This window comes from Pinus tabuliformis, chromosome 2_1 (genome assembly GCF_031772625.1).
Source record: "Pinus tabuliformis cultivar Carrire ecotype Pingquan chromosome 2_1, CPIR1, whole genome shotgun sequence".
NCBI lineage: Eukaryota > Viridiplantae > Streptophyta > Pinopsida > Pinales > Pinaceae > Pinus > Pinus tabuliformis.
In genome coordinates, this window is record NC_142299.1 from 944,822,130 (window position 1) to 944,894,218 (window position 72,089).

Sequence of the window (72,089 nt, forward strand, 5' to 3'; positions counted from 1 at the left end):
TGCAGAGTCACATCGCCCTTAGGCTTCCATTTCGCTGCGATCCAACTGTGTAGGGCTTTTTCCGTCGGCCAAAACCCTATAAATTTTCCGATGAGTGCATGATCTGTCATAAACTGGATTCTTTCTTCTATTTTTTCTCCCGGCAGTTCGATTCTGGGTCGATCTGTTGCTATTGGTTTGCAGGTGGTCGAGGAGACCTTCGGGGTACCGTCTGGTCGGTTATTCCGCCCTGTTTCTTCATCCGCCTTATTTTCCAGTTTGTCTTTGCCATTGCGCTCATGCCGGCGCGGGATCTCCTGGTTGATCACATTCTCGTTGATCGATCCAAAGAGTATCGTTCTTTCGGTTTGGTGCTGCGATTTGTTTGCCTTGGGGGAGGTCGCCGTAACCCCCCCTGGGGGTTATCCATTTACCCTTCGGTCCCTTACAATGCAGTTGAGTGATTTCTGGGTGCAGGGTCAGGTCCGCGATGGTTATCTGCGCAGATCAGGCTGCGCCGTCTAAGAAGAGTACAGAACCCTAGCAGTCAGGCTCCAGTTCTTCCAACATCTCAATCAACACAATGTTATGTTAATAATAATACTAATTTTTCTTATTTTTATGTAACTTATTTTGAGAAATCTAGGGCAGCTAGATTAGTTGATTTCTCTTACTTTGATAAATATTTGTGATGTATTTTTACTTAACTTAATTAACTTCTTATTTCTCTTGATTATTATTAGTGTTTTCTACCATCAAACAACTAGAAAACCATGAATATCAGTGAGACAATAGAGCAAAAAATATAGGCTATCAGCTAGGGCCAAAACTTCTCCTCTTGAGAAAAAAATCCACAAGAATTCTTCTCTTCTTATAGAACTTTAAATGAGGAATTCTAGTACTTATAACCCTTGACCAAAACTCTTCCAATGTCAAGTCAAACCTCTCCTTTGAAGAACTTCTTAGACCAAATTCAACTTAAGTCAAATTAGCTTCACAACTATTGCAACTCCTCCTTTGACCTCAACTTCGAACTTGCAATTTGTGACTACAACTTTCGACCTTCTTACGAAAACCATATCCTCGCATGTGTGAGAGAATATGGAGAAATTATCCTTCGCTTTTTGTTGCTTTAGGAGTAATTTATTTCTTGATAATTCGACTTTCAAGACAATTCTTCTTGACACCAAAATGAGTCTCCTTGATTGCTTTTCATTTCAGTCTTCCTGCAACGGAACGTATCCCTACATATCTTCGCACGTGTGAGGTGTATAGCCCAAAAATAATCCTTAAGACTTTGCTTTTCTCCTCCTTAGATTCTCGTTCCCTTCATTAGGTATCCTTTTCTCTTATAGTGTTTCCAAAAGTGGTTTTCCTTCCTTCTCAAATGAGGTTAGGGTCTCCTTTATGTATAAGTCTCTCACTAGGTGGTTGCTACTTGTAGGCGGACTTGTCCTCTCATAGGCCAACCTGTTCTTTTGATCATGACAAGGTAGTGGAGGGTCTATTTGGAAATTTTAATTTTACATAATTTTTTTTTACAAGATGTAACATGCTCAAAAAAAATCTTTCATACATGACAATGGCTCAATTGATTTGTAGACTCAATAAAAAGCCTTAGAAGCACTTAATAGGTGCTTGGCCTATAAAATAAATTTCTTTTCAACATGAAACCCATGAATCGAGAACGACAACAATAAATTTACTTTTCTCTTTACATGAAATACATAAAATCATGATTGCATTTGTCATTATAAAGACAGAACCTAATTACATATTTCAACAATTTCCATGTCAAATCCGAAGTTAATGATTCATGTTTGTGCTCAGCCCTTCCGTTTAAACAAAAGCTCCTATGCACCATCCTGCAGTTTCGAGCCCTACAGTTTGGGTGTTGATAATTCGTGATTGGGTTTAACATTCCCACAAAAAATTTTCATTCAGCACGTTTGATTGCTGATACCTCAACTATTACACTGAGCACTATAACATGAATGTTGTACGTAATCCTATTATTTTATTAAATTCAATGGAAATCCTATGCAGGTGGTGATCCAAAATGGATTTTGGATAGACTCCTAAGTCTAAGTGTTCCTCACAGAGGAAAATGAAAGTGCAAGGAAATTCTTGGAAATAGCCCCATTGCAGAGATATTTTCCTTCTGAATCTACTGCAACTTAAATGGGCTAAAATGGACTTAGGATGCAGAAGTTATCACATGCAGAAAATGCCCTTTGTTCTTTGGAAAAAGAGACAAAATCCCCTAAAATAGGGAAAAAACACTTATAAATGGAAATCGCATCGGACCAGGGCAAAAGAGTGGACTTAAGCGGAAAGGGGAGAAACCCCCGACCGTTGATCCCCAACATATCGAGTCAGAGGCAGATATGTGATATAACATAAGGATCGGGCCGAGCAATACTACGATCGCCGAAATCAATGGATCGGCATCGGCGATGGCATGGTAGTTAAGGCAGGACCCCAGGCAAAGCGATATTGCGACCACCAATATCAGCATCGACAGATCAGCATCCACATAAGCCATTCCATATGGAAAGACCCCGGGTCCATGCGATACGCGATTGCGATTAATCACGTCGCAATACCGCATCGGCGTAATACGATGGAGTAGGGCCATATATATATATATATATATATATATATATATATATATATATATATATATGCGCCGATGCGATGGGACCAGACTCGAAAGGGTTATAAATGTCGCTGCATAATTATTTGAAGTCCACCATAAAGCCCTTTGTTAGATTTTTAGTGTTTTTAATGTATTTTTACAAATACAAAAGGAACCATGACATAGGGGCATTGCAACTTGCGATAGTGATTACAAGCAGACTCGATAGGAGTCTAGGGTGGAGTTAATGATTTTTGAAATCCGATAAAATGACAGATTGGCAGTTTTCCCCATGTTTTAGAGTATTCCTCTGAGTAAAGAAAGAACACTATGTTTTTGCTTTTCAACACAATGATGGTCCCTTCCGTTGTAGAACAGGTGGCCACCATCCTTGAAGGCATTTAAAAATGATTGCTAACATTCAGAGGGGGATTTGAGCAGAAAGAGGCCGGGAGCCAGAGAGCCAGGAAGAGGGAAACGAACAAACAATGTCGATTGGCTTAAAGCCACAGAATGATAGAAAAAGAAAAAGATAGGCAGAGAATGAAGGCATAGCTAAGAAAAAGAAAACAGGAGGCTAAGCCAAAGCAGGAAGCTAAGGCAAAAGAGAGCAACACAAAAAGGGAAGGCAAAAATAATGCAGAGCTAATGCGTAGAGTAGCCGAGTGGAGTCACTTGGAAGTCAAGTGAAAAGCCCAAGAGCTGTTATTTGCAGAGAGGCAGAGCGAGAGCAGAGAGCCTGAAGAGCTTCAGAGCCAGGGAGAGATGGTGTTCTGAGCCCTTTGTTCCTGTGTAAAATAGTGGAGTTGAGCCAAAGAGCTTGTAAAAGGACTTTGCCATAATCCAGAGAGCCTAGCCGAATTGACTAGAGCTCAAGGAGATGTAGCCCAAGAGTTTTAGGTGAACTCCACACTAATTTGTTATCTTATGTGGGATGCTTGCTGCTGCATTGTTCACTGTTATATGCTTTATATTAGTTTAAACAAAATCATTTACAATACATAAACAATTTAAACAAACATAAGTATACACCTATTACTTTCAAACACATATTTAATTCTACATTAGTTAATCGATAAGACTTCAAAATATTTAAAGCCTTGGAAATGAGAGAATTTCTTGAAAATTAAACGAGAAATCTAAATGCTCCATTTTCAGATAAAGTGGAAAACACTATATTTTCATTACTCCATTACTCCAAGGGATGTCGGTATGCGTATGACGAAGTGGTGGATTAAAGATGTCATGAAGATGTATCTCGTGCGCATGATAATAACAACTCAGTCATTCATGATTTTTCGGCCCTTTTTCTTTAAGTTGGGGCGATATAATGATAAAACTGACCCATTTGTCATTTTATCAATATTTTTGTGGCGAAGGGCTGTTTAAGAAAGGAGTTGTCTATAATGCGACTTTTTGGAGATTCCGGTGACGGAATCCGGTGGAAGAAATTGAGGTTAAATCTTGATTTGTTGCAGTTAAAATGGTTTTTTAATTGCATATTTGGATTCAGCACCCTGGAAAACCCCTGGGACGCTTTCATTGTGCAGAAACTAGCTATCAAACTTGCGATTCTAATAAATTCATGCCGGATTTCGACCGGAAAAACCCGCCGGAAAGGCTTTCAAAAAGTCGCGTCATAGACAACTGCTTTAAGAAAGGCGAATGAGTGGACGTGTCAAGTTTGGCGGAGTTATCGAGATCCTAGAGATATTGAGTGAATATAATTATCGCATTTCCAAGGCAGTTAAAGAGCACCTTTTCTTAAATGTTTGAACCAACGCCCAGCCAAACCAGTATGAACCAACGCCCAGTCAACCAAGCCACACCAATATGACCTTTATTCCCCTAAAAGGCCAAGTACCAGGAGGGCAAATCGCCGTAGGTTATGCGCAAAATTATCGTGATAAAGAGTCTCATTTGTTCAAAAGATCTTTTCATTCCGAAGAAAATGGCCTTTCGCAAAATGATATGGCCAGAGACAATGCCTTCTGATACGGCCGCACGTTCATTCCGGCGATGGACACGCTCTCGGTGAAATATTTTTATCATAGATATTGCTTTGGACGATACAGTTCTTACCCTAAAAACTTTCAGTTGTATGTAGAATTACACCAACTCAACCCAAAAAAGACATGTTATAAATTCAAAAAAGAATTCACATGTTCATACTCAAACGGAAATGCCTTTTAAAATTCTGAATCCAGAAATTTTTTGACTTGTAATCATGACAGGGAGCACACGTATCAAATCCAATAACTTTTATATATATATATATATATATAAATATAAATATAATTTCGTTTGGCTTAAACTTTTGTTGAATAAGTTGGAATTATAAATTGTATAATCTTATATTAATAATTAAAATATTTTTTAAAATAATAATATATATTAAAGACTTATCCCATTAAAAAAAATTACACTCTCATAAATTTTTTATATTACCAATTTCTAAAAAGTTAAAATCGAACATAAAACAATTAACTATATCACTTATAACTCACGTTGATAACATCCTTAATTATAACATGTGAATAGAAAACTGCCCCAATTTTCCTAAATTCATCTGCAACCCTTGACTCATTATGTTTTCTTCTGATCTTTTTCCATCCTAAAGCGAATCATTAACCCCAGAAAATAAAACCCTAACCATTTTGTAAACCGGCTTTTAGAAGGAGGAGAACATAGCCATGTTTAATTTATAACAAAAATCATAACTTCTGAATTTATTGAGTTTTTTATTAGTCCTTGCCATCTGGCAATGGCCAGGGACTATAGTAATCGATTTGTAGCTTTTTAGCATTACTTTAAGCTGTTTGTCCTGATAAATAACCATTTGCTATCACGAATATCCAAACTTTTTAAACCGTGCTCCATTTCATGGTATCGATATCCAAACTTTTTAAACCGTACTCCATTTCATGGTATTATTTGGCCTCTTCTCGAGGCATGGAGGCGGAAAGCATAAGTTATATGATATTTCTTCACATTTACAAATTTCGCTTCAAACTAATGCTGTTTGATGTCAGCATTAAATCCCAAGCATTTTATGTTAATCATATTTAGTATAATGGAAAACCATAGTATAATAGAGAACCACCACCTGCATGCAGGGTTGCTCACCGCTTCCTGCCACGACTCTTAGGTGTCAACTCTGTTGTTCTGTTTACATGACACCTCTTCTGTTCTTATTTTTTATAATTTCTAATTTCTATCAGGTTGTAGTTGTTTTGACAGTGTGGGCTTTGCATTTTAGGTGATCTCTGCTGAACTAACGCCCGAAAATGAATAACAATTCCTCTGGGTGATCTCTGATCTGTACTGAACTGATATCAGGGTAAGTTCTCAGCGCTTGTCCAAATAGCCCCTTGCGGGCTGGGGTGAAAGCGCCCTTCTCGGTTCATTCGGAGTGGGCAGCGCAGGAATAAGTAACTTTGCATATTCAGACCGGGCAGAAGAGGAGAGCGCGTGTTGGACCAACTTGGTTCGGCAAGGATCTTCAAAGATTTTTGTCAGATATTTTGCATTTTCTCTGCAATTCTCCATAATCAATTTGTATCCCTGTAGCATCCACAACAATTTTAGGCTATTGAATTAGTATGAAAATTTTCATGAATTTTAACAGCTGTAGCATAATTGTTTTGGTACAGAATTAAACAGAAGAACTTTAAACTTGTTTTGCTACAAAATTACAGAATTAAATAGAAGCGTTGATGCTACTTACGATTTATGTAGACGATGCAAGGCGGTCTTCACCATTCTTCCTGTCCCTCATTCTTCGGTCGAGTCATTCTTTATCCTCTCTTTTTTAGCTGATAGCACAAACGAACCTATATCTCGAATACCAATTCCACCCAGCGCCTATCTTAGCTGATGCCAAAAGCTGCCCCTGCTCCCCGATCTCCGTCAGTTGGTCTATCGTCCTCCTCATTATAGTCCTATCAAGAATCGAGAATAAAAAAAAGTCCATCAGGATATAAGCCCTCCCAATTTCACATAAAGAAAGTCTATTGCATAATTACGTAGATAAAGTCTCTTGCATAATGACGTATATATAGAAATAGGTTATAGGCTTTTCATTTCAACATGTAGCTACCGACTTAGGTACTCGAAATCTCCTTCCAAAACATAGACAGAGACAAGGGTAGGAGCAACAGGAAAGGTAACAGAAATAAAAGCAGCAGGTAAAGCATAAGAGGTAAAGGCAGAGCCAATAACAGTTTACTCATAACCTGCACAGAAAGAAGTGGAAGTTGCATCCCTTCCGGATCGAGACCCCGCATCTAATAAAGTTTCAGCGTCTCTACAACCACCACCTCGCTCAGTCCCAGTTCCATGGCTATCTACATAACCACCAGCAGGGGCAGAGGCATTTTAAGGTAAAGATAAAGATCTTAAGACAGTTGCATAAATAGAGGTATGTATGGGATTTCAACCTCCCAAATGTCGAATTCGAAGAGCGCTGCTTCACACCTGCCTCGTCCGATCGATCAAGAAAGAAGTAAGACGACCAGTAAGTCATGCCCTAAAGCACTAATACCAGCCCCGCCTTCAACCCTTTCTTTATTGCTTGATCCAAAACTGGCCCATAATTTCCTAACTTGCTAACAACCCTCCCTCTCGCCCGGCTCATTCTCAATCACTCGACCCACCTACTCTGTCGTTGTGATTTCTGATAGCATGAAAATCCCCAGCAATCATCAATGGATTTCCCCTCACCACAGAGGCCTGAGATACAATGTCATTCCAGAGCGATTCCCTCTGAACTGAGCTATTCTCCCCATACACAATCGAGACCAAACAACTCCAATTATAAGCAAAGGCTCTCACTTGACAATGCATGATCTGCTCACTTTGATTCGGAACGGTTACATCAACATCCTTTCTTTCTTCTCCTTCAAAAACCACGTCCTTCTCGATATTCAGCAAGGGTAGCCGCCCTCCCCTTCTGGAACCCTCTGTTGTATCTCTTACTCTCTTCTAGGTTGAGGAAGCAGGGAAGAAGGCTTTCAAGCAGGGATTCGCAATTAACAAAAGAAGAGGGATTCGTGACTAAACAAACAAAGGATTCGTGCTTGCTAGCATTTGATCTTAATTCAACTCCTATGCCTCCGGATCCTATCCTGCTTACCGGAATGCGGACTCAAGGGATTCGAGCGCAATAACACGTAATTGCAGTTACTCTGGCCTAGTGGGAAATGCATGCACTGCTACTGACACGTGAAATGCATGCAAACTCCTACTAACAAGTGCTTTTCTTCCTTCGTTTCATATAATAATACGTATTATTCATTACTTCCAAAGTGTCACGTCATATGACATGCTTCAATTACAAAACTTTAAAGAATTTTAATTTATCTTTTGATTCCATATATTTAAAAATAATGACTGAATTCAAATCATTGTTGAATTTAGCTCAATATTCGCGAAACGACCTACCGTTGGGTTGGGTTCCACGTTGAACGAGCCCTTCTATATTTAGCAACGACGGTAAATGCCGCTAAAAAAGACGAAACACCTCTGAAATCAAACCATGAACATTTCTTATTTGGTTTAAGACAGATTTCTCATGGCCTCTATAAACCGATGTTTAAAGGCAATGCACTGTTCGATTAAGATCGTACAGGACAAATGTTGTTGTGTAAGTTCTCAATTATTGGTACCGAGTCTTCTCATTTTGCTGAGCTCTTTTTGGTTTTATTCCCTTCTCTGATTCACCGTCAGGCTCAAAGATTCTATATTACAAGAATTTCGGTGTTCATTGAACATTTGAAGAATGAAAAATGCACATTTGAACCATGAAGCATGATTCAGATGATCGATTTTTAGAAATAAATTGAGGGAACAGAGCTCAAAAATTTAGTCATTTTGCTAAAGTTTGTGAAGATTTGATTTTCTTGTGTTGTGCTTTGTTTTTTTCCCAAGATTTGTCGTCGGCGAGCGATTCTTTATTGCTAGAATTTCAGCTGAATTGATTTCTTGCCAATATTTAAGCATGACTCCGTTATCGGTATCTATATCTAATTTGAGAAAATGCAGGTTGGAAATTTAGTTATTTTGCTTGATTTATGCAAGGACATGATTATTTATTCTTGTTTTTTTAGGCAGAATGGGAGAACGCAGTGGGATAGGACTGGGAGATAATTCAGCATTTGAATTCCCTTACTTTGCGAGAGTTGATGAAAGAACATGATGAAGGTGAGATTTATGTTGGTCCTGTCAGCACGCTCTCCAAATTGCATGAGATATTAGTCCCTGAAATCATAGATTCCTTAAAGACATTAAAAACTTCTCCCATTATAGGTAACAGAGACATGGAAAAGGGATATCATCATCATTCTCGTGCCTTGTGAATGTGCTTAAACACATAAAAATGAAAATTTGATTCTTAGCAACCTCGACACATCTGCAAATAGTCCAACTGTTATTTGGATTTTGTTTTCAGATATGTTTTGAAGAAAATTCGCCTAGCTCGCCAGACAGACAGGTCCAGGCGCTCTGCTCATCAAGAGGTAATTATGTAATTTTTCATCACCTTTTGCTTTTCCATTTTCAATGCTAAATCTATATCATGCAACAGGTGAAGAGAATTCAATTCTAAAGGTCATGTCTCTTCTTGTTGGTTGCAGATGGCTTTGATTTCACGCATTAAACATCCTTACATTGTAGGATATAAGGAGGCATCGGTGGAAAAGGTATGGATTTTTCTTTGGTGTCTTTTAGATTTTGCATTTTAGATCACCTGTTGTATAATTACAAGTCATGATTGGATTATTGTTTTGCCTAGTTTTCATATAAGCGCATACTCGTCAGGTATTGATCCCTTGGGGACTCCGTGGGAATTGAAATAGCTTTACCTAATGAAGCATACTCCGAAACTGATCACTTAAATAATAAAGACAAACCTTCACCTATATCTCTAGCAACAGCTTTGGAGCGATATGATTTATCAAGGATTAACTTCAAATTTTCAAGATCCTCTAATGTATGGAATGCGTGGTATTTCAGGGGTGCTATGTCTGCATTGTAACATCAAGGGTGCTATGTCTACATTGTAACATCAGGGTGCTATGTCTGCTAATAAATCTTTTTCTGCTTGCAATCACAGGACAGAATTGATTAAGAAAGCTAATGGGTCACTGTTTCCATAAGAGGTGACTACATTCTTTTCTTAGTTTAATGTCTTGATACAATAACTTCAGCTATATGGGATATTTTACTCTTTTACTAGAGTGAATTATGCTAAAGCGATCTAAGAATAATTATTTGTAGACTGTAACATTGATGGTCGTGATATCTATTATTTTACCTATCAGGGTTATCATGTGAATATGACATATTCTCTTATGTCTGTTTTCCTCAGAAATTGTGCAGGTGGTTCAAACAATTGTTGTTAGCTGTGGATTACCTGCACACAAACCATGTGATGGATAAGCAATTGACCTGGTTCCTACACCAAGTCTAAGTAGCGCTATTTCGCCTAGCATACTTTCGTTCGGTTCCTGAAGATGCAGATACAAATTCATAGCGAGTGAAATAAAGATTAACATGGATGACTGCATTGACCTTGCACACTCTACATTAATAGCATCTTCAGTGATTCTTTCTTTTTGCATTTTATGTTGGCAACTAAATGGAGAAAATTAAAAAGCAATGTTCTGTCTTTGTTTTATTTTTTATTTCACAGGATATGGGGGTTCGAGAAGGGGAGCCAAGGTAAAATCCCCTGTTTCTGCTTTTATCATATATAAATCTAAATTACTGTGTGCTCAACTCCTCCTCTTCTCCAAAGCCTATGGGGATTCAAATTTGACAGAAGCAAGAGATGATCTCATTTCTGGTTAGCGAAGTATTGTAGCATCTTTTCACTGTTCTTTCTGAGCAGAAAGCAAATTCAAAGGCTTTGTCAGCTTACTTAACTCGAAGCTAATCCCACCCTTTCCATTCTTACGAGACTTCCACGTACAGAGCAGTTTTCTGTTGGATAGTTCAGACGTCGACATATTTTACCCTACATGCGGGAGCTATTGTGAACTTTCTCCCAGTACCGAAGTGTCATGAGTCACAAGGGCGAGGCGATGTATTTTCAACACCCTCTGTTGAACCCTCGGATCATGAAGGACCCTCTTGCCTGGACTTGGAGATAGAATTACCTGTTGTACTGTACTCGATGAAGTGCCAACTGGTTACCAAGGAGATGAACCTAATTCATCCAAGCATTCTACCATACTCAATACACAGACTTGCTCCCTCGCAGCTTCCCTTGTTTTACTCATATATTCAAAAACCATTTTGTTTTTTGACCGCCCGTCTTTAAAAAAGGGAGAGTATAAACATGTTAATTTCATAAAGAAAATCGTAACTTGGGTCTTAATCGCGTTTCTTATTTTCCTCATCTTTTCAAAACGAGCAATATGAAAAGTGTGCGCCTCTCACTAATCTTTTCAAAAGAAACGCGTGAAAAAGTTTTATGTGTTTATGATATTTTTAAATATATGTATATCATTATTAACGATAATGATTTTTCTCAAACGGTATCGTAAATTATTTTAACGTATTTAATATTAATAATAATAACAATCATTTACATTTATAAATAATATAATGAAAATAAGATATTTTAATCGTATGATACAATTTGTTTTAACTTTATAATATAAGAAAATAAGAAAAATTATATATAAATAATATATTTTAATGGAGCTTTTTTTAGTGTGGTTTTTTAGATTTTCCGATGTTACATAGAAAAATTTGAGGTGAAATATTAATTTGTGTTATATAAATTGATTTTTTGACTCTATATATGGATTCAACACCTTAAACTTAGGGTGATGGAAATGAACTAACCTAGCATTGATCGAGGCATTTTCGATGCAGATGTAGTGTTTTGTCTTTTTCGCATGTTCTGCTAAAGCTGAGGAGCGGGTCCTACCATTTTTTATGTTTGTCATATGTTCCTGAACCATTTGATTAATTGAGCGGTCAGCTTATCATTTGATTAATTGAGTGGTCAACTTCACCAACATAAGGTGTCCGACATGAACAAGGGATTACATAAACACCTTTCATATTGTTAGGTTCCACAGGGTCTTTTACAAATCTTAGGGAATTTTGAATGGTGCTAAGGGGCCTAAAGGTTGAGGGAACCTTGTGTTTTCTTAAGATCCTTGTAATCTTGTCAGTGGTCCCTTGTATAAAAAGAAGATGCATCTTAGAAAACTGATTATTGGGTTTTTTTTATCTTGAAACCGTTGCCAACTTTAACCAAAGTTAAATGTAAATTTAATATATATATATATAATAGGTTAATATAAATATTAAAATAGTTGTTTTACACACAAAGTTTTAAAATATTTTCAATCAATTTATTAAATAAATTATGCAATTAAATAAATATGAGATTGATTAACAAGGGAAAAACGACATTATCCATTAAATATTTAGATTATCTTAATATATTTAATATCCATTTACTATTTTAATATATTTAATATATTTATTTTTAATTGAATTTATGAAATAATCAATGATAATTTAAGAGTTCTGAATTTATATATTTGTCTAAATTTGTCGAAATTTTTTAATAGTTTAATTTTTAGGAGATTGGAAAGTTTCAAAAAAAACATAAAATTATTATTAATTTTTTTATTAATTAATTTAAAATTTATTTTAATTGTGTCAAAAGATATTTACAATTTAGTATGAGGAGATGTTGTAGTGGTTGTAAATGACCGTAAATATTTAAATATCTATTCAACTTGAGAGAAATATTGAGTAAAATGAAACATTAAATAAAAAAAATCATAATATACATATCACATTAAAATAAATTTAAATAATAATGTTTCATATTTTTAACATAGTATTTCAAAACATATAATAAATAAACAGATCAAAAGATAATAAATTTAATTTCCTCAATAAACATTCTACATACCAGTATGACCACAAATGTTGTCTCGTAATATTATATTTCAAAATGGGCTTGTTTTATTATGATGATGATGATACTGATTAAATTCCAATGATGTTGTCCCATAATATTATATTTAAAATGGGGTTGTCTAACTATTATGATGATAATGATGGCGATTAAATTCCAATGAGACCAATTAGTTCTATCATATCTTAAGAAAGTAAGCGATTAATTGAGAATTTTCAATATGTTATTTCTATGATCAAAGAGAACCGACAAAAGCCATCGTATATCACTTTCTAGTTAAGGCGAGATGATTTGATCACCTCCTTATAATACCTTAACTTCCTTTTCCCCTCTAGCTCCTTATCGTCCCACAATTTTTCTGTAAATTTGCAAGTAATAGTATTTTTATATATTATCTTTGTTCTCCAAGATGATCTCCTCCTCTATTTCCCAATAGTCAAGCCAAGACTGGGCATCATTTTGCCAATGTCACTTGAGCCTAAGGCGGGGGTTTTGTGTAGATTTAGGAAAAAATTGGGAGCCTCTTGGTTTCCATGTTGTAAAGATTCTTCTTATACATAAGATAGTGAAACATAGCCATGCTTTCAATAGGGGAAAGGATATCTTTAGTCTTTAGGATATGATAGGGTGTATCATGTTTAATCTTGAGGTTTCAGGTTATAAATTTATTGTGGATGAGCTTGATCTTCCTCCATGTTTCCATAGATATATTCCAACCCCAAATCTCACATCATTATAAAATAACAAGGGCAAAAAGAGTCTCAAATAGTATCTCTTTTTTACTCCAAACCCAAAGATCAGTTGTCTAGCAATTATTTTCAAGCTCATAATAAGATTTCCAACCTCCAATAATGATTTTCTCAATGTTATAATTCCAACTAAGTTCATGATGAATTTCAATACCTAAATATTTGAATGAAGAAATTTTCTCCAAGTAGTTGTTATCATAAATGAAATTGTCATGATTGATCTTTTTGGATTTAATTATCACGACTTTAGTCTTATCAGTATTAACAAGCATACCCATATTGGAGCAGTAATTAGGGAGGATTTTAAGTTGTTTCTCGAGATCCTCATGGATTTTTGCTAGAAGTACAATATCATCATCATAAAGGAGAAGAGTAATGAAAAGACCAACGAGCTTGGGGCCATCGCATCCCACAACTTCTAAATGTGCCTCTATCTTGTCAATGTAAATGCCAAAAAGGTTAGACGATTCTTGCTTAATGCCGATTTTTCATTTACTTTATTTAGACCAATACTCAGTTGTCTTAACCTAGGCAACAACATTCTCATATAGTGGAATCAAAACAACGCTCAACTCAACAGGAAACATTATCTCTTCCATCCTTTTCCATAACTTATCATGAAGAAGCATTCGAAAGATTTTCTAAAGTCAAGAAAACAATAGAAGAGATCAATTTTACTATTGTGAGATTGCTCAGAAATGATCCTAAGAGTGACAAGATGGTCAATAGTTGAGTGATGTATTTTAAAATAAGTTTCCCCTTTAGATCTTTTAACATGACTTTCAAGCCATATGCTGATATTATTTTTCAAAATGATCCCATATAGTTTGGATAAGATATGGCTAATCATAATGGTCCTATAATTAGAGGGAAAAAATTTATCCCCACTCTCAAAGGCTGAGGGAAGTCATTTTTTAATGCCAAATTGAGAAGCTTATGAATATGAGGGATAAGGATAGGTCTTCCCATTTTGAAAATTTCAGCTTGGTAGCTTTCAATATCCCTGGTTTTCCCATTAGTGAGTTTCTTAATCCCAAACTCCACGAATTATAGAGAGAAAGTATCCTCTTTTATAGGAGTGTTTAAGATACTTCCCATGGGGCTCGGAAAGTCATAAATATTTTTAAGATAGGTATCCTAGTTCTTGAAGGGGATCAAATTCTTTTCTTTTGTTTTACGAATATGTATATTCCTCCATAGATTTATAGGCTTAGGTTTATAAAGGTGGAGAAGATGCTCCTACCTCTTATTAATATAAGAGTTCTTCTTCCTTTTGATAATAACTTTGTACACACTTTTTTTTTCAAGCTTTGCAGTTTCATTAGGAGCATCTCTAACCACTTTTCTTTGTAATTTTACAATCATTTCCATACCAAGGGTTGGAAGTTCTATTATGCTTTTTATATGACACCTTAGTGGGGAATTTGTTGATGGAAGTGGAAAGTGTTGCTGTAAAATTATGGTAGATGAGGTCAATGTTATTGTTATATGTTACGAAACCTAGATACCTCTTTAAATCCTGTAAGAAGAGATCCATTTTACTTTTTTGAAAATGAATGTTCCTTTGAATATCATAATTCTTTTTTATGGTTAGGGATAAGGGTATGTGGTCAAAATTGGCTTCGTGGTCATTTAGGATGTCAAACTTTACCATACAGTTGAGAAAATGGGTATCTGATATCGCATAATCCAAAACACTACTTTCGAGCCCATGAATATAGGTCATTTGGCAAGAAGTAGGCCACTTGTTAATTCCATTATAAATAATTGGTCCATGGGATCTACAAAGCTTCATAAGTTCAGTACCAAATAGTTTCTTAGTTGTCTCTTCACAATTTATTTTGAATATATTAGGTAACTCACATTCATCATCTAGCCATAGGGGGTTAGGTTTAGAGTTATTGTTTCGAAGAGTAGCTTGGTTAGCAACCATTCTAGCATTGAAATCCCTAAGAATAGAGGTTTTAGTTGGAATGCAACAAAATATTTTTTGGTCAAATCATGATCTTTTGTTATTTTTTATTTTATTTTTATATGGATTTAACACCTCACCTGAGAGCACTCAAACTTTGTAGAATTCACAACTTAAACTTGTGATTTCAACAAATCCATACCATATTTTGGACAAATTTGACTAAAAAATATGTCCAAAAAAACTTAAAACCTTATAATAGATAAAATGTGACTTTAAAATAATAAAATAATACTTACATTAACAAATGAAAATTTAATAATAAAAACAACCAATGTCAACCATAAATAAAATACATCAAATTCCTACCCTAATTTTACATCAAATTTATATAGAAAGATAAAATAATTGAAAATGAAAAGAAAATTGACTTTTTAATATAAGAGAGATATTTAATTCTTTCACTATTTAACATATTGTTTAAAAATGACATATAAAAACAATATTATGGATATCATATCATATGTAATCCACTTTATATTAATTTGATATGTAATATATATGATAAATAAAAATTAATGTAACCTATCAATGTAAATATAAATGAAATATTTCAATATTCATATTTTATTTTTATTTTTATTTTTATTACAGTGGAATCAGCAACAAGGACAGCCTCAAGACTCGCATTACACGGGGTCGATTTTGACCGCTACCTCTATAACCATTGGGAGTTGCGCCTGCCCCTCTATACACCTCTAGGGTAAGTCTGGGGGATTTGAACTCGTGACCTTCAGTACAAAGCCCGCCTTTCTAACAAACTTCACTGCATTATGATTATGAACTCGCCTACCCCATGAAACTATTTCAATATTCATATTAAATAATGTAATATTATATCAATTTTATATAGAAAAATAAAATATTTTAAATTGAAATATTTTATATATCCATTTTCTATTATAATTTTTAAGAAATATCTATAAAAAATAAATAATATAAGTCATAAACAAATTTTCTTATTGCCAAGTTTAATGAAGGGAAATTTAATCGAATTTGATATTTAAGTGGTTTCATATCGGCATATATTTATACATTTTGAGGAGCTTAAATAACTTTAAAATTTAATATTGCCATGTCGATGAGTTTAAATAATTTTAAATATGAATAATTTTATAGTTTCCGTTCATTTAAATAACTTCATATATCACTAATTCCGTAGGATTAGATAATTTTATATTATATTATATTCATGAATCTTCAATAGTTTATGCATTTGTCTTCAATAATTTAGTTTTATATAGTGTTTTTTGGATCACAATAATCATATTTCATTTAAAATCTCAAGAAATCCTATTTCGTTGAGAATCTCAACGAATAGTTTTGACCTTGAAATAATTATATTAAATAATCTTAATTTCCATGAGTATATACATTGGAAATCATTCTATGATATGGTCTTTAACATCATTCAAGCTATCCTTATGAGTACTCTATGCCTATAGTCTTTGACATATCTGCAATGTATCATTCAAAGAATCGTACTGAATAGTAAAATACTAGTTGGTGAATTTTTTAAGTCTTGGCTAATGGGAAAGTGATTTAAATCTTTAAATATCGAGGATATCTTTATAGTAATTTTCATTTCATAGCTAAATCGATATTATTATAAGTTATATTTCATTTTATTATTGGATATAACTAAAATTATTGTGATTGGATTTAATTAAAATTCTTGAATACACCCTGTTTGGATAAGAATTAGGTTTTTTTATATTTATTAAAAATATATTAAAAAAAATAAACTCACAATAATAATGAGGAAATAATGGAATAATAAGGAAATAATAGAATAATAATTGTGAAATATTTTCAAAATTTATTCTAATTAAACTTACATCGATGTTCTCTTAGTCTTATACATCACCTCATAATTCAAGTGTTAGTACATTATTAATGTTCCATAGAGATTTGATAACATACATTTGTATTTCTATTACTAAGAGAGGATATGGTTTAGGCTTTTTTACTATTGAACGTTGAAATTTTGGAAAAAGATATGACAAGAAACATCAACACCATTATGATAACTATTAGTACTAGGAAGATCATAAAATGACTTTAGAGGAAATGCTAGAGGGACAGAGGAAATGCCTAAGGGACGAAAACATAGCCTTATAGGAGGTGATATAAGAAAGGCATTGAATTAATGGTTTTAAATGCATATTTAATTAATGACATTATAATTTGCTTTTTAATATTATAATATAATATTTGTTTTAATTCGGTTTATAATATCTTTTTATAATATAATATTATATATAATATTTTTTATATCTTATTAAAGTTTATTTGCTTAATAATATTAATTTAATAGAGAAAGTTTATATTATTAAGGTTTAATATAAAATGTTTATAATATTAAGGTTTAATATTAGGATTTTTAATATAAGGTTTTTAATATTAGAGTTTTAAATTTTGGGTTTATAACATTAGGTTATATAATGTTAAGATTTATTACATTAGTATTTTAATTAAAATGTTAATACATATATTATTATTTAAAATTTATATTTTATATTATTATTTAAAATTTAATAAAATATAAATATTTAATTATGATATTAATATCATATTAATACACATATAATATTTTTTATACATAAATATAACATTAATAATATATTAACCTGCATATTTATAATGTCTTAGTTATAAATTAAACTATATATTAAGACATGATAATTATTCTTGGCTATTGTTGACATGGTTAACTACATTCAACAAGGTTAACAATAATCAGAATACCATACTTACTACGAGAATCATGGTCTATCTATAAGTGACACATACTGAACCATATTGAAGGACCATGGAGGCTTATAGTGTATGGAAAGGATTAACCATAATCAAATCATGGTCAAAGGTTAGAAACCTTAGTTTAGTCTATTTAGCATGGTTGACCTTTGTTAACCATGGTCAGTCATGTTCAATCATGAGAAGCTTAGGCAAACCATGATCAATCATAGTCATATTTAGTCAACCATAGTCACCATAATCAACATTAAAAAACATGATCAACCCGTGCTCAACATGGCCAACGATTGTTAATATGGTCAAATATAGTCAACCTAGGTCACCATGGTCAAACATGGCCAACTGTAGCCTTCCATTATCAATATAAACAACCATAATCTATCATAGAAAAGTATGATCAGCCATGGTCAAATTAGTGTCAAACCATGTTCACTGATTGTGAACTTGGTGAAGCCATCTCACAAACATCACAATATGACAAACAATGTCGCATGATGAAAAACATGTTAGAATGTTACATTGTTGGAATGTGACAACAATTTATCAAATGTCACAATTTTAGGATTTGATATTGAGTCTATAATATTGGGTTTCATATTAGGTTTTATAATAATAGGTTTATAATATTGGATTTAATATTAACATTTATAATATTGGGTTTCATATTGAGTTTATAATATTAGATTTTATAAGGTTAGAGTTTATAATATTTGGCAAAATTTATGGGCTAGTATTTGCAGGTGACCTATTCTTACATGCTTTTTCTATTTATATTTTTTCACCAATTTCCATATTTTCAAAGAATAATTTGCTTAGATTTTATATTATAAAATCATTTTATCTTTAAAATTGCTAAAATTTTATAGACACTATATAAAATAATTAGAAATTTGAATATATTTTCAAGATATCTCCAAACATTTTACAATTTTCATATTAGGAACTGAGATTCGCCAAGGCTTATAAACATTAGGACAGATTTTCATCCTTAAAATTTTCTCCATTAATTAGGATTTAATATTGTGTCATCTGAATAAGACATAAAACTATCCAACATTGCATTGAGACAATCATTATCGCAATATGATGATCAATCTCATTATCATCATCTCAATTGTACGTTACATTGCATTTTTTTCAACGTCACATTGCGACATTACAAAATTAGGGTTTAATATTACGGTTTATAATATTAAAGTTGATAATTTCAGGTTTATAATGTTGAGTTTAATATTAGGGTTTATAATATTAGAGTTGATAATTTTACGTTTATAATGTTGGGTTAAATATTAAGATTTATAATATTAGGGTTTAAGATGGGGGTTTATAATATTGAGTTTATAATATTAGGTTTTAATATTAATGCTTATAATATTTTATTTAATATTAGGGTTTAATACTATGACATTGGAACAATACAAAAATATATACAACGACGCATTGCAACAAACATTTTCACAATGCGGCAATCAATCCCATAGTCATTGTCACAATGTTACATTACATTCCAATTTATTCAACATCGGATTGTGACATTACAAAATTAAGGTTTGCTATGAGGCTTTATAAAATTATGGTTTATAATATTGTGTTTATATTATGGTTTAATATTGGGTTTATAATATAAGGGTTTAATATTAGGTTTTATAATATTGGATTAAATATTATGGTTTAATATTAAGTTTATAATATTGGGATTAATATTAGGGTTTATGATACTTGGACTAATATTGCCTTCATAATATTGGGTTTAATAGTAGGGTTTATAATAATCATATTTTTAATGTTGGGATTATGATATTTGGATTTATAATGTTTCATTTAATATTAGTGTTTAATATTGGGTTCAATATTAGGATTTATAATATTGGGTTTGATGTTGGGTATAGAACATTAAGATTAATAATATTATGTCAATATTAGGGTCTATTATTGGGTTTATAATATTGGCTTTAATATTAAGGTTTAAGATTATGTTTGTAATATTCAATTTATTATTAAGATTTATAAAATTGTGTTTAATATTAGGTTTCTAATATTAGATTGAACATTACGGTTTAATATTGGGTTTATAATATAAGGGTCTAATATTAAGGCTTATAATATTGAGTATAATATTAGGGTTTATAATATTTGATTTATAATATTGAGGTTTATAATATTTGGTTTAATATTAGTGTTTGATATTGGGTTTAATATTAAGGTTTGTAATAATGAATTTAATATTGGGTTTAATATTGGGGTTTATTATTAGGGTTTATAATATTTTGTTTAATCTAGGGTTTAATATTGGATTTAAGATTAGGGTTTATAATATTGGTTTTAAAATTAGATTTATAAACATGAATATTAAACCATGTTCCTTGTATTTTATCATCCTATTTGTTCTTAACTCCTTTTAGTATTTTTGGTATTTGTTTAATGGGCCTCAGACCCATAATTTATTGTTGACCCTGTTTTATTTATCGATTGTATATATATTTCTTTTGACTTGTGTATATTTTGTTTTATTTTATTTATTTTTCCATTAATTATTTTATATATTAAATGATCTTAGCTTTTTATATGTATTTTATCATCCTATTCATTCTTAACTCCTTTTAGTATTTTTATTATTTGTTTAATGAGCCTCAGACCCATAATTTATTGTTGACCATGTGTTATTTATTGATTACTTTTCTTTATATATATATATATATATATATATATATATATATATATATATATCTTGACTTGTGTATATTTTTGTTTTATTTTATTTATTTTTCTATTAATTATTTTTAATTTAGTTTATTTTATTTCCACTAATTAATTTATATATTAAATGATCTTGTCTCGATGGACTCTTTTTATAAGTTTTGACTTCCTTTATTGTTTAGAGTTTGAATTGATATTTTTTTATTAATTTAAATATTATTTTTCAAAAATTAACTATTAAATATAATTATTATTAATAATATAGGTTTAATATTTACTTAATTCATTATAAATCACAAAAACAAAAATATGAATACATAAACTTTAAAAATAAATAAGGATATTGCTGAAAGGGCTATCCCTTAAAGAATTGGCAAGGCTAACACTGGTTTGCAATTATTTTCATTGTTTTTGTTGGACGAAAATATGGAAATACTACTTCCATTCATTATTTTTGTATGATAAAAACAATAAATGGAAATAGTTGCAAATTAGAATTTTTCTGCTTGGATCGGGAGCGAGTAGCGAGCGGCGAGCGGGGCGAGCAGCTAGTAGCGGCGGGCAGCGAGCAGCAAGCAGCAAGCAGGGTTAGGAGGCGAGTAGCGAGCAGCGAGCGGTGCGAGCAGCGAGCAGCGGGGCGAGCGACGAGCGGCGAGTGGTGAGCGGAGAGCGGGGCGAGCAACGAGTAGCGGCGGGTGGCGAGTGGTGAGCAACGAGCAAGGTTAGGAGGCGAGCAGCGAGCAGCTGCCGGCGACGAGCAGCGAGCAGCTGCCGGCGATGAGCAGCGAGCAGCGAGCAGCGGCGGGCGGCGAGCAGCGAGCAGCGTGGATCTGACTGTGAGGAGCGGCGAGCAGCATGGTTTTGACTGCGAGGAGTGGCGAGCGGCGAGCAGCGAGGGCTTCACCAGAGGCGAGCGGCGGGCGGCGAGTAGCGTGGGTTTCTCGTCCTCGTCTTGCAGGCACAGTTTCTTCCTTGACAGCGGCGCGACGTGCGGGCTCTCTTGAGGTGAGCGGCACAAGGTGAGCTGCGAGGGTTTCTCTGACGACTCTGCGCAGTTCTTCGCCTTCGTCCTCATCTTGCAGGCTCAGGTACAGTTCATCCTTGGCAGCGGCTCGGGTGCGAGCTCTCTAGAGGCGAGCGGTGTGAGGTGAGCAGCGAGGGTTTCACCAGAGGCGAGCGACGAGGTTTTTACCGGCGAGTTTTTCTCCTCCATCCTCGTCTTGCAGGCTCAGTTCTTCCTTGGCAGCGGCGCGGGTGCGGGCTCTCTAGAGGCGAGCGGCGAGAGGCGAGCAGAGAGGGTTTCACCGGCGACTCCGCGGGTTGTCTTTCTCCTCCGTTAAAGCTCAGTTCATCTTCTGGTCTTTTAATTTTCTCTGAGCGGGGGCGAGGTGGCTGCCCTTGCTGCCTCTGCCCCCGGCTCCGCCTCTGCTCCGATGGGTTTTCTCCTGCTCGGCGGCAGCTTGGTTTTGTTCTGGCCGCGGCATATCCTTTGGCGCGTTGAGGGAACAGTGGCGCTCTGCACTGTTTCGTGCCGCATCTATGGATGTTCCCGCTGGTCTTTTTCTGCAGGCAGATGTGGATGATTGAGGCAATGTTTCTACCTCTGTTTTTTGTCTGATTCGGGTGGAGAGTTTGAGGGGGCGGGGAAGGAGTGGCTTCTTTTGCTGCTCTCTTCCTCATTTTGTGCCTCTCCTTTTGCATTGGGCGGACAGATCTAGCGCTACTTGTTCTCATTTTCTATCCACAGAAGCTTGATTGCTTGGTGCATTGGTGCATTCTTCTGCACCTTATTGATGGGTTGTCTCTTTAGGACATTTTTTTCGGGGGGCACTGTTAAGCAGTTTTTCTGGGGTTTATACCTTTATTTGCTGCCTTGTCTGAGGGCATATCTGGATACTTCTTTTGGAGTATTTATGTCTGTGGCTCAGTCCACGTTTCTGCATATGCTTCAGGCATCTGCTATATGTAATTCTTCTTTTATAAATATATACAGCTTTTTCTTCCTTAAAAAAAAACTCTAAAAATAAATAAATTATTTATTTAACGCTTGGGCTCCTGAATGAAAATCGGTTGAAAACAATTTATATCGTGGACACAGCTACGGACTGCTACTATTGCTGGTGAACCAATATTATCGACTCACCACATTTCCTTTGGTGAAAGCAATATAATTATATAATTTCGACTCCCAAATTTAAATTTATATAATATAATAGTAATAATTTGATTTTTAGATATAATTTCAAAAAATACGGTCACCTATTTCAAATCCGAAGTTAATGTTGCCGTTTACACCATACATACTTGCATTCATTGATTAAAGTAAATGGCAATTTTAGACTTAGGGAAAACATCATTATTTTTCATAGTTTAGTTTAAGAAATATACATATTAGTTTGAAAATTATTGAAATATTTTATAATATTATAATAAAATTTGGTAAATTATTTTTACGTGCATGATGTAATGGCTGGGGCAGATGGCTTTCACACCTCCCACCCAAGTTCGAATCCTGCGAGGTTGTAAAAAATTGGAAAATGAGAGGGTCCTACCGAAGCTTACAAAAAAAAAAAACTGTCCGCATGGGGTAGCTCAAGTGGCAATGGCCGTGGAAATGAAGTCTCGCCGAACCGGAGATCTTGGGTTCAATTCTTGTGCTACCCTCCCTGGAAATGGGGTGAATAACGGACATGTAAAAACTCGAAAATGAGAAGGTCCCACCTAAGCTTACAAAAAAAAAAAAAATAATAAAATTTGGTAGAAAAATTTAAAATATGAATTACCATTATCAAATTTTAAGATTTTGGGTCCTCTAGTGTTTTTATGATGTTGAATATATTTCTATAATAAATAAATAAAACAATTTAAATACTCGAACATTTTGAATTTTTGAGAACCTTTTTTTACTAAATTCTAACAAGAAATTTGTCATGGAGACAAATTTATGGTCTCTGTAAACGACGCAGTTTTTTCATTACTCTTTCAAATAAATAAATAAATACACAAATATATATATATATATATATAATATAACTTTTAGGTGACTTCCATGATAGGTGATAATTTATTGGTGAACCTTCCTAACTATAACTCCTGCAAGACTGGAATAGCCACCAAGAGGCGATGGAGAAGTTACCAGCACACGCAGACTACGCAGTGTCTGGTCAAAACGCTGTGACTCTCAATCGGCAAGCAGCGCCATTGAGACCCACCCATCCTCCTGCTGTCTATCTCACTACCGGATCCGGAGTGGGGTTTGCCTACCCTTCCCGCTGGACATGGACTCGTGTAACCTTGCCTTTGCAGGCGGAAAAGTCTGGATCTGGACCTGTAGTCGCATACAACCCTGTCTCAGCTAAAACAACGCAGATCGACGATACCATCAAGGGTAGGGGTAGTCGATAGAGCAAATCCAAAACCAAGAAGCAGGACGAGGGTTTGAAGGAACCTGATCTCAAGGATAAGGGAACTGCCTGTGCTGATTTGAGGGCTTCCCACAATGGAAAGGAGCATATTACAGTGGATCTGTGCTCTAGGGACGCCATCAACCTTATGGAACATGCAAATATTCAAGGGAAGCCGGATCTGATAAATTTCTGGAGTTTTTGTAATCACCCTTGTGTTCGGGCACTCACTGCAAATGCATGGACGCTGATATGGAGGAAATCCCCTCACTCAGGGAACAATACAGCAGCATGTCCTCTGGAATGGTCAAGCAGCCCTCACAAATTCCAGATCGGGGGGCAGGCAACCGTCATGATACCCCTTTGCCCTGACTCTTGGGCCAAAATCGCAGAGGAACACCAGAACGATGAAGATCTAGGGTTCGGGATCTAGACGAATCGGGCAACAGATCAAGGGCAAAAACAGTCGGCCTCAAACCCCAGAGAAGCGGCTCTCATTCAGCTATTCATTAAAGCACCGGAAGGCAGGCATTACTGCCTGAGGTTAGGGAAGGGTAGTAGCATCCAGGATCTACGGGAAAAAATACAGAACCTACTGGGCATTCTTGAATAGGGACAAAATCTTATCTACATAGGACGCAGCCTATAGGACAACTACACCCTGCAGGACTACAACATCACCACAGATTTGACCATCATCATCAACCTCCGTCTAAAAGGTGGATGCTTAGGAACAAGCTCAAAGAATACAAGCCCCAAAAACACAGGCTCCTTCAAGGATGCTATAAAGGGTAAAGGGAAAGCGCAAGCCAATCTTGCAACAGACCCTGTTCTTCCTAGGCCCTACATTGTAGAACAAAAAAATAAGAACCCTGTGCTCACCATTGCAATGCCTGAGGTAAATGCTATGTTCTCAGATCAATATTCCCACTCAATTATTTGTAGATTCAACAGGTTTTGGCCTAGATCTAGCGATCTGCACCACTGGATCCACACTACCTGGACACCAAACTGTGATATTTACTTATACCCAAAAGGTTTCTTTTCCGCACAAAACAGGTTAAGGAACACATCCTTAATCAGGGGCCATGGTTCTGGGGTAGCACAGGGCTCTTCATCACCCCATGGTTTCCAGATTTTGATGCCAATACAATGGTAGTATCAAAAATGCCAGTCTGGATTAGGCTACACAACCTTCCACTACACTTCTAGCACGACAAGGTTTTAACTGCTATAGGCAATACCCTGGGGAAATTTCTAAAGATTGATGAAGACAGAATTACAAGGGGAATATTTACATTCGCCAGAATATGTGTTGAAGTAGATCTCAGCTAGGGGCTACCAGATAGTATAACACTGAACTTTAACAACACTCAGTGGATACAATCCTTGGATTATGAAAACACAACATTCCGATGCCGAGGATGCCTACAAACAGGCCACCTTCATAGTGCTTGTCCACAGGCAAGAAACATCCCCAATCGGAACAAGAAGCAACAGAGGAAGACTAAAGGATGGAAAAATACAAAGCCACCAGAAGAAGACGAAGACATAGAAGACATTATAGAAGACCAAGCAAAAAAGGAAGAACAAAAAATCTAGCACAACATGCAAATGCAAGCGGAAGACCCCAGTAACCCATTATAGCAACACGATTTCCAGACAATAGAAAAGGAAATAACTGGAAACAAGAGAACTCATGGTTCAGAAGGATCTGAGTCGGACAAGGACTCTCCTAGAAATACAACAGAAAATCAGCTCTCCCTTGTAACTACTTCCCCCAACTCTGGGGGATGGCGTAAGGTGGAGAAAAAGAAAGGGAGAAAAGAATAGTTTTTTAGTATTAATTTTTGTTGTTCTCTGTGAAAAACAGGAACAATATTTACTGCATATGCTCCATTAGCATCTACAAAATGTAATTTTATCTTATGAATAAAATTACGATTTTTTCTTACAAGGAAATATATATATATATATATATATATATATATATATATATATATATATATATATGAGAGAGAGAAGAAACTAGTTCAATGAAACATATATCTAGTGCGCATTATAACAAAGGTTACATAGTAGCTAGTACCTGCCACTTCATTTAAATATAGCTTAATTAAATTAAAAAATAATAAAAACAAATTTTATCACAAAAATCAAACAACTACTAAAAGACTCTATTGTTGAATGCCATCACCAAAAATAAATATGATTAACTAATATTGTATATATATTTGTGTCATATTTTTTATTAATATATAATTTTTTATAATTAAATTTATTAAAATATATTTTTAATATAATAATAAGTTATCTTGAATTGAAAATATAGATAAAAATTATAATTCATGAAAATATAAATAATAAAAAAAGGAAAAATAAAATAAAAAGAAAATAAAACAAAAACAAAAAATTAATATCTAATAAAAATGAAAATTCATAAATAATCAATAATAAAACATCAACCTACAAATAAATAAATTCAAATAATAATAAAAATTAAAAAACTTTGAATTTCCAATATTAACCTATAGATAAGTGGCAGAAATTTTTGATAACCACAAACTAATAAAACTAAATGCCTAATACCATACCTGCCGTATAAATAATGATACCAGCCGTATAAATAATGATAGACGTGTTCAGTATGGCGGAATTGTCGAGATATTGGAGATATTGACATGAATATAATTAAGGGATTCCCAGACAGGTAAGGAGCGGCTTTTCGTAAATGTTTGAACCAACGTCCAGTTAGGCCAGCCCATCCCGTATGGCCTCTATTCCCGTAAGAATAGAACTACCTCGACAGAAAATTTCCATTGCGCCAAAAAATACGCTGATAGAAGAGTCATTCCTTGAAAAGGTATTTGACTTCCAACTTCCAAGGAAAATGGCGTTTGGGAAGATGATATGGGCAAAAGCAACGGCTTCTAGGGCGGCCGTATGTTCTTTCCGCTGATGGATACTCCATTCCGGTGGAATAGTTCTATCATAGACGGTGATTTGAATGATGGAGCTTTAATCCTAAAAACGTGGTTTGACTTGTGTGTTGAATTACATTAACCTAAAGAAAGACAGACATGTTACAAATTCTAAAAAGTTCATATGTTCATAGTCAAAGCTAAAATGTTTTTTTAACAGCGTTTTGAGAAACTATTAACTAGTAATTACATTAAATGTTGCAAAGGAAATGTTGTAAAGTATAAATTGGAGAAGAATCACACTATATAAAACATCTTTGAAAATAAAAATTAGTAAACAAAATGTTATTTATACCTAGAAGATAAAGAGAAATCACTTACCTTTCCAACATAGATTGCTTCTTAATCTTCAAAGATGGTATTTCAAGTTCCAATAGTAAATATTTGATAGATTTTGAAAAATTACAAGTAGTAGATGACATTAGATAAGCTAAATAAAATAACATTAATTCATGAAAAAGATTATAGCTAACAATATGATGGTTATCTTTCCAAATCTAAATTTGCATATCTAGGTGCAACAATCTAAATTTTTGTCGACTATCTCAAACAACTATTTGCAGAACCTAAAATTGTCTGGGCAGAAGCATCTTCGAATGAAGAAAAGCTCCAATTAAATACAAATGGAACATGTTCCCACAAAATGGTTCACTACAGAGAAGTTGAGCATGATTTACAATGCAATGTACGAGAAGAGATGTTTTGATCCAAAGACCCAACCCTAAACTTGACCCCACAACACCCCGTACTCTTTCTTCATGAACATTGATATTTTTTACTCTAGGGGCGGTTTCCATTTGCAGAACTATAATTTAGGAATCGTTGTCAATGGTCAGGGTTTTATAATAATACTGGAAAGGTCAACTCTAAAATTCTAGGAACAACCAAAAATTGACTTTCCAACATATGTTCTACAATATGGAATTCAAAAACTGTTATAATTGTTAGACAATAGCTAAATACAACAATAGTTACATATCTAAGGTATCTGGCAAAGACATTTAGTAAAAAGTCTTGACTTCAAGATCCTGAGTTAGCAATTCAAAAAGTCTTTAAAACAAAAATTTGTTACATATAAGATGGCCATCTTTTCAAAGTCCATTTTCAAAGGTAGAAATAGTAAATTACCATCAAACTTGTATGCCATATGTTATTATGCAATCTATGACACTACCACATATATCCCCCTGGTATAGGTTATTTTCAATTCATCCTTGGATATATTATGTGAATCTTACTTTGCAAAATTCTCTATGCAATGAAATCAATGCACATTTGCTATAACAAGTAGGCAAATACAAAAAAAAAAATGAGAACTAGAGATACAATAAACCACAATTTATGCCCTTGCCTCATGGGAAACCCAATATCAGTAGAAAAAGAGATGAAAGTTTGTTGCATAACAAATACTTCTGGGGAAAATTGATTTACAATACACAATCAAATTCCAGAGATACAAATTCAACTCGGCTCCTCTGAGGTGAAACTCCACTCCAACACATGAATTGTTGTCTAAAACCAGGGATTTGATCTCCAAGAATGGAAACTCGGCTCCTTAAGAAATATGGCTACCAGCTTTGATGAATTCGGTCCTTCAACAGATAAATTTCCCTCAAAATAGTTTTGGAAGTGATGACAAATTCAACTTCCAATCCAAAGATTTCGACCTTCCAATAAGCCACAAGAATTTCTGCTATTCGATCCCAAATATCAAGTTGTACACAGTGATCTAGAATATGGGTGTAACCCTCTGGAATAACTCAGCCTCAATCTGAATTTAGCAGAGAATGACTCATCCCTCCTTAGATCAATCAAAAACTCAATAGGGGTTTTCTAAATAATTTATCTATCCTCAGGAACTCGACTCTTTGATGTTTGGCTTCTAACTAATATAACCTTCAGGAGATGAAATCAATGTTAAGTAAGACGACCATCAAATGAGGAACACGACTTCAAAAATCAACCTCCTGAAATGAATGATTCGACCTCTTACAAGTGGCTTTTGCCCTTCTAAAATAATCATCTCAACCTACTTCCATGATGGAACCGACAATTGCCACAATGGCCATGATGATAAATGTCTCACGGAAACAACTCACTCCTATGCGAGTTTTCTCTGGTGTGGTGTAGAGGTAGGTGAGGAGGCTCTAATAAAATCATGTGCCATGTTATGTTGTTGTTTTGTAGCTTTTGAATCACAGAGATATCCTACAACTCTTACAAATAAAAAGTAAGTTCTAATGGGGTTAGCAGAACCTACTAAATTATAGAAGGTGAAGTAATGTTCCAACCACAAAAGCTTTGAAGTTAATGGCAAAAATCAAAGGCCACTAAGCTCCAAATAAAAATCCTATTACAATGGAAGCCACATAGAGAGCTATTGGAACTGAAAATGTTATGAAAAGGTGGCCTATATAATAAATCGCTAAAACACTTGTTAGAATGAGCGGCTTGGGGAAACTGTAGTTATTTAACAAAAAATTAGATAAAACACATGCAACCACTTGGCCCAAGAATTTCTAGATACTAATGAGAGACACAAATGGGCTCACATCCACTGAAGTGAATCCAAGGGCATCCCCAATATGACCCATGTTGTCTATGGCAGTGAGAGTTTCCCCAATACCACATATTGACCCTATGAACATAATCTACATGTCTAAGTTCAACAAGCCTTGAAGAATTAAGTAATTTTCTCCTCACACAGGAGCCTTGATATACTTTGAATATATTCCTCTTAATCCAAGCTCCTTGAATTCTTCTAAACAATCAAGACATTGTGAACAATCTAAGGTGTCCAAACTTTCCCTAATTTATGTATCGTATAAGTTAGAGAAATAAAATGTGTCCTACCAATAAAATTGCAAAGGAGAGAAAAGAAAGATTTCTCCATACCTTCAAAAGGAAAAGAGTGAAAATGCACTTTTAGAACCTAGAATAATCTTATACAATGAGAAATGGGTTAGCCTCTTCCTTTTAGTATGCTCTCCTCTCATCACCTTCAGTTATAATATCCATAAAAGCTCCACCACTAGGTATCATAGGAAAGACATGTTCCTGGTGTGGCACAATGAAATCCAATAAATATGTCTTGGGGGTATCGAGAATTTGTGAAATAGCCTTCCTGACATCTGCTTTCTTTGTTACCCTACCTGCTGGTATATTTCATGCCTCTACCATCTTCAAAAGATTGGAGAAAATCTCAAATTCAGTAGATGGATCCCTGAGGTATGTGCTTTGTTTTATTTGTAAAAGAAATCTTCCCGTTGAACCACACAGTCAAATTCCAGAGATAAAAATTTAACTCGGCTCCTCTGAAGTAAAACTCCACTCCAGCACATGAATTATTGTCTAAAACCAAGGATTTGATCTCCAAGAATGGAAACTTGGCCCCTTCAGAAATATGGCTACCAACTTTGATGAATTTGGTTCTCCAACAAATAAATTTGCCCTCAAAATAGCTTTGGAAGTGATGACAAATTCAGCTTCCAATCCAAATATTTTGACCTTCCAATAAGGCACATTAATTTCTTCTATTTGATCCCAAATATCAAGTTGTACACAGTGATCTAAAATATGGGTGTAACCTCTGGAATAACTCAACGTCAATTTGAATTTAACAGAGAATGACTCAGCCCTCCTTAGATCAATCAAAAACTCAAAAAGGGTTTTCTGAATAATTTATTTATCCTCAATAACTCGACTCTTTGATTTTTGGCTTCTAACTAATATAACCTTTAGGAGATGAAATCAATGTTAAGTAAGACAACCATCAAATGAGGAATATGACTTCAGAAATCAGCCTCTTGAAATGAATGATTTGGCCTATTACAAGTGGCTTTTTCCCTTCTAAAAGAATCATCTCAACATGCTTCCATGATGGAACCAACAATTTCCACAATGGCCATTATGATAAATGTCTCATGGAAACAACTCACTCCTATGCATGTCAATTTTCTCTAGTGTGATGCAAAGGTAGGTGTGGAGGCTCTAATAAAATCACGTGCCAAGTTATGTTGTTTTTTTGTATCTTTCGAATCACATGGATATCCCACAACTCTTACAGATAAAAAGTAAGTTTCAGTGGGGTTAGCAAAACCTACTAAATTATAGAAGGTGGAGTAATGTTCCAACCCAAAAAGCTTAGACGTTAATGGAAAAAATCACAGGCCACTGAGTTCAAAAGAAAAATCCTATTACAATGGAAGCCACAAAGAGAGCCCTTGGAACTACAAATGCTATGAAAATGTGGTCTATAGAATAAAAGGCTAAAACGCTTGTTAGAATGAGCAGCATGGGGAAACTGTACTTCTTTAACAAAAATTCAGATAAAAAACCTGCAACCACTCTGCCAAAGAAGTTCCAAATACTAATGAGAGACACAAATGTGTTCACATCCATTGAACTGAATCCAAGGGCATCCCCAATCTGACCCATGTTGTCTAGGGTAGTTAGAGCTACCCAAATACAACATATTGACCCTATGAACATAATCTACATGTCTAAGTTCAACAAGCCTTGAAGAATTAAATAATTTTCTCCCTACAAAGGAGCCTTGATATAATTTGAATATATTCCTCTTAAACCAAGCTCCTTGAATTCTTCTGAATAATCTTGACATTGTGAACAATCTAAGGTGTCCAAACTTGCCCTAACTTATGTATCATATAAGTGAGAGAAGTAAAATGTGTCTTACCAATAAAATTGCAAAGGAGAGAAAAGAAAGCTTTCTCCATACCTTCAAAACGAAAACAATGAAAATCCACTTTTAGAACCTAGAATAATCTTATACAAAGAGAAACTGCTTAGCCTCTTCTATTTAGTGTGCTCTTCTCCCATCACCTTCAGTTATAATATCCTTAAAAGCTCCACCACTGGGTATCATAGGCAAGACATGCTCGTGGTGTGGAACAATGACATCCAATAAATACGACCCATGGGTATCGAGAATTTTTGAAATCACCTCCCTGACATCTGCTTTATTTGTTACCCTAGCTGCTAGTATATTGCATCCCTCTTCCATCCTCAAAAGATTGGGGAAAATCTTAGATTCAACAGATGGATCCCTGAAGTAAGTATGTGCTTTGTTTTCTTTGTAAAATTGATCTTCCCATTGAACCAACATGCCCAAGTGCTAATTGTTCAATACCATCATCTTAACAGATAGATTTTCTACCTTGATGGTGTCCAATTCTTGCACATTCATAAGAAAACTACCATCTCCATCTATATCAACAACAGTTGCCCTTGGATTGGCACTTTCTAGGCTAGCTGAGATATATACCTTAAGAGTTTCAGTTACCTTTGACATGTCTAGTGCACTAAAGGCTAGCAACAAGTAATTCTGATTCTAACCATATTATACTATTGATTCGGGATTCAATTATGTTCTTTCGATCTGAAACTATTTGGGTTATGTTTAAGAGGCATCCCTATAATCTATCCAATTTATTTGATTTCTATTAAATCACTTTTATCTGATCCCAAATAGTCTAGGTCAACTCATGAAATTGTTCTTCAAATGAACCAACGTTGGTCTGTAAGAGTTCTAGTTTCTTTAAATCTCCAATAAAGCCATGGATTCAGGGATTTTGCCTAAAATTTCCTTCATGGTTGCCCTCTTCATGTAGGGAAAATATAAGTGAAATCCTTATAGTTCTCATTCACTATCATATGTTCATATTCATGCACTTGATCTATCATATAATATTAAACATGATACTTTCTCTGGTGTGGTGCAGAGGTAGGTGAGGAGGCTCTAATAAAATCATGTGCCAAGTTATGTTGTTGTTTTGTAGCTTTTAAATCACAAAGATATCCCACAACTCTTATAGATTAAAACTAATTTCCAATGGGGTTAGAAGAACCTACTAAGTTATAGAAGATGGAATAATGTTCCAACCCAAAGAGCTCAGATGTTAATGGACAAATCATAGGCCACTCAGCTCCAAAGCAAAAGCCTATTACAATGGAAGCCACATAAAGATCCCATGGAACTGCAAATGATATGAAAACGTGGCGTATAGAAGAAATGACTTAAACACTTGTTAGAATGAGCGGCCTGGGGAAACTGTACTTCTTTAACAAAAATTTAGATAAAAAACCTACAACCACTCTACCCAAGAAGTTCCAGATACTAATGAGAGACACAAATGTACTCACATCGACTGAAGTGAATCCAAGGGCATCCCCAATATGACCCATGTTGTCTATGGCAATGAGAGCTTTCCCAATACCACATATTGACCCTATGAACATAATCTACATGTCCAAGTTCAACAAGCCTCAAAGAATTAAGTAATTTTCTCCTCGCATCGGAACCTTGATATACCTTGAATATATTCATGTTAATCCAAGCTCCTTAAATTCTTCTGAACGATAAAGACATTGTGAACAATATAAGGTGTCCGAACTTGCCAAGATTTATGTATGGTATAAGTCAAAGAAATAAAATGTGTCTTACCAATAAAACTGCAAAGGAGAGAAAAGAAAGGTTTCTCCATACCTTGAAAAGGAAAACAATGAAAATACACTTTTAGAACCAAGAATAATCTTATACAATGAGAAATGGCTTAGCCTCTTCTTTTTAGTATGTTCTTCTCCCATCACCTTCGGTTATAATATCCTTAAAATCTTCACCACTAGGTATCATAGGCAATACAGGCTCCTCATGTGGCACGATGACATCCAATAAATATGGCCTACAGTATCAAGCATTTGTGAAATGGACTCCCTGACATTTGCTTTCTTTGTTACCCTAGCTGCTGGTATATTGCATGCCTCTTCCATTTTCAAAAGATTGGGGAAAATCTCAGATTCAGTAGATGTATCCTTGAGGTAAGTATGTTCTTTGTTTGCTTTGTAAAAGTGATCTTCCCATTGAACCACCATGCCCAAGTGCTGATTGTTCAATACCATCATCTTAACAGGCAGGTTTTCTACCCTGATGGTGGCCAATTCTTGCACATTCATCAGAAAACTGCCATCTCCATCTATATCAACAATAGTCACCTGTGGATTGGCACTTTCTAGGGTAGATGAGATATATAACTTAGGAGTTTCAGTTACCTTTTACATGTCTAGTGCACTAAAGGCTACCAACACGTAATTGTGATTCTAACCATATTATACTATTGATTCAGTATTCAATTATGTTCTTTCAATCTGAACCTATTTGGGTTATGTTTAAGAGGCATCCCTATAATCTAGACAATTTACTTGATTGGTATTCGATCACCTTTATCTAATCCAAAATAGTCTAGGTCAACTCATGAAATTTTTCTTCAAATGAACCAGCATTGGTTTGTAGGAGTTCTAGTTTCTTTACATCTCTAATAAAGCCAAGGATTCATGGATTTTTCCTAAAATTGCCTTCATGGTTTATCTCTTCATGTAGAGAAAACATAAGAGAAATCCTTATAGTTCTCATTCACTATCATATGTTCATTTTCATGGACCTGATCTATCATAAACTCTTCAACATGATATTCACTTTGTCACCCAAATTCATTATACTGGAATATTATATTCCTATAGCTAACTACCTATGAACCTCCACTAATTATCAACCCTCTGTAATCAATGATCACTAAGCACGATGCTCCAACGTAATTTCTCCCTCTCATGGTCAATGTTCATGATATACGGTTCAACGAATTAACACACAGTTGACTAGAATGTGTTGGATACAACCACGAGTTCTAATCACACCATAAACTCAACCAAGAATATCACAATGACCCATAACCAAAATATGCATAGAAATATAAAATACAGAAAACAAATTCAATTCCACAAACTAGACCTCATTCATTTATTTCATGAAGTCACTTACACACAAGACTATGGCACCATGGCTAGCCAATTCTGCATTCTAATGGCCACCCAATACATCAACAATATTTCCTTTTAAAGAAAATTACAATAACGTGGATCATGTGAGATCCATGATTTCCTCCACAACATCGATGACTGATTCCTAAGATTTCTCGATTCAAGCTTTAAATAATACTTAGGTTAAATAATAATAATAACAATAACGACTCAAAATTACATGAATAGTGTCAATTTTCATCTTTTGAAGTTTGAAAAACCCTTAATATAATTGAATGTATTGAATGTATCAACATAACAAGGTAGAACTTGACCAGGTCTGCACCTGCTCTATGTAGTAAAACATCCTTAACCAACTCAAAGGATATTTAACTCAACTAACAATATTAACTATTCAAAACCTTGACCGCCCATTTGTTAATATAGTATACAACACATCACAGCATGATTATGTATCTGATTTAAGTGCCCTGCTTTCTTCTAAATCTTCTTTGGAAGAAGAAACCACTTTGGAGGGCTGGTTCGCAAAAGCTTCACTGTTGTTTTGTTTTCTCGCGGTATTAGGCATGGGATTTGGAAGCATTTTCAATATAATTCCCATGGCTATCAGAAGCAATCCAGTTGCATGCTTCTCCATGATAGGCTTTGTGAATATGATATATGATAGAAGCAATGTTATCGCCTTTCTCGCAGTTGTCACCTATAAAAAAACAAAATCTCAGTAAGCGAATCTCAATAATAAATTTAGCATATCAAGATTACCAGAATGGTCATGATCCAATCTGTAACAAACCATGGCAGTTGTGGCAGCTTCGAAGATTGCTATTAAACACAGAACATATAGCTAGCCTACGAAGGTGGTTGTTGCTTCGAATATCAGCACGAGATAAACATACAAGTGCTACCATAGATCAGAACAGAAAAAACCAAAAACAGTTTCAGAAAGAACAACAATTTTTTCACAAAAGATGACTATGGCTAGAGATTTCAGGAACTGATAAATTTAGTTTCAAAACCCAAATATCTGAATAGAAATTAACAGGAAATATCATATACTTGTAAGCGGGCTTCCCAGGCTTTGAAGAGCTCTCCAGTCAAAATCATTGGAGGAATCAAGAAGGGGATTCCCACAGCAGTAGAGCAGAACAACATTTCCATCTGGGAACATCAATTACAATATTGCTCAGTATTGAGCAAGTTGCATTGAGCCTTATATAATTCAAATAATATAAAATTAATAAAGGATCAATTCACAAATATTTTTTCATTAGGGTTTTCCAGGTATGGACCATACTTGTGTAGTAGAAGGATTCAGAGTAAATATGGCCTCTTGCAGGTTTCCCAAAAAGGCATCCAAAATCAAAGCTCCACAGACCATAATAACTACCTATTAAATCAGAGCCCCAAAAACCATAATAACTCCCCATACACTAAAATTTCGGGATGTTTGGGCATCTTCTAGTGTGAAGATTATCAAACCAACGATAAGAAATATAGCCGCGATGTATTCCTCCAAGGGATACTTTCGCCTTAAGCCTGGTATAAAGGCTCCCATAATCATAACAGGAAAAACCTGTAATGATTCAGATTTATCAGCCATTGTAGAAACCTCAAAAGAAATATATTGTAAACTCAATGAGTATATATATAGAGAAACCCTACCTTGGTAGACTTGAACATGATTTGGGCAGGATAATTAAGAAACATTAGAGATCCCTTGGTTAATCCTTGTGATCCCATGAGTACAACACAGAGGTTTATGTATGTTTTCCATGGATTATGTATATCCCTTATTCTGAATCCATTGAGATAGATAAGTGCCAAATACACAAATCCTTGTATAAAGCTGAAATATCATCCATAGCTGCACCGATCATAAACAAATCAAACGAATCAAAGTTTGCAACAAAGGTTCTTAGAGAGAACAAAACCTGCAATTGCACAGGAGGGGGTATAATCTCCCATGGAAGCTTAGGTGGAGAACCACTGAAGAAATCAAGAGGAGGGTTTATTTGTGTCCAAAACCCACCTATGTCCCACCACGATCCATCGAGGGCTCTTGGGAACCTCACCCATATAAAGAAACATTTCTGCATAAACGAGGGGCTCAAAAATATTATGAGAACAGTGCCCATATTCTCTTGCAGAATCGACAATCAAGTCACGGTCGTGCTGTAAAATGCATTCGTCATTCGACAGCCCTAGACCATGGACCGGAGTCTCAACTCCAATAGCTTGCAAATACTCGCAGACCCTCAGTATCGTTTTGCTGACTCTCAACGCATGGCTTGTTAGGCCCCTATACTACTAGCGTAACCCCTTATTGTTATTAGTACAACCCCCTTATTATATTGTTGTACCCATGTAGTCCCTATATTGTTATTATTGCACCCCATAGAAGCCCACTATTATTATTATTATTATGCTGTTACATTATTATTTTTATGTCAGCTCTGATTATATTATGATCCCTTAGACTCCTACATATAGAAAGGAGGTCTTGTCATTTGTATCATCCAAGAATTGTTCATTTGTGTAATGTAAAGGAGGTTGCCCCCTCGAAGAGGCTGAATTCTAAGGCGTTTATCTCTCTTTTCCATCTTTTTGTGAGCTGGTTTCATAACATTTGGTATCAGAGCTTTGGATTCTAGGGTTTCGCTGCTCCAAACAAGTCATATTTGAGCTATAACTTTTTTTCTGCGACGTTTCAGATGCTAAAAAAAAACCCATTTGGGCCAAAATAGTTTTGAACCTCGGGTCTAAATTTCAGAGCTTTTCGCACTATATTTGCGGAGATATGATCTGAGGAAGTTGACCTTTTTGCAGCCTCCCGAATTACATTCCAAACATGTGACCTGGGGAAAATTGTCATAACTTTTGTTTTGTGCATCAAATTGAAATTTCGTAAGAAGTTGCAGAAAGAAGACAGACTATAGTTTCCTATGTATATTTTTCAGATTCTAAGGTCAAAATAGTGACAGGTGGCACTTCATACAATTTCGCTCTTCTTAAAAGATATATAATCAGGTCACCTTGGGAGATTGTGCATAACTATTTCTTGGAGAATCTAAATTCGATCAAACTGGTGGCATTGGAAAGAGGACATAGAGGACTACTATAGGTTGCAATTTCAGAACTTAAATATTTGAAAGTACAGAGTTACAGTCGTTTCAAGATCGAGCTCCTAAAATCAAGAAAAAACGAGATGAGGAAGTTTGATGGCAAGGATCCGGTAAATTGAATACTACAGATGGAGAAATATTTTGATCTATATGGTCTACCATTATTACAAAAGGTATGTATTGCATCTTCATATTTAAAACAAGATCAATTTTTACGGTATAAAGGGCTTTGTTCTCATAAACAACTTGTTACATGGTCAATTTTCATGGAGGAAATTATAGCACATTATGAGAATACAAAGAGCAACACCTTCTTTAGAGCAACGCCACAACAATTGGAAGAAAAAAGAGAAAAGGGGCCTTTTTACAAAGTGGAAAGAAAAATTATGGCAACAAGGAATTCTACCCCTCACAACTATAAAGATGGAAGTGTTGTTTCTCCTAGCCTTTCACAACCTACAAGGGTTACAACACAACAATTGGAAGAAAAAAGAGAAAAATGGCTTTGTTACAATTGTGATAGAAAATGCACTAAAGGTCATAATTGTGCTGAGAAGAAATTATTTTACATAGAGTATGAAGAGGAGGAAGAAAAAGATCAAGAAACATCAAAAGAAGAGGATATACGCTCGGACCCAACCCTAGAGAAAGAAGAAATGAATCTGACCATATCTTGTAAAGCATTGGCAAGAATTACCACTCCCCAAACTCTCAAGATAGAAACACATATCAAGAAGAAAAAGGTTCAAGAAGTGAAATATCACATCAAGAAAGAAGAAATGAATCCAACCATATCTTGTAATGCATTGGCCAAAATTACCACTTCTCAAACTATCCAGATAGAAGGACATATCAAGAAGAAAAATGTTCAAGAAGTGAAAGATCACATCGAGCATCAAGAAATGAATCTGACCATATCTTGTAAAGCATTGGAAGAAATTACCACTCCTCAAACTCTAAATATAGAAGGACATATCAAGAAGAAAAAGGTTTAAGCAGTGAAAGATCACATTGAGCATCAACAACAAGTTCTCCAACTTTTAAAGGATAACGCCATTTTGGTGCAGAATCGAATGAAACAACAGGTAGATCAACATCGTAGTGAAAAATGTTTTGTTGTAGGTGATTGGGTATTTTTACGGCTACATCTCAAGCAATCTATTTATGAGAAGGAAATGTTGGAAATACTACATGCACATAAGAAATGGCGACCTTACCCAATGGGAAGACATTTCAAGTTAAAAATGGATCATGATAGTCTTAAATAGTTTTTAGAACAAATACTATCTTTAGAAGAACAAAAAAAATGGGTCACAAATATGTTGGGTTATGACTTTGATAGCAGCTATAGGAAAGGGAAGAAAAATTTTGTTGCAGATGCACTCTCAAAAAAGGATGAGGATGTGGAAGCATTGTTTTGTGCTATTTCTATTATCCAACTAGATTGGATAAACGAAGTAAGGGATGAATAGAAGAAGGATGAAGAAGTGTGGCCACTCATTCAAAAGTTGAAAAATATCCCAATTCAAACAATATTGCCAGAACTTGAAGAGGAAGGAAAAATCATATTGGAACCTGGAGCAGTCATAGAAACAAGAACCCGACAACTATGAAATCGATCAATTTTAGAGTATCTCATAAGTAGAATAACTTACCTGTTGAAGATTCCACATGGGAGGACAATAATTTTATACAGGAGCATCAAGAATTATTCAAGCGTTGAGGACAACACTTTTTGAAGGAGAGGGGCATGTTAGGCCCGTATACTACTAGTGTAACCCCTTATTGTTATTAGTACAAGCCCCTTATTATATTGTTGTACCCATTGTAGTCCCTATATTGTTATTATTGTGCCCCATAGAAACCCACTATTGTTATTATTGTGCCCTTACATTATTATTGTTATGTCGGCTCTGATTATATTATGATCCCTTAGACTCCTATATATAGAAAGGAGGTCTTGTCATTTGTATCATCCAAGAATTGTTTATTTGTGTAATGTAAAGGAGGTTGCCCCCTCGAAGAGGCTGAATTCTAAGGCGTTTATCTCTCTTTTTTATCTTTTTGTGAGTTGGTTTCATAACATGGCTGGAGAGGGTAGTGGTGCCCATAGCCTAGTGCATAACAACAGATAACAAGGGGATCACTATGCTTCAGAGAATGGGGATCGGATTTTCTATTTCAACATTATCTAAGAAACAGTGCCCTAATCCATGACCTATTAGAGACGGCATCAACCATTGTCCCCTATGGTTGTGGCTTCTTCACCAGTTTTTCATCGCGGGTCTCGCAGAAGCATTCCACATAGTGCCAAGCAAGGGATATATCTGCTACCATAATTTGTAACTAATTTAATACTGGTCGAATTAATATGATGGTTCAAATTATTTTAATCATCTAACAATATAAATCAAGGGCACACAAATGTACATGTAATGTGATAGGGGATTTGTTTTTAGAGAGGAACGCCTTATGGCGTAATTAGTGGTCTGACCAGTGAACAACAGTTGGCTTGCAAAAAATTGATTTCCATATGTAGAAACAACTTTAAAGTTATTGGTTGCCATATGTAGAAAGATCTTTAAAAAAATTTAATCCGTAAGATTTATTTTTTAATCTTTAAAATAAAAAACAACCATTTTAATTATTTTATATTTTATGATACTTACCACATGTGGGTACTATGTATTAGGTTTTGGTCTGAGGACCTATTATTTTGATCAAAAATGTTAAATTATTTTCAATTTTTCAAAGTAAAACTTTACAATTTATTTATTAATTTATTTTAATTTTTTTAGCTAACATTTATGTGTAATGCTATTAGCTACCTTTTGAACAGCGTATTGCTTCATGTGCAGTAACTAATGACTAAAATCTTAACAAATGTGCCAAATTATTGCAAAGATCTCTCTCATTCTGTGAATGACCAAATCGTTGTATCGCCACCGCCGCAACTGCTCCCAACCTATTAATTTATGCAAAGTAAAGACCATATGAAATAAATATAAAATCTGCAAATACCACAACCTATTAATTTATGCAATAATGTTGTACGGCTCATAAAATTGGAGAATGATTTTGTTTTTTCAGAAACTCAAATGAATACGAGGCTTTCATTAATACATTAAAAATCATAAATAAAGTAATCCAAACCAGGAATTTGTATGTTCCAACTTTTTGAGCCTTTCGTTAATACATTAAAAATCACAAGTAAAATAGCATGACTTTTTTGATAATATGATATCGTTTTCAGTTCTTTCGTTTTCAGTTATAGCTATGCATAGTATGTCGATAGGTAGATTAGGCAGTTTTGCTATCAGATTTGACAAACTGGCAACTTATTTTTTTTGGATGGGTGTCATATACTTTCGAAGCCCACCCGGTTTCCCTTCTGGGCGGGTGGTGTTGTTTTAAACTTCTGTATATAGTCTGCTTTCGGTTATATTAATAGAATCCTACCTCAGTTTACAAAAAAAAAAAAATCACAAGTAAATTAATCCAAACCATTACAGTAGGAATTGCCTCATCCCTAACCTTTTTCATTTATAAATGATGATGAATAGATATGTGTATGGTCGCCAACCTTTGCATTTAATGATGATGAATAGATATTTGTCTAGTCCCCAAGCTTTGCATTTATAAACGAAAGGTGATTTAATTTTTATTTGGAGTGTATATAAGTTTATTTTGGGAGTGTATATTGTAATTCTTTTCAGTAATTTCTAAATGATTGTAGATTGTTTTTTTAATTAATTTTTTAATATAAATATAATTTTTAATTTAAAAAAAATAAAAAAAATATTTTGTATTTATTAAATATAATTGACTCATAATTTTCACTGTAATCCACATTACATCACTAGGCCAACACAATAAACATGTTTTAACAAGCTTTACCATGATCTCCACCATATCACTAGGCAAAAATGAGCATGGATGCAACTGGATTACTCCACCTACACTGTGAGGAATTTTCCTATCTCCTAGTCTCCAAGGCTTTACCGCAATCCACAGTTTGATCCAAGGATCACTAGGTCCTAAACTAAGACTCCACCTTCTAGGCTTTACCATATATCCCACCATTCACCGGAAAGGATTCCTAGACCTTATCAAAGGAAACAACCTCTAGGTTTTACCATATATCCCGCCATTAATCAGTCGAGGATTCCTAGGCTCACTGAGGCACACAATACTGCAACCCACAGTTTGGTTCAGGGGTCACTAGGCCAGTGGCCTTATCACAATCCATAGTCTAGTTCAGGGATCACTAGGCCATGTGTTATTTCTTTATATATCCACCTCAGTTAGCTTTGAATCCATTCGTCAATCCATCTCAAGCAAAACATGAGAACCTATTGTGGTAAAAACACAACCCCCCCCATTATTCACTTAATTCTCATTATGGGGGCCCTTTGATTGAATCTTTCTCATCTCACTTTTTGATTTTTTGAGGTTGTATTGCTTCAATGAGTTTGATATGTTTTTTTCTTCCTATCAAAACTCGTTTGATTTCATTTGGTTGTTTGGTTTGCAAATGGTTCCTAAACAAAGATTGGACATTTTCACTGCCTTGACCTACTAAATGTATAAAATGTACATTAGTTTTGTTTTATAAACCTATTTGTTTGTAAATAATAAAATTTTATTTATAAATATTAGTTTTATTTGTTTAGTTTTAATTTTTAATCAATTTGATTAATTATGTAAATAACCTGTGCCACCAAGATCTATTGTAAAGTGGCTATAGGCCATAGATCTTTATCTTAAACCAACAGAGATATTTTATTAACAAGAGTTATATATATCATATATCGGAAGAATTGCTGACAATCTCTGATATCCAAAAGTCCCGAACCTCATACCATGTGGTTACGGTTCATGTATATGATATAAACTATGAGTATTCGAAAGGACCCATCTGTCACATCATTGTTTCGCTCCTGAATATCGGCAATTGCAAATTTTCAACTCAACAAGATTTTAGAAACTCTGATATTCATATCCTGTTGATATTCCAATATGGCATTCTACGATCTTTGATAACCAATCCTTCTGATCCTTGAATAATCATCTCCCTCTGATCTTCAATCTCCGATCATCATACGCTCTGACTTCTGTTAATCCACTCACCTCGAATATCGAGACCTGATACACTATTTAAAAGGAGTTCAATAAAATATAGCATCTTCTCCATATCACAACCTCCCAATATCGGCGATTTTCATTTTTTCCCCTTGTTAAAATTTTTGATATCCATTTCGATACCACTCACATCTTTCCCCTTGTCACTTCTAGGGGCCATTGTCATATTAATTGAAAAATCCACTTGATTTTTCTATTGGTTTTGGGAATAATTAGAGTTTGCTTACAAAGTTTGTTTTACACCATGACTAACTATGTTTTATTTTATAACAGATATTTCTGATTAAGGCGAGTATTCCTATAGATAGTAAGGGGATATTGTAATAAAAGAAATTTGTTGAATCGATTGATCCTTGCATGCAATTTCACTTATTGGTTCGAAACAAGCAAGAGACAAGTGGTATCATCCTTATCTACACAAACCAAACTGGGCAATCCATTCCACTTTGTTCATTTTCATTTTGGCCAGAATTCCAATTAAAGCCATCTATGATATAATTAACTCTATTGTTGAGATATTTGGGGACTGTTAATATTTCCACTATGTATAAATACTCATCTCTGTTTTTATAGAAGGGGATTCAAATCTGAGAGGAAGAGAGACAAATTAATGCTTGGGCTTACAATTTGTTTGTAAGGAGAGAGTTTGTGATTCATTTTTACTATTGTAGTGAGAGCCAATCCATCTCTACATGCTGGGAATCGAGTTTAGAGGCAGAAAATGACTTGCATTATTGTAACTCTATTATTTTCTGTAACTTGATTCATATTTATAAGAATATTGATTTCCGTAGTTTGTTGCATATTACTATTGCTTGCTCTATTATTGAAAGTAAATGCCTCATCTTTCATATATCATTTTTGGTGTATGATTAAGTATGTGGCTTTTCAGCACTACTATTGATTGTTTACTGAAATTATCATTTAGAATCTGGTCAAGCTATTTTATAGAGTTAATCACAAATGAGATTCAAAACTAGAACTTGTATAAGGACAGACCTTTATCTCCTTGGGTTGTTAGCTATCTAACAATTTAATCTTATAGATGTCATGTTTTCTACATGTCATGCATTTGAACTATTTCAATATTGTGGCATGAATCTTTTTGTTCTTATGCATATGTTTTATTAGGAATTGAAAATGTTTGCAGTTGAATGTTTGTTAACTATATAATGGGAATTTATTTGTATACATTTTCTCGAACAAGGATTAGATCTTGTAACTATTTCCCTAATCTATTTCCTTTATCTTATTCCAATTTCAACATACTTCTATTTCTTCTCATGTCCTTTTAGCTTTTTCTTGATTGAGAGGACGACTATTCCTTCCTTCATTAAGATATTTCTATTATTAGATGCATATTAGACTATACTTTCCATTTAGTTCTACTTTCTACATCCTCGAAGTCCCCTCAGACAAGGGCAGTATTTAGAGTGGTTTGGTTGTGCCATAAAGTTAGCTTAAGAATCACTTTCTTGCCTGATCAGCAAGAAGAGTCGATTTGACATCTCTTCTCTATTGGTAGGTCTTGGCTTTGTGGGGCCTGACCCAGGTTCAACGTTAGATAGCCAAACAAATCCATACACTACTGGCCCTTTCGGAATCAGCCCACAGGGCGCAGACCGAAGTCTCAGTCGAGGCAGTATGGGGGGATGCTGGAACCAAGTTTCCACACCCTGAGATGGTCGTGATGTCGGTTTATACCTACTTTCGCATAGGTTACCAAGCTTTAAGTTTCTGTTAGTCTACCCTTTATTCCGCCCTTCAGTACCTCTGCGAAGGTGTACAATTAACCTTCGTGCAGCTTTAACCCGTGATCTAGGTACTTCCGCGCAGCTATGACAACATATTGTATAGGTTCCCAAGTTCTCTTAAGTTTTTTACTTATCTTACTAATCAATCACAGTTAGCGCCATGTAAATTGATATACTTACTTGCGTTCAATTAACCAATACAATCATATATATTCACGCATCACATAAACATTGTAAATTAAATCCAAAATGCAATATAATCAGATGCATTAACAAGAACTAAATACATAGTAATTGCAGAATACTTCTCTTTATTGATATCTTTAAGTTAATACAGACTCTATCCGCCCTGCACACATAGCTGCAGGGGTATGTGTACTTAGTTGTGGACTTCCACCCTAGGCCTTTACGCACTCAGCTGTAGAGCCTCTACCTACACTAAGACCCGAGGACACTTAGACTCCAATGCTTAACTCCTCACTTCATTTTTTGCTAAAAAACTACTTAGAGATTACTTACATAGCAGCTTTTTATACAATCCAATATTTACAGCTGACCTTACACTTTACGAAATAAGGAAAGACAACCCTTTATGACTCTTAACACCTTCACACTCCGCGACCACAAAATGTGGAGACTTTACAACTTTATTACAAAATTGTCCAAAACATGGGCTTTTAGCCCCAAAACTACTCTTGGGAGAACCCGTTCCAAATAGGCCCCCAACACAAACATGGTGACTCACCCTCGAGTCACTCTATGGGTGCAGAGATCTTGGCACAAAGACCTCCCAGCTTGACTTGTATGAAGACAACCTCGGCAGTGCAGAGCCTCTACCTACGCTAAGACCCGAGGACACTTAGACTCCAATGCTTAACTCCTCACTTCATTTTTCACTACAAAACTACTTAGAGATTACTTACATAGCAACTTTTTATACAATCCAATATTTACAGCTGACTTTACACTTTACGAAATAAGGACGGATAACCCTTTATGACTCTTGACACCTTCGCACTCCACGACCACAAAATGTGGAGAATTTACAACTTTATTACAAAATTATCCAAAACATGGGCTTTTAGCCCCAAAACTACTCTTGGGGGAACCCGTTCCCAATAGGCCCCCAACAAAAACATGTTCACTCACCCTCAAGTCACTCTACGGATGCGGAGATCTTGGCACGAAGACCTCCCAGCTCGACTTGTATGAAGACAACCACGGTAGTGCAATGTGCGGCTGCCTATTTCACTTCTTCAACCAACTGCTCTGTTGTTGGTCCTAAACTATTAGCCTGAAGCTTCTGCTAAGGTACTTGCAGATTAGCAAGCTTGCCTTCAATAGAGGTCGTTACCGAATAAGAGTCATCCAACAAGGGCTTCAAGCGTGCCTTTAGCACCGCCTCTTTGTGTTGTGCTGCATTTACCTATTCTTTCAAGGTTTTGGCCTCCTACAGGTTCGCCAGTCACTGCGTGAGAGCCACGGTGCGCGTTGTACCTTTTACTTCGTCATAGCACTATTGTAGTTCTCGCGCCTTTGTCTCTAGCCGTTATACATTATTATCCTTGTGCAGGCTCGTCAGGACCTCGAACGATTGTTCAAAAAGTTGTGTGCAGTCTACTACTTCACTGTTTATCATCGCTATCACCTCTATGATAGCGATTACACGCTGCTCCTTTACTTCTAGTAGGGTTGAAGGCTGGGCCTTCAACTGTAAATCGACAATCTATAGGTTCAGCTCCAACTGAACCTTAGCCAACTCTGTGTGAGCGTAGTGCACCCCTATAGCAAGCTTGCGAACGTGCACCTCGACCAGTTCTCCCTCAGGAATGGCCAACTTCGGGACCATTCGGCATGTCTCCTCCATGAACTAAACTATGGACTTGTTTCGATTGGCTACCTCAGTCACGGTGGTGAGGGCAGAGTCTCACTGTAGGGCCAGCTACACATTATTGATCTGTTATTCACTGATCACCTGCACATTGCACTGTTCATGAGCCCTCAGCTCCGCGGTCAGTCCATCCTATAGTAGGTGGAGTGCCTCGCCAGGGAGCACTGCAACGACCAACCCCACTCCCTTGAGGGCACTAACAGTGGCCCTGTCAGCTCCATTTTCTGTGGTCAGTGCTCCTTCCTGCAGCACTATTGCTCGGGAGTCCTTCGTACGCAGCATCTTAGCAGCTTCTGAAGTATCAATAACAAGGCTAGTGGACACCGTGCCAGCTTGTGATGCATGGATCTATAGCTCATGCAGACTCATCTGGATAGCCCCCAATAGTTTTTGTTGTTGCTGCTCGAACTGCTGCAGGACCTCCGCGGTGACATCCTGCACCATGTCTCCAATGTCATTCAAATCTCCCTTTGTGAGGGTGATTGGGTCCAGCGATGCCTTACTGGCCTTAGATTTCTTCCTCGACCCCACTTTTTCTTGTTCTCTTGGATGCTTGATGTAGTTTGACATCGTCTGTGGGTCCACTCCATGCTGCTCTATTTGCTCATCCATTTCTTCCTTTATTTCGGGCGAAGGCGACCTTGCACCTTCGTCAGAGCCACGCTCTGCTTCCCCTGTCTGCTTTTCTGCCTGCTGGGCAGCATCGCGCTTTGCTTGGGCCTTGTCAACAGCCTCGTTCTTCCTTTTCTCAGCCAATTGAGCCATGTTGAGCTTGGCCTCCTCCTTTTTACGCTACATGACGAACCTACTCAACCCCGCCACCAAGTCTGAGGTAGTGCGCCACTCTGTCAGTTAATGATCAAGGACTACACCAATCGTGTCGTCCGTTGCCAATTAAGGCAAGTCATGCCATGTTTGCCCATGCCCTAATCGATACGCAGTGAAAGTATGCCTTGAACTCTGCATACTCCTGTAGTTTGGTAAACACAGTAGGTGACAATTGTGGTTTGCAACTGATAGCCATGATTATGTTCATTTCCATCAATATCCAGAAGATCTTGCTATCCTTGATGCACTGAGCATCCTTGGTCACCCACAAAAAAGTGTACTTCGCTCCTTTAGGTAGGTCCAGCGTGATCGATAGGAATTGACTCTCTTTCGACATCTCCCAGGCTACTATCACCATAGACAACAAGAGACACACATAGTGGAAGGTCTTGCTAAGCTCTTGCGCCTCACGGTAGTTCGCAAGGAACTCACTATAGAGATAGCATGCCCAATTAAACTGGCCACCTTTGGTGCATTGGGATGCTGGAGCGACCACTGGTATCGGCACTTCATCTGCGCAACACTTCCTCATAACTTTTTCTGCCAAAATTTGTGTGGCCACCTTGACCCCAGGGTCACAGATACTCGAGATGCCATAGCCTCGCGGATTCTTCACGAGCTTGAATTTCTCCTTCATGGCCTCCATGAGGGCTTGTTCGCCACCTTTTCTGCCAAACATCATGGCCAGATTTTCCCCTGTATAGGGAAGCCATGTGATCCTATGGATCAACCTGTCGGTGATGGGTATTGGCTCCTCCAGCCACAGACACCCATCATGCACCAAGAATAGTAGTTGCTTGATAACCAATACTATAATGGGGGTGCAATTGTAGTGTGGCACCCATAGTAGGTTGAGAAAACCTACCTTGTTTACTCCCCTGAGCCACTTCCGTGGTTCTAATGCAGTCATCCCAGTGGTTGTGTCAAAAACGTGGTGCATTAGCTGCTCTGTCACCAAGTGCAGGAACTTCTCATGGTCAGCTAAGTCACAATCTTCTAGTTTCAACAGAGGAACCTGCCCTAAGTGTGGTCCTTCAAAGACAATCTCGTCTAGCAGCAGAGGTGTGTGCAAGACAACCTTGCTTTCGTCAATGTCCTTCAACACTTTGGTCTTGCCTTTGTGAGGAGGGATGTACTCAGGAAACTTAGTGATAGGGTTAGAACCATCGACTGCAAATTCATCCACTTCCACTCCCAAATCATCATCATCCATCAGAATGTCCTCAATTTCTTCCTCCTCCAACTCTAGGTTAACGGTTCTTCCTTTTTCTTGTGAGGTGGGCTTGTCCTTCGGTGGGTTTCTTCTAGGAAATGCTTGCACCGGTATCGCAGCCTGCTTGCCCTTTTTGTCCTTCGCACTCTCCTTGGTCGGGGTCGGCTTTGGTCTAGGCATCCATGGTGATTTGGGGACTTCAGCTAGTACCTCTGCAACCTTTGGAGTAACTCCCTTTGCTTCCCTAACAACTTCCGGTGTAGCCTCATCAGCTGTCACTGCTTCGGCATCCATAGCTTCAGATCTAGGGATAAAATCATGGATGAAATTCTGGTTGGACTCTGGAAACCACTCAAACACTTGGTGGTCAAGTAATGCTTCGAAGAATGCACAGGTCATGGACGTCTGAGAGCTCACCAACTCAATGTTCAAAATGCCAAGTGTTTTTTGTTGGGCCTCCACCTATAATTTATAGGGCATTTTGAATCCAAATCTGACCGTTCCCTCCATATTCAGTTCATTAATGTTAGATTGGTGGCAGATTTCCAAGGATCTTACCCATAAAGTTTGTCTTAAATGTCTGTTTCCCACTCCATTTAGTCGCATTCTTATCGTCAAATCATGAACAATGACTTTAACGGTCACTTTCCGGCTGACCTGCACGATTTTTCCCTGGGTAGTTCATCTCTCTTTGTGCTGTCACGAACCCTGTGACATTTCCTCGTTCTGCACAATCCTCCAATTGCGTAGTTCCCCAACCCGGGTAGTGTAGTTTATAGTCTCACGCCTCCTTTCAGTTGCCTAGAGCGCTAAGACTATGCTACCTTCATATAGTCACCTGGCTGGATCACCGGTGTATGGCTTCAATCAATTTCCATTCACCTTTCCTGGGAAGGGTTCTCCATTCAATTTAACCAACTGAACTGCTCCACCATCAGTAATCTCCTTAATGACATAGGGCCCTAGCCAGTGCATTCTGAATTTCCCTGGAAATTTATCAAACTTACTATCATATAAAAAAACCATATCATTTACCTTAAAGGTGTGAAACTTAATGTGTCGATCTTGATGGAGGGTTGACCACCACAACCCTACGCGTAGAATCTTCTGTGCGGTTGCCCTTCCTGCATAATTCCCCCCCGTGGTGCCCCCATGAGCGTCCGTGAGGATACTGCTCCTTTCAAACTCTGGTACATATCATTGTAATACTTCATCAAATCGCATTTTGTACAGATGTCCGGCAATGACAGAAAAGTCTGTCGTGCGCATCACTAACTCCTTCTTCTACTGGACTTTGTAGCCTTCTAGGGAAGTTCCTATCATTAGGGTGTGATGTATTCAAAGTGAACATCTGCGATATGCATTGCAAATAGCTGCGCGTCAGGAAATCCCTCCTCCATTTAGTGGCCTCTTCCCTCGTTTCGATGCACAAAAGATGGTTTGGTCCCATGTTTAGTCGTCCAGGCTTCACAATAACCTAAAAATCATACTCCTGGAACAATAATGACCACCTATAGATTCTCCGCCCCAACACAGGCATATTTACTAGGTATTTCAAGGTAGAATGATCTGTATACATCTTAAAGTGTCCACCCAGCAAATAGTGTCTAAACTTCTGGAGCACGTATCAAATGGCTAACCCTTTTCACTCGGTGGTGGAATATTTCTTCTCAGCCTTGGATAACCTCCTACTTGAAAACATTATAGGATGGTCCAATTCTCCTCCATCGACCTATGTCAATACTACTCTTAGTGCTATACATGATGCGTCTACATGTACATGAAACTCCTTCCAACAATCTGGGAAGACTAAAATCGGCACGGTGACCATTTTTCCTTTCAGTACATCCAAGCTCTTTTGACAATCCTCGTTCCAATAGAATGTGACATCCTTTTTCAACAACTTCTTCATAGGCGCAGTGATCTAGGCACAACCCTTGATAAATTTCCTGTAGTACCCAGTATGTCCCAAGGTCATGCGCAACTGTTTTACACTGCTTGGTACCTCAAAGTTAAGTATCACTGTGATATTTGTGGGATCTACCATCAGTCCCTATATACAAACCACATGACCCAACAAAGTCCCAAAAGGAACACAAAACAAACTTTTCTTCAGATTGAGCACAATCTGGTACCTTCGAAAAGTATCTAGCATTAAGCGCAGATTGGCCACTTGGCGTTTTACCAATCCAAACATAGTCCAGTCACCAAAGTACAGCTCTAGAAACTTATAAATAAATTCTTTGAATGCAGCAATGATTGCGCACGAGAAAATTGTAGGCGCATTCTTCAATCCGAAAGGAACTATAGTGTACTGAAAACATCCCCATTCAGTCGCAAAGGTCGTATTGCTTCTATCTTCAGGCACGATTTTGATCTGATGGTACCCAGAGAACCCATCAGTGAAGGAGTGTGCTTCTTGGCCACCTACATTATCCAATACCTCATCAGTGAACGGAGTCAGAAAAGGATCATGTATGCAATCATCATTCAACTTCATGAGATCTACGCATATCCTTCTTTCATCCTTCTACTTCTTTTCCTATACCACCATTGGGCTTACCCAATCAGATTCTTCTACGAGCCAAATGATTCCTGCCATGAGCATCTTGTTTAGCTCTAAGTGAACCTTCTCCTTATACTTCGGATTAAGATGGTAAGGACTTTTCTTAACCAGTTTCATGTCAGTTTTTAACTTGATCTTCATAACGCCCAGGTCCCTTATTATCCCCTTTAACTCTGTGAACTTGGTAGGGAACAAATCCTGGTATTCGTAGACCACTTTGGCGACCTTATCTACCACCACGTCATCCCAATAATCTCCAATATTCATGAATTTGGGCTCCGCCTCCGTAATAATATTTACATGTTTCATTTTTAGTGGCATGGTTATATGAGGATTCTCGATCTGCAGTCCCTCGACCTCGCGGTGACCCTCGGTATCAAGGATATTAATCTTTCATGTGTCCTCGTCTTTTTCCTCAGCAGTCATGTTATAACATTCTAGCGCATGGCTCAGCTGAGTAGTCCAATCAAGTTGAACTAGATCCAAAGGATTCTGCGGTATCCTAAAGATCGTTGCTTTAACTTCTTGTAGCTCTTCATAAATACAATCAAACCCCTCTTCGAAGCTGAATTTCATTATGAATCCTTCATGCAAAATATCCCATTCACCTGTTCCATGGAGGAGCTCTGTCTCCAAGTGCCAGTTCATCAGGATGACATCCAAGATGTGACAAAACAAGTGCACCCATTCAGGTTGGGACTTTACTCCATAGGCCTTAGCCCATTTGGCCAAGTGTGCATGGATATCATCCATCCCATCATAATTGTCCGTCACTCGTAGCTTCGCTTCCCAAAGCATGTTCACATCATCCTCCTACACTCATGCCAATCGTCAAAGTTGGCCTTATGTGTACCCCACCACCATAGAAAATTTTAGGGGCGAATGTTCGCCCTTTGGCGAAATTAAGGGGTTTTAAATTTTTAGTGGGCGAATATTTTGTATCATAGTACATTTTTAAAATTCACCTCAAATAGCCCACCTTATTTTAAGGGAGAGGGTAAAAAAGGTAAATTTAGCCCTTGAAATTAGGAGTTACAACCTTCCATTAGCCCATTTTCAAGAATAGGTTTTATTTAAGTGAATCCATTCGCCCATTTTCAAGAATAGGTTTTATTTAAGTGAATCCTATGGGCCAAATGCCCAAATACCATATTTATAAAAGAGGTATGGTAAATTAATAAAAATATAAATAAATGAGAGGTATGGTAAATAAATAAAACATTTTTTATATTTACTCTGTAAGTCACCTTATATACATGCAAGGGTGTAAACAAATAAAAATATAAGTAAAGTGGAGGTATGGTAAATAAATAAAACGTCTTTTTATACTTACTCAAAAAGTATGGTAGATAAATAAAAATATAAATAAACTAGACGCATGGTAAATAAATAAAACCTCTTTTTATATTTAGTCCATAACTCTCATTCTATTTATGAAGGCTCAAGATAGAGGTTTTATTTAAGTGAATCCTATGGGCCAAATACCATATTTGTAAAAGAGGTATGGTAAATTAATAAAAATATAAATAAACGAGAGGTATGGTAAACAAATAAAACATTTTTTTATATTTACTCCATAAGTCACCTTATATTTACGAACACTCAAAAAATGTGTTATATTCAGGTAAAACCTATGGGCAAAATACTATGGGACAAATACCATGGACTAGATTGTTATTAATACCATGGAAAAATACATTATTAACCCTAATATTAGTATTAATAACAATTAAAATGGCACATGGTATTGACCCATGGTATTCACCTGGAATGTAGCCTATTTAAATGGGGGAATTAAACCAGCATAGATCCATCTTTACTCTGGATCTACTAACCCCTGAGAGGTATCAAATATCGTGATATGCAAACTAGCATAGAGTGAAAAATATTTGATCCGATCAAGAGTAAAAATGGATGTTGTAATTTAATGTATGTTAAACATTTTAGCTTGGTTAAAATAAAAAATAAAATAAAAATCAACTATTAATTTTATTAATTTTTATAAATTACTAATAGTAATTTTTAAGCTCCAGGTTTATGATAACCCATGGTATTGACCCATGGTAATACCATGGTATTCATGTGAGCATAGACTATTTAAAGGGGAAATTCTATCATCTTAGATCCATCTTAATTCTGTATCTACCAAGTGCTCAAAGGGATAAATAGATTTCATCCTCGTAAGAGTGGTAGATGTGGAGTTAACATGGATATAGGTTGGTTTTTATGATAATGAAGATATTAAATAGACTTAGGAAATTATATTGTAAAAAAATCTTAAGGCGAATGGTTAAAGCAGAGACATTGGACAAGTATATTTGTATACTTCTATTTTAAATTGAAACAAATCCAGGGCTAAAAGGAATGGATTGATTGCACTAGTCATCCTTCTATAACTTTCCAACATACGCTGGAGTAAACAGATTGTAATTTGGGTAATTTTTCTAATTGTAAACAGGAACATACTTGTGTATTGGCAGGGTGGTTACGAGGTCCCTAGAAGTGATGAATTTGAATTTTTCTTGGTTTTATATATAGTATTAGGTTTTTTCTCATGCTTTCTGTGAATGGAACAGGTGAATTTTATCCTACACCCACTAGGTTATCGATATGTAATTTCGGTAATTTTGATTTCAAAAGATATTTTAAAGAAATGCAATGATTTCATTTGTGTATTCAATAAACACAAGATTTTATAATTGAGTAAAATATTCGCCATGCCTAGTGAGAGATTCGCCAAAAAATTATATATACATATCATATTATTGATAAAATCGCCTTCCATTTTTCCTATATACCATGGAGATTCGCCCATTTATTATACATGCAAATTTAGGGGGGCTTCTTAAAATTTTCCCTGCCTACCACCTCGTAGGCGTAGCGCGCAGTGCCCATTCCAAAGCCTAGAAGCACTGCTTCTCTGGTACTTCGTTCTCAAATGCATCCAGAAACACATCCACATCATTCAAGCCATCATAAGTGGGTAGACTTCTTATCTCTGACAACACACAGTGCAGCGACTAGGTCATCATGTTACAGCTCATCGTAGTTACTTCATATAGCCGATTCTTTCAGCACTCTAATTCTTCATCCGAGTCTGAGGTGGAGGAACTCTCGTGATCCCATGTAATTCATCCATCCACTGTCGGATTCACCCAATCTTGGAGTTGCGTTGTTATCTTATATATTCAGTCCAAATCGTCATCACTTTCTTAATCACGGACTGGTTCATTATAGCGTGATCCTTAAGCATGATCTAGGGGTACTATTAGGTGAAGCAATTTCTTTTCAAATATCATCTTTCACTTCTTTAGTTTGATTACCCCATTCATGTTAGTAGCCTAATCAATGCCAAGAAGTGCAGGGTAGGGGTTGTTGTCATCCACAATTTCTATTACTTCAAAATCAGCCAATGCGCTCACGCCTTCAATATATACAGTTACTCCTTGCAGTCGTCCTATGGGGATGATCTTCTGTTGATTTTCCATCCTTAACTAAATCAGAGACCACTACAGTGTGGGTCTCCCTATCCACTCTGAATTATGCTTTGGTAAAATGTTCGCATTTGACCCTAGATCCAGAATAACCTAATCCACTTCATATTCTCCTATCTATGCCGTCAGTCTCATCTCTCATCCTGTCCTTGCTTTATCCTTACCAATCTTCCGTACCATGCCCGGTTCGCCCAGAGTGTTTTAAGCACATCTATTTATAAGTTCTTATAATCCCTTCACAGACTTTCTATCGTGCAACAACTTCATGCAGGTCTCTAGAAAGGTCGTAAGCATAGAAGGGTCCGTTTCCTGATTAGGCTTATCCCGGATCCCTGAGGTAGAGGCCTCAGCGAAGCTTTTCCTTGCTTCCATGAATGTTTTGCGTGCGCACTCCAAATCAAATTCAGCCTCCTTTGTTGGAGCTTTGCGAACCCATGCGCTATCTTTGGGTTGTTTCCCCTTATCGTCGCCCATTGCAATCCCAATTTGGAGCACTATATTGACATTCGGATCCTCTTCGCGAGGCTCAGACCTCATCATCTATAAGTTTTGAGTTGGTTGCGGTGGTATTACCCCTTTGTCGCATGTCCTCGCTATTAGTGTAGGACAGTCCTCTGTCTCATGATCAAACTGAGCACAATATTTGCATGACGGATGCATTGGGTTAGTGCCTTCATGGGCATAGTGTCTTGGTCCTCCATTATTGTAACAGGTCAGCTGTCCCCGACCTCTTCCAGGTCCTCCTCTGCCTCAGCCTCATCCATACCCCTAAAAGCATGTTCACGCCATCCCAGCACTCTAGTCAGGGGGGGCATTTCTACCTCAACTCTATATGCGGGTGTTTTGTCCATCATCAATTCATAACTTCGGTAGTTGCGCTCATCATGCCCTCCTGACCTATAGAAGTTGAAGAATAGTTGTTGTGGTGTTTTTACAAACTTCTGCAGCAAATGAAAATTATCAGTTGTATGTTTCCCTTCTACCTGACATATAGCGCACCACAACATAGGCCCCGTGCTCGGTCTTGCTTGGGATTTCGACCTCAAAGGCATCGGTCCTCCTCTTGCAATATAGTTCGCAAAGACCAGGTAGTTGTCTTTATCATGCCCTTGACCTTTACATTTCAGGCACCATATCTCTTTGCGTGCCTCTATTTGAACTGTTATGTCCTGCTTCAAACTTTGATTTCAAGGCAAAGATTTTGCAACTGCGCATGGATTTGCTGAACCCCCACATTGGGATCTTGCATTCGTGTTTCATGCAGTCATATTGCAATCTCCAAGGCCTCTGCCTGAGTTGTAATCTTTTGTTGTGATAGTGTAACCTTTAGGTGAGGCAGGGGCGAAGCCATGAACCATTCGTGGTGTCCACTTGTTAATTTCATATTAGCTTCATGAATTTTACACTTCAATATCTGATCCAATTCCCAAGGTGTCTCACCTAGTTTCATCATGATTTCCTTGAACCCCACAATCAATTGTGCCTCGGATTTAGGCCTACTGAACTCTTTATTCTTCACGGTCTGGATCTCTGCCAAACTAGAGTTTGGGTTATCGTTAGAATACTTGATGCACCAAGTTAGTGCATGATCCTCCAAAGCACTAACCAATCTTGCCTTCTTCATGTGATCATCTGTGATGCCCTGAGCTTCCCATACAATTTTTACGACAAACCAGAACTGGTTTGGTTCCGCATTTCCCAAGCCCTTAAATAAAGGCAGCTTCACTGAATTCGCCATGTTGAACTGTGGTGGAGGTGGTGGTGGTGTGGGCGAAGTGGTGGTGGTGGACTAGCTCCGAGGTCCAGACAATAGGACCGTCAAGCCTCCACCTTCCTTGGCTATCTGCTAGCTCTGCGATCCATTCGTACAACTCAACTGGAAAGGTACATAAAAATATCTCATGGATTTCTGTATACAGGCACCTGTCCAACCAGTGTTCCTTTGTTAGCCGTGGATTTCTGTTCTCATGTGTCGCGAATTCATGGATCTTCCTATCCAACCAATCTTCAACCTCTTTCTTAGTTGGATTCCAGTGATACGACATCACACATCTCTTATGCAGATTCTAGTCCTGACAACAAAACCATTTGTTGGCTTTTTGGGGCCTGACCCAGGTTCAACGTTAGATAGCCAAACAAATCCCTACACTACTAGCCCTTTCGGCATCAGCCCGCAGAGCGCGGACCGAAGTCTTACCCGAAGCAGTATTGGGGGATGTTGGAACTAGGTTTCGGCACCCTAAGATGGTCGTGATGTCAATTTATACCTACTTTCGTGCAGTTTACCAAGCTTTAGGGCTCTATCAATCTACCCTTTATTCCGCCCTTCAACACCTCCATGAAGGTGTACGATTGATCTTCACGCAGCCCTAACTTGTGATCGAGGTACTTCCACGCAGCTATGACAACATATTGTATAGGTTCCCAAGTTCTCTTAAGTGTTTTACTTATCTTACTAATCAATCACAGTTAGCACGGCGTAAAATTATATCCTTGTGTTCAATTAATCAATACAATCATATATATTTGCGCATCACATAAAAATTGTAAATCAAACCTAAAATGAAATATAATCAAAAACATTAAAAAGAACTAGATACATAGTAATTGTATAATACTTCTCTTTATTGATATCTTAAGTTAATACAGACTCTATCCGCTCTGCCCACACAGTTGCAGGGGTCCACATACTTAGCTGCGGACTTCCACCCTAGGCCTCTGTGCACTCTACTACAGAGCCTCTACCTACACTAAGACCCGAGAACACTTAGACTCCAATGCTTAACTCCTCACTTCAGTCTTCACTACAAAGCTACTTAGAACTTACTTACATAGCTCCTTTTTATATAATCCCATGGTCCGCAGACCATGGGTGGATCGTTACATCCGACTTTACACTTTACAAAATAAGGGAGGACAACCCTTTATGACTCTTGACACCTTCGCATTCCACGACCACAAAATGTGGAGAATTTACAACTTTATTACACAATTATCCAAAACATGGGCTTTTAGCCCCAAAACTGCTCTTGGGGGAACCTATTCCCAACAGTAGGTGAAAGTCATACTCTAAGCTGGTAGATATAAAGAGAAGGTAACTAGACATAGTTTAAATAGTCAGAACCACCATTTTGATGGAAAAGGAGATGCTCTATGTTTTTAACAGAGTGCTCTCCCTTAAAATGTTGAAAGTTCATGTTTTCCTATCAACAATTTTGGTGCTAGAAGGAGGGCATGTTTTAAATTGTTTGCTAAAGTTTATTGTAGAATTTTAAACTTTGAACTATGGGTTCGTCCAAGAAACCTCCTTAGAGATTCTTTGGTGTATCACAATCAAACACTACTCCAATCAAGGGATTTGAAACATTTTCAAAGGTAAAGTTCAATGGTAAGTCTTTTGCCTTCAATCACCGTTTTCAATTCATTTCAAATTCTCAAAAAGATAATATTGATGAGGTTGATCTTGGTAGGATTTTCACAAATACTTTGACAGGTCAAGCAAAAGACTGGTGTCTTTCACTTCCAATTTCCTCAGTACATACCTGGGATGAGTTTGCAGTGATGCTCCTTTAGACTTTTCAATGATACAACTACAAAAAGGTATGCAAACAACTACTTGAATTGCGTAGGACAGAAGGCTAGCCCTTGGATCAATTTTCAGTTAAATTTAAAATGACATTAATCCTATTTAAATCCAATGATTTACCCTTTGAACATAAATTAACTAGTTGGTTTAAGTATTTAATTTCTCTTCCTTGTAATTCTAATGAAGAATTACATACCAAGGAAGACACTAATAAATTTATTTATGGCAATGAAAATATTGAACTCGGTTCTTCTTCATCCTCAAAAATTGTTTTAATTGATTCCCAATCCTCAAATGAATTTGTTCTTGAAAGTGAAAAAGATAATAGTTCAAACATTTCCTCTCAGAGTCATAATGATTTCATTAATTATAAATCAACTCTGATTTCTCAATCCTACAATGATATTGTACCTTCTTGCAATTTCAATCTTGTGGATAATAATGATTTTAAATTCATAATCATATGTAAAAAGGAAATATCTGTAAACAAACTTCCACTATGTTGTAACATAATTTGTAACTTAGATGTATATTACAAATTACCTTTCTCTCATTCTCTTCGATCATTTATTTCTTTGTTCAACTTTATTTTTGATTTTTTGCACATACTGTGCTAGATCTTGAGCAACAAAGTTCCACACTCTCATCAAATGCATTAATTGTATCTTATTATTGTACATATGATTTTGTATTTCCAAATGTGTTCTACATGAATGATAACACTCAAGAGTACATGTATACATTTAGACCAGCCATGCATTCCTTTTAGAAATTTTCCTCATTGCTATCCACTTGATTCCTTTGAAAATAAGATTTCTGGTTTTTCTTTTTCTTTACAGCAACCTTTCATTTGAAAAGATTTAACATTTAATACTACTTTATTATTTCTTCTTTCCTAGAATCATTTTCAAACATCTGAATCACATCCTTATCTTGATGATCCTATACACAGATGTTTGGAAGAATTTGAGGAAAGGAATTTTATAAATAAGTTGCTTCTTGTACATACATTGGCATTAGATGCACATAATATATTTATTTTTATTTTTGTTGGTATATTAATGATTTTGCTACTAATGTTTGATTTACACATTCATGTAGATACTAAGATGCTTAAATGGTTACATTAGAAGCACGACTTAGTCTTAGTCTACTTTCTAGATTAGGATTAGGTGTAGTTTATCAATTAGTTTAAGTTAAATAAGAATATGGTTTTTAACATTGATAAATACATGGGAGAAGATAAATATTCATCAGGTAAAGCTATGATCAAATTCTCCTAGTTACACATTTACATGTCCATTGCTATTTGTTCTTAGTTTTTCTTTCTCATTTTGTGTTGTTCTTCTGGTAGGTATTCACTTGAGTTAGAAGATCAAATTTTACCAATAAAGTAGTTGTGACAGATTTTAATGCTAAAAGGAGAAATTTTTAAAACTCATTTAGGAATATTTCCTTTACTTCTTAGTTTTTCTTATCATCCTGCTTATTCTCTTTCGAGATATGTTTATTCAAAGTTACATGTTTAAAAGAGAGATTTGATAAAGGGAATAACATTCTGATTAAATTATCATGTGAAAACTTTAATCACAACTCTCCTTTTAGTTAGATAATTTATTTAAATAAAAGTCTTGAATAACAAACTCACCAAACGAGACAACACTTCATATGCTTGACATAATGCAAAGAACATAATAAGATATTTATTACTTATATCAAGATATTGCTCTTACTTGTTTCACTCGAGTTTTTCTTATTTCATGATTTTGCTTGCAGTAGGTTTGCTTATATTTTAATCCCTTTTAGTTTTGATTTCTTTTCTCTTGCCTCTTGGTTGGATTTGTTTCCACAACATTTATTGATCCCTTTTGCAATCCCCTTGTGTGCAGATTTCACCTTTGTTTAGGATTAATACTCGTGATATTACCAAGCCTTTTTAAAGAGTTAATTTTAACCCAACTTTGGTTAATACTTGGTAACTTTTTACTCTTATATAATGAAATCCATTAGTAAAAGGAAGAATAATAGGGAGCTCATTAAAGTGCTACCTTTCAAATTTGCATTGAAACTCAGACTTTGTTTGTATTTTATTATCATTTGGATGTTCTCTTACCTTAATACACATAAGAGAAATCTACTTTACAACATGCAGTATCCTAAGACAACTACTAAAGTGAAAAAAAAACAGCAGATAATTTTAGTATTCTATAAATCTTCCATGTCATCGTATCTCTTAAAGAGAGGATTTGTCTCCCCATCTATTAACATAAATTATAAGAGTATAAATTAAAAGTTGTGTGAAAGACCTGAAAGATAGGGGGTCTCCGTAATGAGCCAACATACCATGATCATGGCCTTTTATTGTTATTACATTATCGTATCTGGTCAACAAGCTAGGATAATGGCTCACGACACTTTTCTCTAAGACAAGAGGTCTCATCACAAGATGACTTGTTCATGACTAACAAAATTTGTGAATGGAAATGTCGTATCTAACCATGAAGCCAGGACAAAGGTTTTTAGAGTTATTAATGAAATATGTCTTCTCATAAATAGTAAATAGTAGATGGGACACTGACATTTCTTTTGGTTAAAATGGTAACTCTGTCGAGGCTATGGATGCATGCTAGAAGTAGTGGCTCTACCTATGACAATGAGAGTTCTTCTTTCTTACTAAACACAATGCTAAACTTTTGTCCTTCAGTTTATGCTGTCATTAATTAATGGTTATTGTAAACATAATCTTACTCTTATGATTTCTACAAGAAATGTTCCAAATGATTAAACTCTATTTTGAGGGATTTCATAAATTCTGAATCTTAGAATTTTGATTTTATTTAGCCTTTATCCTTTTCCTTTGAGGATTTCATTAATAATAAATGAGAGACAATTGGTTCTTCCTAGTTTGTCACCATTGTTGTGGTAAAAACACAACCCCCCCCATTATTCATTTAATTATCATTCTGGGGACCCTTTGATTGAATCTTGGTCATGTCGCTTTCTGATTTTTTGAGTTTGGATTTCTTCAATGAGTTTGATCTGTTTTTGTCTTCCTATCAAAACTCGTTTGATCTCATTTGGTTGTTTGGTTTGCAAATGGTGCCTAAACGAAGATTGGACATTTTCACTGCCTTGGCCTACTAAATGTATAAAATGTACATTACTTTTGTTTTATAAACTTATTCATTTGTAAATAATAAACTTTTATTTGTAAATATTAGTTTTATTAGTTTTATTTTAATTTTTAATCAATTTGATTAATTATAAAAATAGCCCCTGAGACCAAGATCTATTTTAAAGTGGCTATAGGCCATAGCCCTTTATCATAAAGAAGCGGAGATATTTTATTAACAAGAATTATATATATCTTATATCGGAGGAAATCCTAAGAATCCCTAATATCCAAAAGTCCTGAACCTCATACCAAGTGGGTGTGGTTCATTTATATGTTATAAACTATGATTATTCAAAAGGACTCATGTGCCACATCATTGTTCTGCTCCTGAGTATCGACAATCAGAGATTTGCAATTGAGAAAGATTTTAAAAACTTAGATATTCATATCCCACGGATATTCTGATATGGAACTTTGTTGATCTCCAATAACCAATCCTTCTGATCTCTGAATATACATCTCCCTCTGATCTCCGATCATCATACCCCTCTGACTTCCGACTTTCGATATTACACTCACCTTCAATATCTAGACCTGATACACTATTTAAAAGGAGTACAATAAGATATCATTTTCGCTCCATATCATACCCTCCCAATATCGACATTTTTCGTTTATCCCCATTGTTAAAAGTTTCGATATCCATTTCTCTGATACCACTCAGCTCTTACCACTTGTCAGTTCTATGGGCTGCTATCATATTTATTGAAAAAGCCACTTGATTTTTCCATTGGTTTTGGGCATTATTAGAGTTTTCTTACAAAGTTTTTTTTACACCATGGCTAACTATGTTTTCTGTTATAACATATATTTCTGATTAAGGTCAGTGTTGAAACAAATCCAGTCTATCACCAGCGAAATTCCTCTAGAAGGTAAAGGGATATTGTAATAAAATGAATTTGTTGAATCGGTTGTTTCTCGCATGTAATTTCACCTATTGGTCTGAAACAAGCAAGAGACAAGCAGGAGACAAGCGAGATCATTCTTATCTGCGCAAACCAAAATCGGAAAATATGAGAGGAAGAGAGGCAGAGTAATGATTGGTCTTACAAACTATTTGTAAGGAGGGAGTTTGTGATTCATTTTCACTATTGTAGTGAGAGTCGATCCATCTCTATAGGTAGGGAATCGAGTTTAAAGGCAGCAGATGACTTGCACTACTGTAACTCTCTATTGTTTTTTGTAACTTTATTCATCTTTATAATAATATTCATCTCCGTAATTGATTGCATAGCACTATTTCTTGCTCTGTTATTGAAAGTAAATGATTCATCTTTCATATATCATTTCTGGTGTATGAGTTTGTATGTGGCATTTCAGTACTATTATTGATTGTTTACTGAAATACTCATTTAGAATATGGTCAATCTATATTATAAGGTTAATAAAAAATGAGATTCAAAACTGCAACTTGTATAAGGACACACCTTTATCTCCCTGGGTTGTTAGCTATCTAACAATTTAATCTTATAGATGTCATGCTTTCTACATGTCGTGAATTTGAACTATTTTAGTATTGTGGCATGAATATTATTTTCCTTATGCATATGTTTTATTAGGAAATGCAGGTGTTTGTAGTTGAATGTCTGTTAACTATTTAATGGTCATTTATTTGTATACATTTCCTCGAAAACAAGGATTAGATCTTGGAATTATTTCCTTTATCTTATTCCAATTTCAACATACTTCTATTTATTTTCTTGTCCTTTTATCTTGCTCTTTATTAAGAGAAGGACAAAAAATTTCTTCAATCAAGATAGGTCTATTATTATATGCATCTTAGATTATACTTTGCATGTAGTTCTTTTTTTGTATCCTAGAAGTCCCCTCATACAGGACCAGTCTTTAGACTAGTTTGGTTGGGCCATAAAGTCAACTTAATGATCACTTTCTTGCCTGATTAGCAAGAAGAGTCAATATTATGTCTCCTCTCTATTCGTAGGTGAAATTCATACTTGAAGGTAGTAGAGATAGAGAGAAGGTAACTGGACCTAGTACCAATCAGAACCACTATTTCAAAGGAAAAGGAGCTTCTCTAAGTTCCCGACCAGGTGGTCTCCCTTAAAATGTTTAAAGGTCATTTTCTTCGATCGCCAGAACCCCATCACACCATGGATATATGGAAATTGCTAGGATAGGCTGAAAACACTGTCACACCTAGAAACACCCATGTCATGACAAGAAATATCCGCATGCGGTACTATGCATGCCAAATCTAGCAAATAAAACACATGAAAATTGATACCTACAAATAATCCTATTGTAGTTTCTTGATCCTGCTCTTCCCTGCTTTCTCCTTCCTTCTTCTTGCCTTCTTTACCTTTCTTGATCTAACGCCAAAGTGCTCCAAGAAAAATATAAGTGTCCAATAGTATGAGAGAGACAGAATAGAAGAGAGCTCCACCAAAACCTGTTAAAACCTTGCCAACTAATCCTCATAGCCCTTTTTTATCAATGAGGCCTCTATTTTCTTCATTTTCCATTATTTTCCTACAATTTTGTCCTCACATGCAACCTGTGACCTTTTACCTTCCTTTTCTCCTAATTTCCATTATTTTCATAAATAAAATGCTAATAAATGCCTCATGCCTTTCCAAAGCCTTTTCCATTTCCTTTGCCAATTTCCTTTAGCCATAATAAACTGATGAACACCCATAGTAGGATGTATTACCAAAAATTCAACTTGGAATACATGTCCCATGATTGTGTTCTTATATATTTTTACATGGATTTTTAACCAGGGTTGTTACATTCACAAATAAATGTTTATCATAAAAAATTTGTCCCTTGATGTCTCTTGAAAAGTTTAATTCCTTTAAAGTAGTTTTCATCCTCAATCTTTTCCATAAAATTTGAATCCATAATCTGGTGAAACTAAATCCCATACAAACTTAACTAATCTACACCTCATAGTTAAACTAACAATAATTTACCACAGTAAACATGAAACTATAGTGACTGATTTTTTTTTACGAATTTTGTTTGTTTTAATGTATTTTTATTTTATATCATATATAATATTCTCATGGCTCAACCCACAATACTTTACAACCATATTGGTGAAACTAGAATGCCTGAATTACTTTTTCTAATTCAGTTTTTCTTAATGTATTTTTATTTTATATCATATATAATATTTTTGATCATGTGGAAAACAGATACAAATTCTTGCGATAAGGGACTAGGTTCCTTTGTCTTACACGGATTCCCTGATGTCATCATCTCATTGCGTTTCCAACAAAATTCTGGCAGGAAAAATGAGTGAAGTGAGGTGAAAGCAACTCCCTGTTTTCGTAGGGTTTGTGTGTGCCGTCACGACCTACTCCCTCAAATCCATAGTATTTAACCAATCCTCATGGACATTGTCGTTGAAATAAAGCCTTCATTTGAAATTGCTTCAAATAATTCCATTAGCTAAAATGATGGGTAATCTCTCTCCACTTTTGTGCCTTTAGTTTTTTTCATCATGTGATGTGGTATTCCCAGTGTTGAGTTCCTAATCGCCCCAAATTTCGATTAAAAATGTTGTCTATAAATATTTTATTTCTTTTTGGATTACTAAGGCTTGGTCCAAACTATTAGAAATTGTAATTACTCCCACATGCAAGAGTTAGCTAAATTTAGAGAGTCAAGTTGAGTGAATTCGAGTTAAGTTATAATTTGGGAAAAGTTGAATTCAGAGTGTGTGTGCATGTTAAGTTATTTCAGTATTGTTAGTTGGAAAAATTTTAAATAACCCTCACCTGGTGTATTGCAATAATCAAATTTGTATGATAAATATAAGTGCAACAACGTGTGTTATTATGTGTCAAATTTTGTGTGTTTCCTACTTTTTCTTTCCTCCTTTGTGTTAAACATTAGCTGAAATTAGCAATAATTACAACTCATGTCATTGGAAACAAATTTTCCTCATGGCGTAGAGGGCTCTCATCAACATCTTCATGGTGTAGCAGTATCTCCAAAACAAATTTTATAAGATGTATGGACTCATTTCATTGCACCACAGACTGATCATGAAATACATGATGACCTACAACCAGTTGTTCACAATAAATATGGGAAACGAAGTTATAGCGATGTCGAAGATTAACAATATCCTGAAACACGCGTGTTCCCTCTAAAGAAGAACAATTCAGGGGACATGAGACTCTTTCAACTTCTCAATGAGGCTGCCAAGAATGGATACTCTACATCTCATGAACAACATGAGAGAGTGATTCCTCAAGAGAGTGAACCCACAGTCTCCATGCCTAGAATCTGTAACACTAAAAAAACCACGGCACAAGATCGAGGTGTAGAAAGGTTGACAACAAAGTGATATAGAGGGGTCGGCAAACGCCCATGGGAGAAATTTGTAGCGGAAATAAGGGATTCAACAAGGCAAGGGGCATGAGTGTGGCTAGGTACTTTCAACACAATCGAGGAGGCTTCCATGGCTAATGATAAAGTAGCTTTTCTCATTCATGGCACTCCGACCACTTTAAATTTTCCTAAAGAGATTGTAATGAAGGCTTTATTGGATATTAATTACCAGTGTTCCCCTAAAATTATATCCACTAGGAAAAAACATGCTAGAATATGTCAGGTTCATGTCAAGTTAAGAAAGAAAATCGATGTGCCAGACATTGAATCTTAAGGAATGGGTTTTAACATATATATTGCGGAAGTCGATATTGGAATGATAGCCATGAGTCAGAAACGAATGAGAGAAATATATGGTCAATAGAAAAAAGAGGTGGCTTGGCATTGGAAACCCCTACACCTGAGAAGCTACAATCACTTAAAGCTAGTTGTTGTATCTCCCAGAGGCAGCCTTGGAATACTTCAAGACCAGTGCCTAGGCACATCTAAAATAGTGCGTCTCAAATGATTTATAGGATACTGGAGACAACATTTATGATCTATAAATACATATGTACATAGGAAATAGATTGGTTCATTAATCGAAAGAAATAAAATGTGGATTTCTAGTACTTATTCACACATTCAGATCTCATAAATAAGCATAAAAATAGGGGAGGCCGAGAGCTTGAAGGTCTTAAAGCTAATAATATTTTGCAGAGTGTGTTAGAGAGGAAAAGAGAGAAGAGTAACTCATCGAATAGAGAATAAGGCTTCAAGACTTCTATATTTAACACAGAGAGCTTGAGACATTAAGGATTTTTATGCTTATTTGGGCTACAAGCAGAAATAATGAATGAAGGGGCAGCTGAGAGCCATGATTCATGTGCTGTAGATTTAAAGATATAATCTCAATATTCCTCACATGAATATACATAAATAATGTTTAGAAAAATGAATCTATGAAATAGTTACAGGCATTTGCATTAACATATAGATACTACTGAATCTGTGAAGGAGCTTGAAACACATCTAGCAACAATAATTACATGAATTCAGGGAAGAAGCATGGACATAAAAATGAGTTAAACAAATGGGAATACATATTGTAATCCTTTGAAGAAGGAATCACCACTGTTTTCTTGATAATCTGAAAAGATTTGTATTGCAAAGGAGATATAGCCTGAAATATAACATGCAGTGTTTTCTCTAGAATTTTTGAACCTCAATTAAGTCTTGCTTTCCCCTATTTATCATAGGGGAGCAAGGAGCTACATTACAACAAAAATATCTATCTCTAGACTCAATTGTCAAGTCGACTAGCTGTATCAGTCCTGAACAACTTTGTGGTTCCTTGAAGGGAAGGCATGTTATAATAACACAACTCAATCAATAACCGGACAGACAAGTAAATGTAAGTCTCTGTGCCTCGTCCTGTGATTACATGATGTATTTTGTTCACGTTATGGCGCTTTTTACTGATTGACTAACCCCATCACTTCTGCCTTTACTGCTGAGGTGCCTTGATCTGTTGAAATGGGGGTTGGGTCGTCTATGGGTGCTTGCTATTGCAGCTCCGTGCCGTGTAGAGGGATGAGATTCCATACTAAGCCTTTAACCTTTCTAAATCCCTGATACCTGCCCCTTGCTTCACCATGACCCATTAAGGTCCTCATCTGCCCATTAAAACTTTGTACTGCAATTATTAGTGCATTGATGTGGTAGGTGAGAAGCATTCCATGAAACGACACAGGCATGGGCTTTTTCTCTGAAACAGGTGAAAGCAGGTGTTTTTGATTTCCCCTTAGCCCCCTTCATCATAGTCCCTTTTATATGGCTTTATTTATATAACTGAGGGCCTGGACCAAGCGCTTAGCCCTACGAGCGCTAAGGCTCTCAACTGTCACGCGAGGGAGCCTTTTCCTTTATAACCTGAAATGCCATTGTTTGCCCTTTGCACCACACTGGCCGATATCCCGAATGAAAAATAGCTATACAACAAAACACATAGCCTATTGCATGTAGGGGGTCCCTTTCCTTATCACAATCACAGCCGGGGAGGAAACACAACAGAAGAGAAGCTTTACATTGCATGATCATCGATCACCGAATGTAATGAACTTACTGATGTCGTCACTACCACGTGTCTCCCTATGAGAAGTGACACGTGGCATCTCGAAGCAACCCCATAGGACCCCTAAAAATGACAAAAAAGAGTGACACGTGTCCACCTACCATGTCATTCTTCATATGAGCCACGTCAATAGTGACATCAGCTACCATGTCAGCTCATTGGACTAATCAGAGGCCGCCAAGTGCCCCCCTGGAGGAGGGAGAAAGTGGCCTGCTGGGCCCTGTTTTTGCAGGCATATCCTTTGTATTTGAAATTCGACCCTCCCCGTTGATTTTGTTCCATATTGCAATATCAGCGATTTTCAACAATTTATGACTACAACATCCACCGATCATCGATCATGAATACCATATGGAAAATAGAGAAACAGGAGGCCCAACCCTTTCTTTGTCAGCCTTTTCCTTTGTAAATTGTTTTATGGGCCCCCTGACGATGTTACACAAAAATCACAAATTGGTAGTCTGCAGGTCTTTAAAGTTTTATAACCCACCGATATGATGAACTGCGGGATTGCCATGATGCGGGGTCGTTAGAATGCAAGATTGTGCCATGTGGAGGAGAGATAAAAGGGGAGGCCCGACCCCTATTTTCCCATGATTTGCTTTGTTAACAATTTCTAGCCCCTCCTTGGTGGTGCAACATAATATCACAGTATCGGCCACCCGCATGTTTTGGAGTATGCTGTAACTGATGGACTACTTGGACTGCAATACACTGATTATGAAATAAAACCTATGCCCAAACCTGTTGACCGGAAATATGCAACATCAGCGATCAGTGGATCGTTGTTCCTTTCAGAATCCATGCTCCTAACCTACCTAGACCCCTTGATGCCAATATGCAATTGCAATCAACCCTCTAGACCTCCGACTGCAATTTGCCTCCACACTTTGTCATTTCTAGGTTTTCTTGACTTTTCCAAGCTAGGCTTAAAAATGCCTTAACTTCTGCTCCAAGAGTCCATTTTCGGAACTCCATATACCGTTGGAAATATCTTTCTAAGAAATACACGATGGAGAAGGTTTGATTTTGATCTAATAGCTTATGTGGCTTGGGACGGGCGCTCCAAACTTCACTTCTCTTGGGAAACCTTGGCCAATTGAAAACCACAAGGGAGTGAGTGACAACATTGGATCCAACTTCGGAGAGTGCCTTGTTGGCAAGGTGTTTAGGACCTGCACACTAGTAGCCTTTCCTTCCATTGGGCATCGAGTCATTCTTAAACAAAATATAACTATGTAACAAAGGACTTTTTTGATAATAAATTGAAAAACTCAAATAACAATTTCAATACAGGCTGAATGTTTACAATGAGCAAGAAATAGATATCTCTAATTTTAAAAATAAATTTTTAGGAACTGACCATTTAGAGGCAGTTCCAGCAGTCCACCATCCAATTTTTCAAGCATGTAAGTGTTGTTTCCCCTCTCTTCTGCTATCTTTAAGGGGCCCAACCACAGTGGATCAAATTTCCCATGATTTCCTTTGTCTTCTTGCCTAACATCCCATGCGAACACTAAATCTCCTTGTTGAAGAGGTTTGTCCTTAGCCTTCTTGTTAAAAAAATATTTCATCCGTAGTTGATAGTTTTTCATTTTTTTCCCCACCTACTCTCTATTCTCGTGAAGCTCCACCAGCTGATTTATTCTTCTAGTCAAGGTGCTAGGTTCTTCCTCAGCTTCTTGCAGCAACTTAGCTATTGGAATTGATAATTGGATAGGGAAGACAACAACCTTGCCATATAGTAGCTTAAAAGGAGATTTTTCAGTGGATATTTTGGGTGTTACATGGTTAGACCATAGAGAAAAATTTACTTGAGAGTCCCAGTTCCTTTGATTTTCATTGATGGTATTCTTTAGAACTCTCACCATAGTTTTATTAGAAGTCTCAGCCAAGCCATTCCCTTTAGGGTAGTATGTAGTGGAGTTTCAAATAATGATGTTGAATTTGTGGCATAAGTTGGTGAACATGGAAGATTTGAAAACCTTTGCATATCAATGGTGATTTTAAAAGGACACCCAAAGCTAGATAGTATGTTCACCTCCATGAAATTTATCACCACTGAATCAGTAGCATTCCTAGCTAGGATAACCTGTACCCACTTGGTAAAATAGTCAGTGGTTGTTAAAATCCACTTTTGTTGGCTTCTAGAAGGTGGGTTGATTTCTGCAATGAATTCCAATCCCTAATGTCTAAACAGTTCCTCTACATGCACAAGAATCAGGGGGAGAGGAGTGTTATTCCCCTATACCAATAGGTGTCATATATCATGACTGACTTAGTTTAGCTTTGAAATATGTTCATACCTTTACTTGTTGCAAAGGTTTTCCACATTTGCAAAAAATCAAAAAATTAAAAAATGTAAAGAGGGTATACCCTAGCAAAAGAATAAAAGGGTGAAAAGAATAAAACGAGGTCAAAAAATGAAAGAAAATGAACCCCAACAAAAAAAAAATACCAGGAAGTGTGCAAGTATAAATGCCACTAATTTTTACTTTTGTATAATAAAAATTGTGTGCAGCTTGTCACCTATTCCACAATTCATGAATAGTCAAATAGTTTAAGCTTGACTAGTTCGTATTTTCAATTTCATGTTGTAGAAATAGAGAATAAAGATCTGACCAAACAGTTTAATCTTGGTAGATGAGTAGATAGGTAGAGTGAATAAAAGGAGCACAACAGTTTAATCTGAGCCCTTGGATGTAATAAGTGTAGACTTAGATAGGCATCACTATGTAAAAGAAAAGAAAGTTGATAAGGGTTTGCCAGTCCAAGTGCACCCTAATAAAGAAGTGAAAATGCTAGGGTAAAGTAGGTAGGGTAAGTAAATGATGGTTGCAGAATAAATGTGTGATGAATGACAAGTTTAAATGTTTAAATCTTTTACCTTCATCACTAAGCAAAGGCATGTATCACATGAAAAGGCACTTCAACATTCAAAGTCAAAATAATTAACTTCCCTACTCATTCCCCTAAAAATCTTCACTAATTCCCTAAGTACTAAAGGTAATTACCAAAGTTAGAGGGGCTTAGAGCATTTCTCTGACTTTTGGAGGGACCAGACCCTCGGCCCAATAATTTATAATGCCTAAGTGCTTAAGCCCCTTCATCAATATTCACCCCCCTTCATAAGTTATTCATTCCCCTAATAAAGCTTTTCCTAAGTAAAATTCTATTTTACTTAGGGAAAATAAAACACTCTCCATATAAACCCTTTTGTACACTTTAGCCTAAGTAATATGTTATATGATGAAAATGTTTTAAACTTAGCGTGCATTTCACATTCCATAAAGTCATATTAACCACTAATTAATATTATTATTTATTTCCCAAAAATACATTACCCAAGCCCGTATTATTATATGATACAAAAAACCCCAAATTTTTACATATCCCCCCCGATGGTTAAATATAACCGTAAATCAAACAATAAAATGGGATTAATTAACTAATCCGTAGTTAATTAAGAACCCAACCCTGCCACCATTTAATGAGGATTAGTTACGTCATTTGGACTAATTAATAACTCAATAACCAATCGAATCACCCCCGATATGATTAATCTTCTAAAATCATATCGGGCCCGCCCTCCGTATCCGCTAGTCAATTCAGCTCCCCGACAACCATCCGATCGGATCCCCAAGATCCAACGGTCATCACGCATATCGCCCGAACCTCTGTGTCCGTCCTTTAGCACGTGATGGAGAGCGGTTTCATGAATAGTACCATTGCTACGTGTCAAGCAGCATATGGAATCGCGCGGTCTCGCCCAAATACCACTTACCCTCCACTAGCTATGCGATGAAACCTGCTTACCGCCTCCCTCTAAGGACAAAACGTCAAATCACCTCCCTACTGACGCCATTTGTCCAAATCCCAAACCCGCC

The 72,089-nt window shown here is 36.2% G+C and overlaps 1 pseudogene; it reads right to left on the reverse strand.

Annotated features, from left to right (window-relative positions):
- Positions 1-35,404: 35,404 nt before the first annotated feature.
- Positions 35,405-47,630, reverse strand: LOC149203759 (UDP-galactose/UDP-glucose transporter 4-like; annotated as a pseudogene).
- Positions 47,631-72,089: the final 24,459 nt, after the last annotated feature.